The 72,089-nt window shown below is 36.2% G+C and overlaps 2 protein-coding genes and 1 pseudogene across 2 annotated transcripts; 2 read left to right on the top strand and 1 right to left on the bottom strand.

Moving 5' to 3' along the window:
• The first annotated feature begins 2,513 nt into the window (after positions 1-2,513).
• Positions 2,514-3,583, top strand: LOC143569340 (uncharacterized). Its single transcript, XM_077055284.1, has 2 exons — positions 2,514-3,195; positions 3,567-3,583. The coding sequence occupies exons 1-2, from the start codon at positions 2,514-2,516 to the stop codon at positions 3,581-3,583; spliced, it is 699 nt and encodes a 232-aa protein (XP_076911399.1).
• Positions 3,584-19,003: 15,420 nt separating this feature from the next.
• LOC143569341 (secreted RxLR effector protein 161 pseudogene) lies at positions 19,004-19,399 on the bottom strand (annotated as a pseudogene).
• An 11,468-nt stretch (positions 19,400-30,867) lies between these two features.
• LOC143569334 (aquaporin NIP2-1-like) lies at positions 30,868-32,961 on the top strand. Its single transcript, XM_077055281.1, has 5 exons — positions 30,868-31,196; positions 31,313-31,540; positions 32,201-32,395; positions 32,477-32,538; positions 32,619-32,961. The coding sequence occupies exons 1-5, from the start codon at positions 31,074-31,076 to the stop codon at positions 32,857-32,859; spliced, it is 849 nt and encodes a 282-aa protein (XP_076911396.1). The 5' UTR covers positions 30,868-31,073; the 3' UTR covers positions 32,860-32,961.
• The last annotated feature ends 39,128 nt before the right edge of the window (positions 32,962-72,089 follow it).

Genomic DNA, 72,089 nt, shown 5'->3' on the forward strand with positions numbered 1-72,089 from the left:
TGTGATAACCTAAGTGCCATCTACCTTTCCGGAAACCCGGTTCAACATCAACGAACCAAGCACATTGAGCTGGATATTCACTTTGTCCGTGAGCATGTTCAAAAGGGCCTAGTTCGAGTTATTCATGTCCCTTCCAGAAACCAAGTGGCTGACATCTTCACCAAAGGACTACCTCGGACTCTTTTCGAAGATTTTCGCTCCAGTCTAAGCATTCGCCCTCCTCCGCTTCGACTGCGGGGGTGTAATAGATAATATTGCTTATAGTATAGATTGGTATAATTGATTTGTTAATATCTCCATCCATAATACTAGGAGATGTTTATGGTATAGATTAGTATGATTGATTTGATGATATCTCCATCTATGATAGGAGATTTGTTTTGTATCTATATATTCAATGGAATGAGAATAAGGAGGCAAGCATTCATTTACCAAATAACTTACAGAAACGCTGATAAAAATAAGCACTTAAAAGAGAATCGTATGAAGTTGTTATCGCTCCGTTTTAAATATCAGAAAGTAGATATAAACGACTATAAATATCATAGACAACTACATGAACGAATATTGATTACTAAATCATATAAAATTTTGAGATTCTTGTTTTTTCTCAACAAAAAAGCTTTGTTTTTAATAATTATTAATCTCCAAAGATAAATGCAGATTTCAGCTACCAATTAAACCGCGGACCTGTTGTTTTCAATTTGGATCTCATAGTTCAAAAGTTAAAAAATCATATAAAAAAACAAATATCATGAATATAATCATTTTCAAATTATTTGTAGGTAGATGTTGGTGAACCTTTCGGGTTAACTCTAGATACCTGATCTTGCCCACTCCATTAACATACATTTGACTTTTCAACCTATTTGTATGCACTTTATAGACATAAAGTCATTAACCTATAATTTGATGCAACATAAATGTCTTTTACTTATAATTTGCTTCCTTGCTTGGTGTTGGAAAAATGATTGTCCAACTTTGGAAAATAAATCACTAAATCACATCTCTTAATTGATCCCAACATCACATTGATTAGCCATTAAAGTGTATATGTTGCTTTTAGGTTCTAATGGAACTCAAATCACCAAAGCAAAAGGACAATGAGGATAGAAGGGGATGGATGCATATTTTTATATATAGCACAACCTTATGCATTTGAGAAAATAATAATATTAACAATAATTTAATTGATAAAAATAATAATTAGATTCAAAATCAAGCTTTTTAACAAACATACCCACTAATGTCCCACCCAAAGGTACGTAGATGAGCCAAATCTTACGTATATCCTAATCCTAGATTACAAAAAGATTACTTTCAATTAGACCACCGACTCAACTAAAATATAATGACAGGATATGAATAACATGTGCATTGATATCTCACTCTCATCTCCAACCACATGCTTAAATTTAAGAGATTATAACCAAAAATATCACAATAAAAACATCTCTACATGTCCTCGTACACATCCCCATCCTCTATATTTTATGGGGGAAAAGACACCAATCCCCCCAAATCCACCACTCATCTTTTTTTTTTTAATACTATTTGGTGGTGGGTGTGAGTGGAAAATTAAAAGAGAAAAATAAAATAAAAAACAAGAATAAAGAATTATTATTTAATGGAGTAGAGATAGTTATGGAGAATGAGATGTGTTGGCCTTTTCAAATGTGAGAAACAAATCTAGAAAAATACGAGTTTAGTGTTAAATTATAGGGGTTGGGGATGGGATGGATGTGAATGTTCTTAGTGGAATTTGCAAATATCCTGGATATACTTATATAGTTATATTGAATTTGCTTTTGCACACGTATTTCAAAATGAAAAGTTGTTAAATATAATATGAAGGTTACAAATTGGTGCCAGAACGTCGATTTAAGAGAACTATGTATTCTTGTGCAAGTGCTTAGACTCAAACATGTATGCTAAGTGTTCGATTCAAGTTATAGGGTGGAAACCAAAGATATGTTGTAATAAGTGATTAATTGCTAATTAGGTGAATAAAGTGCATAAGGATTGTTTGAACAATGCATGATTGTATGCTAATGTGGTACTTGAACCGAAAGTTGAGACTTAATACATGATATGAGTTAGTTCTTCTAAAATCTAAACCGTTTAACCTAACTTAAAAAATAAATGTAATATAAAATTTTAATAGGGACGGAAAATAAAATGTAGGACATTGTTTGTATTCATTATCAGGACAATTTAGTGCATCACTTCACCATCATCTATCGATAAAACTGTTTGGCATTCGGCCATAAGCAATTCATGGATCGCGATCAAATTGACAACATAAATTCACGATATAGTCATATAAACTCGGGAATTTGGCACGTCAGACTTCTCAAATTGATCCTCTCCTCTCAATCAACTTTCGATCTTCAACCTCTCACCTTGGTGGCTACTATCCTCAAATCCAAGGTTAGGTATCTTTCGAACTTTTAATTTGATTAATTTAGTCCAAGGATAAAGAAGTTCTGATTTCAAAGGAAGGAGGGACATTAATGAGTTTTCAATGCCCTGTGTTAAACTCCACAAATTACACCATTTGGGCTATAAATATCAGATCGATCTTTAACGTCCATGGAATTTGGGAAGCCATCGTACCAAAAGAGGGCAACGAAGTTGATGAGAAAAAAGATAATACTGCAATAGCATTACTATTCCAAGCGATTCAAGAAAACATGGTATTGCAAATTGTTAATTTTACTTCGGCCAAAGAAATTTGGGACGCATTAAAGGTTCGACATGTTGGAGTTGACAGAGTTATAGAAGCGCGTTTAGAAACTCTAGAGTCAGATTTTGAGTCTCTAAAAATGGGTGTTGACGAGTCGCTTGATGTGTATGCCGGGAAAATAAGTGAGATTACATCACAAGCGAGCAATCTTGGGCATACTATGAATGACAAGAAACTGGTCCGAAAGCTACTCAGTTCTGTGCCAGAAAAACTCATACAAATTGTTGCTGCAATCGAGCAGTTTGTGGATCTTGGTGCAATGCCATTCCAAGAAGCCGTTGGAAGGCTAAAGGCTTTCGAGGAGCGCACCAAGAAGAAAAACAAGGAGGTAGATATGCATAACAGACTTCTGTTCACGAAAGAAGAAGGAAAAGAGAAAGTAAAGGAACAAAAGTGTGAACATTGCGGTCATGAAAGTTCAAAGCAAGGAAACAAAGAACGTGGTCGAGGCAAGTATGGGAAGACTTGGAAGAATAAACAAGGAAATCGGATCAATATTTTATACATAAATTCGGTCTTTGAGACTTCCATACAATATTTTATAAACATACGAAAGAATCATATCAATAATTATACCCTGACGCCACACCGGGGCCGTTTGAAATTTTGCCGGTATTGCCAAAGGGGTATGTTCACCGAGCCGGAGAAAAAACTGAGTATGAGTCGAACCACTGAATCGGATCATAAATTTGGTCTTGGAGACTTCCATACAATATTTTATAAACATACGAAAGAATCGAATCAATAATTTTGCCCTGGCGCCACCCGGGCTCGTTCGAAATTTTTCCAGTATTGCTAAAGCGGTATGTTCACTGAGTAGGAGAAAAAACTGCGTAATGGTCGAACCACTAAATCGGATCAGAAATTCGGTCTTGGAGACTTCCATACAATATTTTATAAACATACGAAAGAATCAGATCAATAGTTATGCACTGGCGCCACCTGGGGCCCGTTCAAAATTTTGCCAGTATTGCCAAAGGGGTATGTTCACCGAGCCGGAGAAAAAACTGAGTATGGGTTGAACCACTGAACCGGATCAGAAATTCGTTCTTGGAGACTTCCAGACAATATTTTATAAACATATGAAAGAATCAGATCAATAATTATGCCCTGACGCTAGAGGTGAGCAAAAAACGGTTTGTTACCGCCAGATTCGAGGAACCGGAACCCCGATGCCTCAGAACCGCTAACGTGTGTTACTTTACGGTTCTCGGTTCTCATAATTTGCATTAAACGGTTCCCGGTTCAGTTCCGGGTAAAATCCGCGGTTCTAGACTTGGATCCGAAGAACCGGAATATTAAAAATGTTTTAGATAAATTACCAATCCCCATTTTTTATAGAGTAACTTATTAACCAGCATTTATTCAATTATATTTTAATTCAAATATTCTTTCTTTACGTTCAAGGCCTAGTAACCATGATCAATTTTGATTTAAGCTATCAAGGTAACGCAATATAAAATGATATGATCTTTCAGAATCTATCGTTGCTAATGATTTATTTAAATTCAACAATTATGTTTTAATTAAAAAAATATAACCGATGTTATGTTGTAATCTAAATTAGTTTTACCGTGAAAGAAGACATACACTTGTATAAACTTGTTTTACAATTTGCACAGTTTGCATATCTCATTTGATAAATAAACGATCGAACTGGTTCTAGCTAGAACCGATTAGCGAGAACCGTCTTTAGCGGTTCTGGAACCGAACCGGTTTACTATAATAAGTTCCGAATCTGGTTCTATTTTTCACTCATTTTCGGTTTCAGTTCAGTTCTCACGGTTCTGAACCGTCGCACAACCCAACCTATAGCGTGTATATGTTTTTACCCGCGTTTTTATTAGCCCAGCATGTAGCTTGGTTTCGAATTTTTAATTTTTTTTATCACGTAGCACATATAAGTTACATCTACAATGAGATTTATTATCTGTAGGAATAGTGTTCTAGCAATTTGCAAGAGTTTATGTTTAAGAATCATCTTTTATGAATTTATACAAACTAGTAGTAAATATCAAAATAATATAATTATTTTTTGCTCCACTATTAAAGTACTCACCCCATATTTGATATTCCATACCTAAATTTATATGGAAAGCTAATGTAACATCATATAATTAGACGTTCACTAATACTTCTATATCCTATAATTTAATGTGGTTGTGAGTGGAGAGAAATATTCTTGTTATTGGGATACAATAGATTTTAGAAGGTGAACAAATTTTATGGATAAACCTATATTTTAATAAATTATATGGATGAGGATGAGGATGAGGATGAGGATGAGGATGAGGATGAGGTTTGTATTATGAATGCTCATAGTAAAGAAAATTAATAAATGTATAATAAATCTATATCATATGCTCATAAAATAATGTCTTAAAATGCTGTTGTAAATGTGTAGACTCAAGTCTTTTTTTAGTTTTGTTTGAAATTGATGTGTGAAAGGAAAGAAAGGTTGGAGATGTTACACTGAGTCAAGTGAAAAGCACAAATGTTTTGAGTTTCACCTAAAAAGAAAATAATAATTAGGAACAAAAAGCATTTGTAAGGCTGAGGGGTGTGGGTGCTAACCTGGGCGCGAGAGCCCCTCCGCTCGCGCCCCCAGGCGCTAACCCCACACCACCGGGGCGCGAACCGGGGCGCGAACGGGGCGCGAGCGCGAGCCCCCAGGCAGGCGTGAGTGTGGTCGCGGGAGAAGAGAGAGAAAGAGCCGTTGAGCTCGCGAGAAAGAGCCGTTGAGCTCCGAATTTTTTAAAAAAAAAACCTTAAAACCTCTATATAATACCCCAAATTACTCCCATTTCAACCATATCAAAACACAATTTCACCTTACAAACTCTTATATAATATCCCAAACTCCTATATAATACCCAAAAATGTCTGGAAATTGGTACCCAAACCTAGATTCAGATTATATTGACGACGATTTATGGTCGTCACCAGACCAACCGATGTTTTATTCGGGGCCGCAAGAAACATCCGGCTTTCAACCATCCAACATACAACCGTCTCCTAACTTTGTTGTTCCAGAGACACAAGAATCACACGGTGATGCTACGGGAGCAAGAAGACGCGTCCACCGGAAAAAACAACTTGCAACGGACGGGCCGGGACCGGCTTCGACTCCGAGGACGAAACGGAAAACCACTCCGTGGTCATCGGATGAGAAGGAAGCCTTGTGTCGGGCTTGGATAGTCATTTCTGAGGATCGGCGTTGCGGTAATTGTTTTAACGTTTTTAAAAATGATTTTTAATAAAAAAGTTAAATAAAAAAGTTAACTGGAAATCTAATTTAATTATTCATTTTGCAGCCGACTACCAAAAAAGCAAGGTTTTTTGGACAAAGGTTAGGGAGACGTTCTATACGCTCGTTGGGAGTACAGAGCGAAACGCCGATATGATTTCGTGTCGGTGGTCCGAAATCAGAAAATTTGTCGGCTTGTTTACTAATCTTTTCAACAGGAACGCCGGTCGTATGAGACCAAGTGGCAGTGATGATTTGGCGGTTTACAATTTCACTGTCGAAAAGTGGAGGCTCCTAGTGTTTGCGGAGGTATGGGACGGTGAAGACGTGGGACGATTTAAAGTTGTGGGAGAGGTTGAAAAGGTGTTCCAAGTGGGTTGAGCTTGTGGCGCCGGACCATGATGCGGAAGTAGGGCCGAAACGGACTAAAACTAGTTCGTCTGGAGCGTATAGCACTTCCGCCGGGTCGGATTGCCGCGTTGGATTCGACCTAAACATTGCGGGGGAGGAAACGTCTTCACCGCCGAGGAGGCGGCCATTGGGAAGGGACGCCAAGGGGAAAAAACCGGCTGAGGGGGGAGCCGTAAACATCGTCGATCTTGTTGAATCCCTCAATAAATTCAACAAAACCATGGAGGTGGTCTCTAATGACAAAAAGGAAAAAAGTCGAATGAGAGATTTGGACTTCCTTACAAGAGACTTCAGTAACCTAAATCCGGTCGATCAAATGCTGATGGAAAAGCAAAAGGAACGTATCCGAAAGAGGTTGATCGAAGAAGACCAAGCCGAAGAATAAGAATAATGTTTTTTTAGTACTTTAATTTTTATTTTATTTTTAGATATTAATGTGTTTTTTTTAATGTGTGTTTTTTTTAATAATTTATGAGTTTTTTTAATAATACGTTTTTTGAATATATTTATAAAAAAATAAAAAAAAAATCCGCTGAGCCCCTGCTGGAGCCCCTCCACACCAGGGCCAGGGGCTCCAGCGGGGGCTCCAACACCCCCCTTATCCAGTTTCTCTCTCTGCCACACGTCACAATATTATTGGCTGGAGCCCCCACTCACGCCCCCATTAGAGCCCCCCACACCCCTCAGCCTAAGGGTTTAAAGTGAAAGGTCAAGCAAAAGCTTGTGTGTTCATTCACTCATTCACACATCAATCCCTAATCCCATCATCACCTGTAAAAAAGCAATCACTTTGTCCTTGACCTTTGTAACAAAGACTTGGAAATTTAGGATCCTTTCAACTTTCATTAACCAACATATTTCCTTTTTCTGTTACTAGTTCAACACCTTCAACTAAGTCTCACTTCTTTGGACTACACAATTCATATACTTTCGAAATTCATATATTTTTTAACGACCATCGAATAAAGTCTGACTACTCAGTGGCAACTTGTAGTAACTCAGTGGCAAAGGATGACCCCCATACACCCGCAATCATAGACAAAATTTAAACACCGACCACCACAACTTTTTAAAAGCATGCATAATATTGTCAAAATTTAAAGTTTGGTAATTAGTAAAGGCTTTGGTTATTCAGACACTCTTTGACCTATTCAAACACCGACCATACAAGTCTTATGAGATCTATACGACTCGTATGATGAGTATATGACAACACTGTAGAAAAGGTGATGACACACACACGAAAGGTGTACGAGTATATCTCTAGTTTGAATAGAGCTTTTTGCCCAATTGCATGGATGAGGTAAAGATAATGTAACCAAATGTCAAAAGAGGCAAGATCACATGATAGCATGTGGCATCCGGGTTTCATGGGGGTGGGTTGGTAGAAACCCTAAATATTAAGACTTTCAAGAGGAAAAACTCATTATTGTTTTACTTTTACCTTTGACTTAAATTGTCAACTCAAATCATGAAAAAGATAAGGGATGTTAAAATCCTGCTACTTACTACCTCAAATGACAACCTCAAACAAAAAGTACTCAATGTCTTGTATTTGATCAAATGTATGCCCCAAAAAGATATGAAACGCAGGTTCATTCTACAGTGTTTTTGATTGGGGTTGGTATAAAACAAATATTGTATATCTTTTTGATTTTGATATGAAATGACTCTTTTTAAAGCATGCATTCATGGGTTTCTGAACCTTTTATGGTCAGCCAATTAGGCAAAACATCATCATTGGTTTTTCTGTAACATCATTTTCTATTGGGATACATCCCTAGTGGCTAGTAGATGTTTATCCGGAATGTTATACATATAACTGGGTCGGCCTTTATTAATAAAAAAGATAATTCTTAAAAATGCTCATTTGGAAAAGAGAAATCCGAAATGTCTACCCTTTTTTTAAGATTTTCAAAATACCCTCTACTAAAACTTGTCGACGGATTTGGTTCAAAATTTGTTAAGGACGCCCAATTGTGAAGGTTTTCGTTGGCTCACAAACTCGTTCGTGGGAATACTGATTTCCTGGAGCCGACGAGTTTGATAGAGAATGTTTTGGGAATCTTCAACCGGGGGGAGGGGGGGTTGAATTTGGTTCTCTCTTCTTTTAAAACACTACTAGAAAAAAGGCCTTTAATGACAAGCAAATGCGTGTCATTGAAGCCCCCGTCATAAAATGATTATGACACATTTGGTGTGTCATATTTTATGACACGCGCTTATGACACGCGATTACGACAAGCATTATATCTACGACGTGCATTGATGCGTGTCATTGTTTTAGGTGTTTTAAAAAAATGGAAATTATTAATTTTCACGACAATTATATTCTGATAATGCCAAATAAAATATATATCAAAACAATCCATTTCTTATTATAGACATCATAAGTCCAATATGTTAACAAATACGTCAAAGTTAACTAAAATACTGTTTGTCGATACAAAATATCACCCGAAAATAAATGTGGCCCAAAACTTGACTATTCATCTTGAATTCCATCATTATCAGCATCGTTTGTTCATCTATAATTCCCTCGACCCGGGAAAAAAATAAACAAAAGAAATTTTAGAGCTCATGGCATCCGACGCACCACTTTCCCAAATATGCAGTTATAGACCTGAGAGGTGTGTCCAACATATATGTTAACATTTACTTGGATCGACCCGTCATAATATCTGTTTCACACGCTTAATAGCTCACGATTTTGCTAATAAGCTGGAAACTTGCACCATTTGATGTAGCTCGTATATCCTCAAGTACGCATGAAGCTGCAAACAAGATAAAATTTGTGAACTTGTGGGATCAACTACTTTGTTTGTTGAGAGTTTTCAAACTCACAGCACGGTTCACCTGGTCACCTTCCATCAACTTTAAGACATCCCTGGTTGACTTGACTATGCACAATTAAACTTGATCAACATATAGCGCATATCCATAAAACATACATATGATTTTTCTTACAGCACATAACATATATATAATGCATAGATTCCACCAAATGAACCTATCTTCCACCAAAACAGATCATTAGCTTCAAGTTTCAACTTTCTTGCTTCAAACAGGTCAGGCTATTTCGTTGCAGGGTTCCTTTAAACAACACCCCAGCCTGTGACATTAAGATAAAAAATCAAGATTTTGAAATCGCACATAATATGGGATGTATAATATAGACATGTATTTAAGTTTTTAGCCACCTAATATGGTTCTTGGCTGGTAATAAAAAAAGAGTGTGGAATCCAATTCCAAACTCTTGGTGTTTCACCTTTTCTATATATTGATTTGTTTCCTTTGAGATCATGATTATTTTATCAAGTTCTTGTGGCAGTAAAAAATTGCAAGAAACTATAAAGAGAGAACAATTTTATATTCTAAAATGTACATCAGATTACTCTTAACTAAAAGTGATTTCAATTTTAAAATCTACTTAAAAATCTGTTATATATATATGCCAACATCAAGTCGATATCTATATTAAAACATAGCTAAGCTGAACCATGCATGTGCACACAAATTCATCAACACACATAAAGTTACATGTATGAATTACTTCTAAGCTGCATACAACATCTCTTATTTTCTACTTAAACCAAACCGGGAACACAAAAAATGCAGCAATCTTTACTTTTATAAACATTAAGGAACACCTAATGTTTCAGTCCACTCCAAAAAATAAACATCTACAAAAAATAAGAACCCTAATCTCTAATTTTAATCCACTCTAGTTTCAATCGGCTAACTACAAAATTCTGGCTGGAATCACAACCATATAAAAACAAAAACGAATAGCATTTCATCAAACAGTTGGCGTGCACCAAGCAAAAGATATCTAAAACCCCAATCCCAACAACTTCAATTTGACCAATTTATAACCTAAAAATCTAAATTAAACAATAAAATTAAAGAAATCAGTAAGGTCAATACTCACCATAAATAACTAGAAAATCAGAAGCACATGTTCACACGACGAAAGCTCTAGCTCTCCGGCCAATTGCCCGACTAATAGCCCATACCAGAGGAGAGTAAAAGAAAACACGAGTGTGCTGAAAATGAACCCTAGCGTGAGGAGTCGTGGTGTTCAACTTGCAAAGGTCGGATTGATGGAGAAGAGAGGCCGGCTGAATTGTGGAGAATGAACCCTAACATCGTGGTGTTTGAGAGTAGTACAGGGAGGGTATTAAATTTTTTATATTTTGAATTTAAGATGACACGCATACATGACATGCATCTTCTATTTGGTTACGTTTTTAAGTTATGACACTATATCTATGACGTGCAAATATAAGTGTCATAAATCTTAAAAATTTTAAAAATTATGACAATTTTTTAATAACACGCCCATATGCGTGTCATAAATCTCCGCGTGTCATAGTGCGCATGTCATTAAAGACTTTTTTTCTAATAGTGAAAGGACATTTTGAGAAATTTCCTTTAGAAAAATATGGATTTGGAGATTTAAAATAAGGGATAATCACGCTATTCTTCACGTATTTGGTAATTATCCCTTAAATTTAATCAATTAACATATACTATATTCCGTTCCTATTTGAATGATGTCAGGTGTTTACATAGTATATATTATACATATAAAGAGATGGGTAAAGGAATTCAAGCAATAATTTGAAGGTTATGCTTTGAATAATTTGGAAAGCTCGAAACGAGAAAAATGTTAAACTAAAGGATTGCTCGGTTATTAAACCGGTTGAGGATGTCAAATATCTTCTTCCTTCCTTTAATTTGGATTAACAACATAAGCAAAATGGAGACTACAGACTGAGAATCGTGGTACAAATTAGATTTTATAAACTTTCCATTTGGTTTTGTTTCTCTACGTTTGTACTTTCATTTCTTTGTACCTTTTGGCTCATTTGCTAAAGGTCCATGTTTAAGTTCTAGGTCATTTCTATCAAAATTAATATATAAATAAAGCATACAAATGAATCCTCATGAACTTAATTAGTTAATCTAGATGGACACAAAATCAAGTTTTAACTTTTAAGTTTTAACAAATAATATATTGTTTTTCATCAAATATTTGAAGAGAAGTTAAACTAGATGGGCAGAAAATCAAGTTTTAACGTTTAACACATCAAAAAATTATTAATCAAATCTAAAGTTTTAACATGAATACATTATGAAAACTAGACCAATTACTATATCTACCTTATGGCAAAGGCAAAAGTGCATGTTACTATGGATGCTTTGTTTCCACTGAAGAAGTATCACCAGGCCCCTCTTCTCATGTTCAAACTCCACAAATTTGCTTTTGATTTTCTAATCATGAAGAAGTCGTTATCTGAAGAAACACTAAGTGACCCCGGGCAGATTATGGGTAATCTGGGGGCTAGGTAATGTTTCCCACGAAGGTAGGTCCAGCAGAGTAAGTTGTACTTCAGGGAACCTGCAAAACAGACACCGTAAGCTCGTCACTGAGAAGGGGGGGGTTCCTCCTTGTGACCACCCTCCGGCGTGAGAATCAGTCTATATTGCTCTTTGAATATAAAAGTATATGAATACTATTAGAGCAGTTATCAAGTAAGTTATACGAGATAGTAGATGATCTTACCATTCCAAGATATTGGAGTATTTATAGCCGAAGGTAGGTTTTCTAGAAGGTACAGCCGGCTGAATAGTATTCCTGTTCAACCAACAGTGGATTACGCACAGGCCATACTGGTTGGTGGGTAGGTTACAGCCAACAGTAATAAAGTCGGCTGCACTATTCCACCAACTGTAGACTATGCACGTCCCACTGACTGTGGATTGTACGCAGGCCATGCTGGTTGGTGAATAGGTTACGGCCAACAGTAATACTATTCCACCAACTGTAGGCTGCGCATGCTCCACAGTGAGGGTTGGTGAGTAGGCAGCGGCTAATAGTGACAAACAGTACTAGAGGGTGCTCCTCCTCGCACTGTTGTCGGTGAGCTGTCACCCTGTGATTGGCTCATGGGCTGTTCTGGTCGGATCGTCTGTCGTATCCATACCTTGGTAGGTATGGTACAAAAGATCTTTCAGAATCAGACTGGCTCATTTGGGCGGGATTGTTCCCGCCTTGCTCATGCCTTCACGTGACTGCTGAAGTAGCTAGTGTCTTGTACGTGTAGCCCTGCTGTCTGCGGGTAGCCTTCCCTGATGGCTTGTATCCGCAACTGCGGGAACAGGCGGGGTACTTCACCATTGGGAGGCTTTCCCTGCGTGTACAGGTTGCGTACTGCGCGTAAGATTCTATGAGCATGGTGGGTCCTGCGGGAGCAGATGGCCTTTGCGCAGACGTCCATGTTCAAGGTGAGTCTTGCGGGACCAACTGGTCTCTGCTGGGACCTACCTCTTCATTATCGCATGAGACCAACAAATCTAATTCGATTTCAGGGGCCTCCCCTCCCAAATATGCACAGCCTCAGCCATTATAATATTATAGAGGACAATAACCGGTTAAGGAATCCAAATTCACAACAAAAAAAAACACAAAATCAAATTTACATAAGGACTTGTTTCTTTTCTACATTATTCTTTTACCTAAGATATTGCTTCTCTATCACTACTAAAAGTTGATCCTTTTTACAAGAAGATCAATCTCCACGTGCTTTATATATGCTGATGAAACGCGTGACTAACTGCTAAATATGTGGCACTAATATTGTCATATCACCGTTTAGGTGGACAAGGAAGAGTAATATGCGACTGATCATGTAAAGTAGATGCAATCCAACAAAGCTCATCACTATTGTGAGCAAGAGCACACTGCTTAGCCTACGTACTTCGAGCAATTATATGTCGTTTTTGAAACTCTAACCGATTAGTTTGGCTCCAAAGAAAGCGCAATAACTTGTAGTAGATCGACGATCATGGGGCATACAATCAATCAATACCAAAATAAGCATGCATGACAAAGCTAGTCAATCTCTTAATATAGTTAACTCATGAGATATAGTACCTTAAGGCACCGCAAAATACACTTAACAATAACCAAATATCGACGATCAGTAGGTTATTGTGAAAACAAGAAACCTTGTCGACCACATACGTATTTTTGGGTCGCTTCAAGACAAGATACTGGAGATCGAGCACCCCACGAATTTATGCTTTCTACACAAAACATTTTAAATACAAATTTCTTTTTATTTCACTCTTAACTCCAAAGCTAGTAGAATACAAAAGTACTAAAAGGGTGTTACATGAATGCCCATCTTATGTTCTTCTCATATAGCTACAAAAAGATGGCCATTTTGCCCGCCTTAGGAATTGATCAGTTGATGATTTATAACTCTTATATTAAAAAATTCGAGCATTTTTATATCGAACCTGGTCATTGACTCCCTGACTCTTGATTCAACTTCTCAAGGGTTTTTAGATTTTACTCTTATTAGAATTAATTCTTCTGCATTTATTTACCAAAGTCATTCAAATATAGTAATATTGAAAGCCACTAATCACTAATTCCAGTTTCACATATTTAAACAACCAAAATTATTTCCAATTCAATCTCAACATAAAATAGAGAAATAAAATTTTTACTTATTGTATTTAACACCAAAATATATAGCACGTAACATAATAACATGCATTATATATAAGTTTGAAAACTATAAACGATATCAATCGAATTCGTGTTGTAGCGTCATCAACACAACACTCCTAATTATCAACCCCCCCCCAACCCCACCCCCACTTTGTATATATATGATCATGCTTCCTTCACTAAAAAGCATCTCTCTCTCTCTCACACACACACACACATATGATTATTGCCCCTATAAATATATTTGAAGAGTGAGTTACCCTAGCAAATAAAGGCACATGGATATCCTTTTACACTACAAAAACCCTAATTTCCATTCTTCTTCACTAGTCATAACAAACGAAAAAAGCAGCAACTCATGTCATAGAAAAGAAGGTGATCATAAGAAGAGGAACAAGAGAACCAACAACAAGATCAACACCAAAGTGAAGCTCTCCACTGACCCACAAAGTGTAGCTGCAAGAGAAAGAAGACACAGAATCAGTGAGAAGTTGAAGATCCTAAGAAGTTTGATCCCAGGTGGTGACACAAGGAACATGGACACAGTTTCCATGCTTGAAGAAGTCATTCAGTATGTCAAACACTTGAAATCCCAGATTTTTTGTAAGGCCCCGTTACCGGTAGCCCTACTTTCGTGTTGGATTTACTCATAAACACAGTTCTAAATATCAGAGTTAATTAAAACATTTACGCGGAATATAAAACTTTCAAAAAAACTTTACATAATTCATAACTTGTCTCAAAACATCCTTTGTCTTTCAACATTAAAGCATTAAATTAAAACATCATAAGTCTTCAGATGCCAGATTCTTGTTCAGTGCCATGTGTCTCCTCAAGCGAGCTGCCTCATCCTACTCACCTGCGTGCATACTAAAAGTCAGCTACGCTGAGTGAGTTCTAGATAATCACATAATCATACCATTCACATAACATTATATTCTTTCATTCATACTTTTATACTTTCATACTTTCATACTTTCTTACATTCATACTTTCTTACTTTCATACTTTCTTACTTTCTTTTGTATTAACTTACTTTCATATCTTATGTTATAAAGAGCATTACGCCCTACATTCCTCGAGTATTATTAGGGCTCGGTACCCTCTTTCCTCGAGTATTATTAGGGCTCGGTACCCTCTTTCCTCGAGTATTATTAGGGCTCGGTACCCTTCTTCCTCGAATATTAGTAGGGTTCGGTTCCCTAGTTCTCGAATATTAGTAGGGTTCGATTCCCTCTTCGTTACCATACAACCATACATCATACCTCGAGTATTATTAGGGCTCGGTACCCTTTTCGTAACCATACAACCATACATTATCATTTCTTTCTTCTATTATCTCTATCATGTTCATACACATAAACATACATAACATACTTACCTTATACATAGCGTTACAACCTGACAGTACGTGCAATATCCGAAGATCGTTCACGTACCATCAAGCAATCATTCATACATTTCACATTATCCACATAAGGCATACACTTATCTCTTAGGATAAGTGTATTAACAAACATGTTGAGTATGCACACAGCCCCGAAAACATAACACATAAATGGGGCTAGAAACTCACCTGAACACGGTTACGTTCTCCGTTGATCGTAATCCCTTTCTTCAGTTGTGCACGCCTGACTGTATAACAAGTATACATATCAATTTAACTATCACTACTTATAACATCATTCTAGTCTTAATTACTACCCACAACGAACGGGGTCCGGGGGCAGCGCCCCTGGCAGCGGGGTCTAGGGGCGGCAGCCCCTAGCAGGGTCCAAGGGGCAGAGCCCCTGGCTGGGGTCGAGCTGCCAGGTCAGCTTGGAAAAATTTTATTTCCATTAACTGTCTTAACACATTTTTTCATTAGATTTTTAATTTATTTTCTAAACGAACTTGGCTTTAGGCGAAGTTAAACCTCAGGCGAACTTAGCTTTAGGCGAAGTTAAACCTCAGGCGAACTTAGCTTTAGGCGAAGTTAAACCTCAGGCGAACTTAGCTTTAGGCGAAGTTAAACCTCAGGCAAACTTGTCATCAGGCGAACTTAAACCTCAGGCGAACTTGTCATCAGGCGAACTTAGCTTGCAGGCGAAGTTCATCAGGCGAACTTAGCTTGCAGGCGAAGTTCATCGCTTGAAGGCGAAGTTGCCCAGATGAAGGCGAAGTTGCCCAGACAGCCTGCTGTTTGGTTTCTGTCCAACATTTCGAGCGATTTTAACACCCCCGCTATGGTTCAATATCACCCACTACGCTTCTCGACCATTTCCGGTCACTTAACACTAAAAAGCTTGGATCTTTAAACTTCAAAGTTCAAGAATCTTACCTTTTTGAGCTTGTTGGATCTTGTTTCCTTGCTTAATCACAACCAACCGCTCTCTCTTCTCTCTCGGATCTTGGTCTCTCTCTACGGCTCTCGGCCTCTCTCTCTCTCCTCGGATCTCGGCCGCCGGTCGGCTTGTGTATGGGGTGTGTGTGTGTGTTTGGAAGTGTGAAGGAATAGATGTAAATGAAGATATTTTTGGGTTTAGGGGATATTTATATCCCTTAAATCCCATTCTCATTTAACCCATCTCAATTAATCCAAGTCCCTGATCCGCTCCTACCCGATATTAATAATTAAAAACGCGAAATCACTAACATAACTTTCTTTATTCAACATTACAAATTTTAGGATGTTACATTTTGCTTCACCAAACAATGATACGTTTTCAAAACCTTGATGAATATCGTGATCATGATGCTAGTAGAAACTATAATCATGGTGATCAAGATTTTCATTTTCACTCTTTTGATCATTTCTTTGGTGAATACCAACACCATGAAATGTTACCACAGCTAGCGTTTGCTGATCAAGGATCTTCCTTTAAAGTTGATGATCATCATCATGAGATTTATCCATGAACTTGTCTTTCTAGTTTCTACTATATACATATACATATTTTCTTAGTTAAGAATCTAGTCTAGCTAGATCTTTGTAAGACTATGTTATAGCTTATAAGGGATGTTTCATGATGTGGTTAAGAATGTTTTGGATGTGTATTCATGAAATATAACCTGTATATCCTGTTGTATGGTGCATTGGTGTCACTTTTAATATGTAATGATTACCTGTGCTGTCAAATATTTTGGATGGCAGAATGAACAAATCAGAAGTTAAGAACTTTAGTTCAGAGATATTTGATCTCTAATTCATTTTTTTTTCCTATGAAGCTTAACTATTAGTGTGATGATCCCAAATCTTGGTTGTTTTGATCATAATTTATTATCATCTAATCATCTTTAAGAAATAATGACAAGACACAATATAATTATAAATCAAATTTCTAAACAATTAACTTGATTTAGCTAAAACTGATAGAATGATTAGTTACATGAATTGATTTGGTTTTCATATATCTATTAGGCTTCTTTGTTTGGTGTACTAGGTACTTATGCAAACACAACTAATTAAACATGTTCATGTCCTTGTCTTGTTGAGGGTGTGTCCGATGAAGTGCGGACTAGCCAGTAAACCCAAGCGTTCAAATACAAATATAGCAAAATGATCATCAAATAGTTGGCCCGTTCCATTCTCCCATCATCATAACAGTGCACGCCCTAATGCATATGCCTCGCAACAATAGAGATAAAATTGGAACAAGTTGACCCATGTTTATTTATTATCATTTCTTTGGAATCTTCAAGAATTTGGCTATATTTTCAATTCAATCGTCTTGCTCTATAGGAATAAGATGTCATTTCATTCCTTCAAAGAGAACTATAAGTCATAAGTCACAAGATTAGAGAAGTTTTCACTATCTTTCTTTGATTACAAGATAAAGATTCATTTCTATCTACATATATAATATGTTTGTTTAGATTTATAGTTGTCAGATCGTGACTTGATGTACCAAAAGTTTTCATTTCGTTGCATCCAATATTAAGTGTTGAAGTGAAGCAAAAAAATTATAAATTCTCTCATTTTTAACAAAGAAATAGAAAATGTTTAGGGGATGTTTGGAAGCCTCTTAATGAATCGGTCAAAGGTATGGTGTGTTTGATTCACTAAAAAGACACCTTTTAATGGTTCATGGAGCCTCTTAATGTGTATATTTCAGAAGCATGCTGAATAATTCATATCCTACCTCTTAATTGGTCAGACGTCTTAGTAAGATAGCCAAACCACTCCTTAATAAGTTAGCAAACATAAAAAGTATTGAATAGAAAGGCTGTTCTTTTTCTTGATCTCATGAATAAGATCTAAGAATCCATTTAGTTGGTGGAATAAGATGGAAACATGTATGAGGATCAACCGGTAATGGCCGGGCTAGAGGATTGATATTTCCTTAGCATTTATTTTAGAAAATGAATACATATGATTCATGAGTCGTAAGAAGGAAAATTCATGATTTAGCTAGGTGCTTTATAATTAAAAAGAATAATCAAAATGAATTTACTTAGGTGGCTAATTCATGGGCCAATCAATGGATAGCATATTGCAGATAATCGAATTGTTGATAACAATATGTAGAGAGAATGATAATTGAGAATTTTTGATATAATATTCTTTGATAACCGTCGTATACATTAGGGAGGCATATATATACCCCTTAGGTGTAGATAATATTATCCAATCAACATGATTCTGATTGGTATAATCATAAGTAATATAATGTTACATAAATATAAGACTAAACTATATAAATACAATAACAATAACTAATAAAATTAATAATATTAATCTAGCTTATAGTATAATCTAATATCCTCCCGTAAGCTAGATTGACGTCACCTTCATAAGTCTTTTAAAGCGTAGAAAGTCCTTTGGCTGAAGCGCTTTGGTTAGTATATCCGCCATTTGATCTTTGGTTGTACAGAATTGAACTTCAATATCTTGACTCTTCACTAGATCTCTAATGAAATGATATTTTACTCTTATGTGTTTGCTTTTCCCATGATACATTGGTTCTTTGGCAAGGCAGATTGTGGACTTATTATCACAGAACATTTTTGTAGGTTGTTCATCATCGAGTTCGAGCTCTCTTAATATTCCTTTGATCCATAAGGCTTGACATCCTTCTAGAGAAAGTGCTATATATTATGCTTCCGTTGACGAGAGTGCTACTACCTTTTGTTTCTTGGATTGCCATGATATTATTCCCGAGCCTAAGTGAAATGCATATCCAGATGTGCTTTCGCTATCATCAAGATTTCCCGCATAATCACTATCACTAAATCTAATTAGTTGTCCATTTCCTCGTGTGTAAGAAATTCCATGATTCAAAGTGCCTTTTATGTACCGTAATATTCTTTTCCCAGCTTCCCAATGCGTTTTTGTAGGTTCTTCCATAAACCGACTTAATTTACTTACTGCATACATTATATCAGGTCTTGTGTTGGTTAGATACATGAGACTCCCCACTAGGCTTCTATAGAGACTAGGATCGATTAGTACCTCTGGATCATCCTTGAAGAGTTTTAAGCCATACTCCATTGGTGTAACAGTAGATTTACAATCGGCTATGTTGAATTTTTCTAATAAATTTTGAGCATACTTTTGTTGTGAAATGCCAATTGCTTCTCATTGTGAGAAACTTCCATTCCCAAGAAGTAGTGTAAGACACCCATGTCAGTCATTTCGAATTCGGCCTTCATGTCATTTTTGAAAGTACAAATTTCTTGTAAAAAATTACTTGCTATGATTAAATCATCTACATAGAGACATACTAATAGTCTGGTATTGTTGTTGAATTTCAATAATAACGTGTGTTCAAACGTGCACTTGTTGAAGCTGTGTTTTTGAAAGTATTCATCAATTCTACTATACCAAGCTCTTGGTGCTTGTTTTAATCCATAGAGGGCTTTCTTCAATAGGCATACCTTATGTTCGTGACCTTGTTTAATATAACCATCAGGTTGATCAATGTATACTTTTTCATTTAGATTTTCATTCAGAAATGCTGATTTTACATCCATTTAGTGCATATGCCATCCATGTTGGGCCGCTAATGCAATGATTAATCTTACAGTTTCAAAACGAATAACAGGAGCAAATACTTCTTGATAATCAATTCCATATTTTTGTTTGTACCCCTTTACTACTAATCTGGCTTTGTATTTATCAACTTCTCCCTTTTCATTGTACTTCGTTTTATAAATCCATTTAACTCCTATAGATTTATGTCCTTGTGGCAAATCTACTAAATCCCAAGTGTTATTTTGTTGATGGATTCTATTTCGCTATCCATTGCCAGTCTCCATTTTTCACTCTTGTGTGCTTCCTCAAAGTTTTGTGGATCACTTTCAATATATAAAGCAAAGTGTGATCTGCTCCTTGTATTTCGTGATGTCTCACCTGATTGTCTATGTAACCTGGCTAATTGTCTGGGGTGAGTGCCTTCGTCTTTAGGTATATGTCATCTAGTGTTCTTATTTTGATTGGAGGATCACTTATGTTGGCTGTGGCATCTAAGGTGTTTTCAATTCCAGCAATATTGTCTGGTGTTGGCGACTCATTATTTTCCAAACCATTAGTTATATTTATCTCACCGCTATTGTCTCTTTCTATCTCTTGATCTTGTTCAGCGGACACAAGTTGTGAAGGTCCAGTTTTTATATTTTCTTTCTCATTTTCTGATAACCAAAAAGGTACTTCATACACCCTTTTATTGCTATTGTCCTCCCAAGTTCTGTTTTCGTAAAAAATGACATCTCGACTTACAATAATCTTCTTTGTTGCTGGATTGTATAATCTATATCCTTTACTATTTTCACTATACCCAACAAGTATCATTTTTTCTGTTTTGTCATCTAACTTTCCTCTCTTTTGTTGTGGGATATGAACATAAGCTAAACTTCCAAACACTCTAAGATGCTTTATATTTGGTTTCCCTAAACATGCTTCTTGAGGAGTGATATCTGACATGCTTTTGGATGTAGTTTTGTTTAATATATATATTGCGCATGCCATAGCCTCTCCCCAGTAATAGTTGGATAGGTTCTTTGATTTTAACATGCTTCTACTCATTTCCATTATTGTTTTATTCTTTCGTTCTGCGATACCATTTTGTTGCGGTGTGTAACTTGTAGTTAATTGGTGATGTATTCCATGATTACTTAGAAAAGTTTGAAAATCATGGCCACAATATTCTCCTCACCTATCTGTTCTGAGACATTTTATTTTCCTTTCACTTTGATTCTCAACCCGACTTTTGAATATCTTGAAGTAGTATAATGCTTGTGATTTTTCTTTTAGAAAGTAGATCCAACATTTTCAGGAGTGATCATCAATAAAGGTTATGAAGTATTTACACCCACTTATAGTTTGAGTTCTCATTGGATCACATATATCAAAGTGTATTAAACCAAGAGGATTGGGTGCCCGCCATGTTGCTTTCTTTGGAATTGCCTTTCTTGCATGTTTACCCATAACACAACCTTCACATATTTGATCATTTTTATGAACTGTTGGAAGGCCCGTAACTGTTCCCTTTTTACTCATTTCTACTAGAGTGTCATAATTCAAGTGTCCATATCGTTGGTGCCATAAGGTTGAATCATCCTTTGTGACGACATTTAGTGCAAGGTTAATATCCCGTTCTAAGCTTAGTGGAAACATCTTGTTTTCGGTCATCTTGACATCAGCTATGTTGCATCCCCCGTTGATCATTGATTTTGCAATGATCTTTCATAAAATATACCTCGTACCCTTTCTGTATTAATTGTCCAACACTTAAAAGATTATGTTTTAATCCTTGAACGTAAAATACATTTGGTATTATCTTTTTCTTTCCTTGTAGATTAATACTTACTTCTCCACATCCCAACACTGCAAGTTTCTTGTCATCTCCTGTCCTTACTTCTCGTCTTTCTGAATCATGTAATGATATAAATGCATTCTTATTTCCAGTCATATGATTACTACATCCACCGTCTAAATACCAACAAATTTCAGTTGTGTTCTCTTCCATGTTGAATATCATAAACATGGTGTCTTCACTATCTTCGTTGTCTTCATTCTCATGCATTAATATATTTTCCCTTGTTTCTTCCGTGTTTCTATTTGGGCAATTTCTACTTACGTGGCCTAACTTTTGACAACTATAACATCTTATCTGATTTCTGTTTTGGGGTGAGAACCTACCCCCTCGGCCTCTTCCTCTACCTCTATTGGGCACAAAATTTCTTTGGTTTCTTGTTGTTTTGTTGTAGAAATTTGAATTTTGGTTTTGCACTTGAAAGGCCTGATCGATTTGTTGGGTGTCATATTGTTTTATCCTTAATTCATGGGATTGTAGAATTCCCATTAATTCTTCGGTGGTTAATGTTGTTACATCCTTTGATTCTTCAATTGCAACAACAACAGACTCATATTTTCGAGTCAGGGTTCTTAAAATCTTTTCAATAATCCTTTGTTCGTCAATCTTGTCTTCATTCATTCTTAATTGATTTACTATTGAAGTTATTCGGTTAAAATATTCTTCAACGGATTCTGTTTCATTCATACGAAAATTATCGAATTCACATCTTAGCGTTTGAAGTTTTACCCATTGTACTCGTTGTTCACCGCGATAGGCTTTGTGTAGTATATCCCACGCTTCTTTGGATGAATTTGCAGTTGCAATTCTTTCAAATATTGTTTCACTGGACGCTTGGAACAAGATGTGTAAAGCCCTTTTATCTTTTTTTAGGTTTTCCCTATATTCGGTTATTATGGCATCCGTTGCATCCGTTGGTAATTCCCTGTAGCCTGTTTCAACGATATTCCAGAGTTCTTGTGATTCGAGTAATACTTGCATTTGGATATGCCAGTGATAATAATTATTTCCCAGTAATTTCGGTATTTGAGGTTGTATTCCACTGCCTTGCATCGCCATATTGATTTGTTGTGATTGTGCCTTGTTTCGTGATCAGTGTGTCGTTTATGCAATCTGGCTCTGATACCAGCTTATTGCAGATAATCGAATTGTTGATAACAATATGTAGAGAGAATGATAATTGAGAATTTTTGATATAATATTCTTTGATAACCGTCATACACATCAGGGAGGCATATGTATACCCCTTAGGTGTAGATAAGATTATCCAATCAACATGATTCTGATTGGTATAATCATAAGTAATATAATGTTACATAAATATAAGACTAAACTATATAAATACAATAACAATAACTAATAAAATTAATAATATTAATCTAGCTTATAGTATAATCTAATATAGCAAAGGTTTTTATCTTCAAAAATCAAATCCCAGTACTGTAAGGGTAGAATTGATTAGCTCTTTTGATGCCCCAAAAATATCATGAGGTGTTCGGAAATGGTCGGAGTAGCTGAAAAGAATTTGCTTGATATCACGATGAAATTCGTCCAACATACCCATAGTTTTAAGTCGTCTTAAATAGTTGGGTTTTGCTTAAAAATCAATAGTTTTGCTTTATGAGTTGTCTAAACCAGACACCCAACCTTTTATGTATATTGCAAAGGCAAGGAGATGAAGATAACATCCGTTCAACTTTATGTTTATGTCGTGGATTAGCAAATGAATCGGTGAACCATATATTTGTCATGCAACTAGGTGAGAAGAATATGGGCTTAGGTAAGTTCATGGTGCAGGGTCTCAGTTTTGTCTGCTCCAATTTGGAAGTGATCTTGGTTATTATAAGTATGAAAAATTAATCAATTTCGCATAGAAAGGCAATCCAAATGATTGTTCTTAACACTGTTTTGTATGTGTGGAATGCTATAAATGATAAACCCTTCAATAACATACTGATATCGGTGTAAAATATTGTCTCTTTGTATTTGTTTGCTTTCAGCTTTCTACTATGTAAGTACACCCGTTATGTAGCTTATAATTCTTTTTATACAAAACATAAATTCATATGAATCACTTTAATATGATTTGTTCTCCATATAGCTAGCCTCACATCAATTGTCCCTCCAAAGGGTTCATATCACGTGTCTCACAACTAGGTTCACAACATTGGTCACATCCACATGGCTAATATAAATTGTCCATTCATAGGGCTCATAAAATTAACTTGAAACTCGTAGTTTTGTTAACCACATTGTTAATTAAATTATCATTTCATCCAGAAGTCGTGGTCCAGTTACTATATCATTATCACTTTAATTATTAGGGAGATACGTAATCCCAACACCAATGTCTAGATATTTAAACTACAATCCAATTATATGAACAAGAATGCTATATGTTCTATCTACGGGTCTATGTACTTAGTTAGTTACTTTTGTCGTGTGTGTAAACAATCTTGTGTATTTTGACTTCCTTTCGGCGTCGGTCTCTTAGGTTTTGCTAGACAGTTCTTATTGTCAACCACTCATTAACTTCCGCATATCCCCACAAAATAGGGGTGAGCATGGTTCGGTTCGGTTATTGGGTGAAACCCAAACCTAAACCTAAGCTATCGGTTATTTTAGAATATCAACCAATCGGTTTTCGGTTATTCGATTATTCGGTTATTTGATTTTCGGTTATTTTCGGTTTCGGTTTAGGTTATTTTCAGGTTTTTTTTTATTGTGAGTAGACATTACAAAAAATAGAGTACCTCATACCTATTGAATTCAAAATACAAAAATAGGCACGTGTAATGTGGAACCAAACAAATACAAAGTTGTTTGAGTAGTATAATTTAAAATTCAACAACGTTTTTAACAAAAAAATAAAGGTTTCCCAAATCTTCATTCATTGTCTTATTCATCTTCAAAGTTTAGACCCAATCTTGATCATGTTTATAATCTTCACCACCATCAATGGTAGATTCTTTTGGTGTTTCGTTTCTGGTCATAACATCTTAAAAAAAACACGTAGAAAACATAGGTTCGATTAATCGGTTCGGTTCGGTTTTTTTCGGTTTTTTTTAAAATGGATAACCTAACCTAAACCCAAAAATCGGTTTTTCGTAAAATTATAAAATTAACCGTCGGTTATTGCTTCGGTTCGATTTTTTTCGGTTCGGTTTTTTCGGTTATTCGGTTTCGGTTCGGTTAATTCGGTTTTATGCTCACACCTACCACAAAATATGACCCTTATTAATATGAGTACTTATTTATGTTCGTCTCGCTTTACCATATATCCACTACACCCACAATATTATCGCAAACCCGATTGGGATCGTGTTTGAACTTGAGACTTGTAGTCTTCAATCTAAATCTTTACTTTCCTTCCAATGCCAACTTTCCTTCCAATGCCAATTGAGTTAAAGCTCATAGGCGATATGACATGTTATTAAGCTAAACTAATCAAGACCCATGTAGAAAAATTAAAATTATACTTAAAAAGTAATTAATGTTGGGCCTTACATTTTTCTAAGCCCACGATGAAGACTTGCTCAAGCCCATTAGTGAAGTGATGGGTCATGCATGAATATAACGCAAAACTCAAAAATTAAATTAAATTTATATAAGTAGAAACATAAGCAAAGATTACATTTATTCAATTTATATAAATTAAGCTTAAATTTAATTTATAATATTAAGCTTAACCTCGTTTGTAATATACAAAAAGAAGACAACACACACAAGAAGCCCAAAGTCCAAGTGTATAAATTCTTGGCTCTCTTTTTAATTTACATTCCTTCATATTCGATTTTCATAACCAGTTATTTTGACTAAGAATCCCTGTGGGATGATGGGATTCTAACAAGTAACAAACCCTTCATATAATTCAACAAATATATAGAATCTAAATAAGTAGAATAATGAGGTTCAAGTTATCGATAGTATAATGATCTACATATTTATATATAGAAATATTTGATGATAACAACGAATTGAAATGAAATAAATCTTGATTCAGAACCAGAATTGTGTTCATCATCGGAAACTGCTTCAGAGTCCATATTCGATAATAAGCGTATTGCATGTGCCAATACTTTGTGCATATGGCGAACGTGAGAGATGGCCGGCGTGCATACATGTAGTAGATTTTGCAGAAACTGTTGAAGGGTGCACTAAGCTTATTATCATATAGTGACTTTGAATATATGGCTTGTTGAAACTTAACTAGAAGCCTGCAGGTATTGTTAAATTCTAAGAATCTAAAATAAATTTATATATATGTTCAGTTTATTAATCAATAAGCATCGGTTCAAAGATAAAATTAACGAGGCGGTGGCAGTCGCACGTTGTGGCAGTGGGTACCGTAAAGTTTACTTCAAGAGAATCATATATATGAAGACGTTGCAACTCTATTTCAAATATCAAAATCTAGTGCCGATAATTTAAAGAAAGAACTTCGAAACGCTGATAAAAATAAGCACTTAAAAGAGAATCGTATGAAGTTGTTATCGCTCCGTTTTAAATATCAGAAAGTAGATATAAACGACTATAAATATCATAGACAACTACATGAACGAATATTGATTACTAAATCATATAAAATTTTGAGATTCTTGTTTTTTCTCAACAAAAAAGCTTTGTTTTTAATAATTATTAATCTCCAAAGATAAATGCAGATTTCAGCTACCAATTAAACCGCGGACCTGTTGTTTTCAATTTGGATCTCATAGTTCAAAAGTTAAAAAATCATATAAAAAAACAAATATCATGAATATAATCATTTTCAAATTATTTGTAGGTAGATGTTGGTGAACCTTTCTGGTTAACTCTAGATACCTGATCTTGCCCAATCCATTAACATACATTTGACTTTTCAACCTATTTGTATGCACTTTATAGACATAAAGTCATTAACCTATAATTTGATGCAACATAAATGTCTTTTACTTATAATTTGCTTCCTTGCTTGGTGTTGGAAAAATGATTGTCCAACTTTGGAAAATAAATCACTAAATCACATCTCTTAATTGATCCCAACATCACATTGATTAGCCATTAAAGTGTATATGTTGCTTTTAGGTTCTAATGGAACTCAAATCACCAAAGCAAAAGGACAATGAGGATAGAAGGGGGATGGATGCATATTTTTATATATAGCACAACCTTATGCATTTGAGAAAATAATAATATTAACAATAATTTAATTGATAAAAATAATAATTAGATTCAAAATCAAGCTTTTTAACAAACATACCCACTAATGTCCCACCCAAAGGTACGTAGATGAGCCAAATCTTACGTATATCCTAATCCTAGATTACAAAAAGATTACTTTCAATTAGACCACCGACTCAACTAAAATATAATGACAGGATATGAATAACATGTGCATTGATATCTCACTCTCATCTCCAACCACATGCTTAAATTTAAGAGATTATAACCAAAAATATCACAATAAAAACATCTCTACATGTCCTCGTACACATCCCCATCCTCTATATTTTATGGGGGAAAAGACACCAATCCCCCCAAATCCACCACTCATCTTTTTTTTTTAATACTATTTGGTGGAGGGTGTGAGTGGAAAATTAAAAGAGAAAAATAAAATAAAAAACAAGAATAAAGAATTATTATTTAATGGAGTAGAGATAGTTATGGAGAATGAGATGTGTTAGCCTTTTCAAATGTGAGAAACAAATCTAGAAAAATACGAGTTTAGTGTTAAATTATAGGGTTGGGGATGGGATGGATGTGAATGTTCTTAGTGGAATTTGCAAATATCCTGGATATACTTATATAGTTATATTGAATTTGCTTTTGCACACGTATTTCAAAATGAAAAGTTGTTAAATATAATATGAAGGTTACAAATTGGTGCCAGAACGTCGATTTAAGAGAACTATGTATTCTTGTGCAAGTGCTTAGACTCAAACATGTATGCTAAGTGTTCGATTCAAGTTATAGGGTGGAAACCAAAGATATGTTGTAATAAGTGATTAATTGCTAATTAGGTGAATAAAGTGCATAAGGATTGTTTGAACAATGCATGATTGTATGCTAATGTGGTACTTGAACCGAAAGTTGAGACTTAATACATGATATGAGTTAGTTCTTCTAAAATCTAAACCGTTTAACCTAACTTAAAAAATAAATGTAATATAAAATTTTAATAGGGACGGAAAATAAAATGTAGGACATTGTTTGTATTCATTATCAGGACAATTTAGTGCATCACTTCACCATCATCTATCGATAAAACTGTTTGGCATTCGGCCATAAGCAATTCATGGATCGCGATCAAATTGACAACATAAATTCACGATATAGTCATATAAACTCGGGAATTTGGCACGTCAGACTTCTCAAATTGATTCTCTCCTCTCAATCAACTTTCGATCTTCAACCTCTCACCTTGGTGGCTACTATCCTCAAATCCAAGGTTAGGTATCTTTCGAACTTTTAATTTGATTAATTTAGTCAACATGTAAATCATAAAATCAGAATTATATAATTTTGACTATTTTAGTAAGACTACTTTAAAATTTTAATATATCACACCACATAGTTAAAAGTTACGATTTGGGTTTCACTACATGAACTATAACTGCAATTAACTCTTTTAAAATCTGAAGTGACTTGTATAGGGTGCACATTAGCACATGACAAAACCCATTAAATCCCGATAAGTATATAATCATCTCCAATTCTCTCTCTCTGTCTCTATTAAGATTTTGAGACTTAAAAACAAATATACCATCATTAGACAAGTTTCAACCCCTAATGGTACTTACCATAAGTTAGTTTGTATTACTTTATAATAATAATAATAATAACAACAATAAGTCATTTTGCTTTAAAGACATGAATATATACTTGAAAGACCACTACCATATCATTTAGTAGTTCACTTTGAGTTCATCATCAAGCAAGTTACTTCATTACTCCAGAAATATGTTATAAGCATGTGCATCAATACTTTCAAATATTTAATCCTGCGTTGGATACAATAATGCCTTTATAACATTTTACGGACCATCTTCAAGATGTCAAAATTTGTTGTCATAGACTCATAGGTGGTAACACTATTACTTTTTAAAAAAATGTAAATCTTATATTAGTATTGTTGTCTTTGAAATATTCTCTACTTGTTATATAAACCTTATCCAATATAATGATATAAATCATAAATATCTACAGCCTATATATAAATTATTTGGTTTGAAGAATTTTATTACAATATAAAGCCCGCCCGCCAGGCGTCATGTAAATATCTATCTTTCCACTAAACACTTTTTTGACCGTTAATTGGCTATAACAATCGAATAAATATAATTTAAATATTTCTTGTAATATAAGTCTTCGTATACAGTCATCTTTTCTAATAAAAAATCCGTTAGAAAATGATCACAAGAATAACAAAACGGCAAGTGGTAAATGAACGTAAAAAAACAAAAACATTATTAATCGTGGTAGGTTCCTAATTATGCATAAAACAACAATCATAAGATAATATATTGGCATGTGATTAATTAGATTAACGACACTTGCAACCAGAAACGGCTAAGAAAATGCCTTTTGTGGTATTTAATAATTGTATTATAATAAAACTTTCTATGCATACATATATGTGTGTATGCATAGGTCAGCACTCGTAAAATAATAACTTTTGGGTGCAACACTGCAACATGTACAAAATATGTAAATGCGACACGCGTGTTAGGAGAAGTTATATTCGTGCCCAATTATACGTTTAGACATGCCATTTTAATCGTAAGATTCAATCATGACCTTCAAGATTGTAATTGAGTGTCATTCAATATGCGAAGTCTCAGATGTTGATTCACATGTGATATCCTTACCAAACGCCGTTTTGTAAAGAATATCATTGACAGGTCTTACCTTCACTCATGTATTATCAACAAATGTTTCTCTGGCTGAAAGTTTTATGAATTGTAAAGCAAGCACGTACATAACATGGAAAAATTATTTATATACGAGTTTTATTTATACACTGTTTAAATTATGATAAAGTTTTATATCTTATATGTATAGTTATACTATTATATATATTAGTAATATATCAACTGTGAAATGTCATATTCAGTTTCTGTCGTGTAGAAAATATACTACACATTTTGCCTACACCACCCACCATTAATAATATTTTCATTACTCAACTTTCCAAGAAACTTTCCAACTGTTGTCATTTTAAGCAGCGTGACAAATTATAATGGATTAGTATTGCTTCTTAATTGCAATTAAATATTCACTAGTGTTATGTTTGTGATTTATTTGTTATAAAAGAAATGCATACAGTGTTGACTTGGATTTTAGCTAGTAAATCACACTTATATATAGGGATGAGCATGGTATCGGACCGGTACCGACCGGTCCCGATCCCGAAATCTCGATCCTGAAAATCCCTAATTCTTGGTACCGGTACCGGTACCGAAATATTCGGTTCGGTACCGGTACGGTACCGGTACCGGGATTATACCGGTACCGGAGATAAAAAATCGGGAAATACTGGTACCGTACCGTAACGTATCGGTACTGGTACCGTACCGATCCCAAAACTTAAAACTTTGGTACCGATTCGATACCGACAGTACCAAATCCGTACCGGTCCCGATTTTGCTCATCCCTACTTATATATACTCAAAAAGTAATCATTAAAAATGGAATTGAAAGCGTAGTTTGTTTTGTTTGTGTTTTTTTTAGGGAAGCTACATTTTTTTCCATTTAAAAGCGTTTGAAATTACCCATACTGAGTGGACTTTTATGAAACGAAATTATCCATTTAAAAGCCGTTTATACTTTATTTGACAATTTTAGTATGACTCATCCAGGAACATCATCATGAGCAGTAAAAGAACCTTATTGAGTCCTTGAACCTAAAAGATCTAAAGTCTTAACCATCACATTCATGTCGTTGGATCAGAAACCAGTTGCCACAGAGAAATTACCGAGAAACTAAAATCGTGGTTGATATAAGTTAATTCGCTACCTAAAGCCTCTTGTAACTAATTCTTGATGTCATTCTACATGAGTGACAATAAACCACAAAGAATTTCGCTCAAAGTATTGCAAATCCATTACACGTTCTTGATGTCATTCTACATGAGTGACAATAAACCACAATGGATTTCAAGATTAAAGTGATACCATTACACGTCCATAATATTTTATATACATAGAATTTAAATAAGAGTTGTTCGTTAAGGCAAGGATAATGCAAATTGTATATAAGTATACAAACCTCAAGCACTTAGATAAGATATTATAGATACTCTTCACTTTCTAACTATAATCTTCGAGTTTCTCGATCTTGTTTTATATCTACATACCGTTGTAATTGTAACCATGTCGGCAATACATCCAAATCGTGACATACACGAATTAGTCGCGACAGAAGCACCGAAAAACCATCAGCTCAATGTCTCTATATCATCCCTCCTTGACTACCCTCCTGGTTTTTCACGAAAGGTAAGGTGTCATCACTAGTACAGAAAATGTCCATTTTAAAACGGTTAAATAACGTATAATAGACGTTTTTGTAGTAGACGTCTACAAATGATTTAATCCTATTGTTTTGTCAGTAGGTGGTGGCGGAAGTGGTGGCTACATTCTTGTTGGTGTTTGTGACATGTGGAGCCGCGTCACTTACCACAAGTAGTGATGAACGCAAGGTGTCCCAGCTTGGGGCCTCAGTAGCGGGTGGGCTCATTGTAACTGTTATGATCTATGCTGTTGGACATATTTCGGGTGCGCACATGAACCCTGCCGTCACACTAGCTTTCGCTACTGGTGGACATTTCCCTTGGGTTCAGGTACCCGATTAACTAGACAACACTTTCATTAACACGTTATGTTGGTACCATACATCTCAACATGTTCGAACCGTAAATCAAATCATATTTGGTTAACGTGACATATGGGATCTTAAGTCCTCTAAGACCATGCCATGTCATGTGAATCATATTTATTTTTAGAAGTTCTTGTAATTCGATTCATTCTACTACCCTTACGTACAAGCAAACTCCACAAGTTCGTTTGGGTGGCAACGGAGTCCACTATAGATTGGTGAAAAAACTATAAGTGACGGGTTAAGTTTGTTAGAGAAAATATACATAAATCCGCTTGCCACACGAGCTAACTCTAAATGAAAGTATCATAACTTGCCTGAGTTGCTTGAAGGAATGAATAATTACCTAAAAGTACAAGAACTTAAAAAAAATTAAAAGGCATGTTAATAGTATATTCTAAAACTAACTATAAGTCTAAAAAAGTTTCCACAAGAAGTTGTATGAAAATATGTGGACCACCTGAGGACCTACTAGGAGTTGGCACTCTCCATTAATAATATTTTTTATTAAGGCGGTCAGAAGTTTTAGCTTAAGTTCACTCTTAACTCTACAGTTTTCGACCAGCTATAGATTAGACTTTTTCAGCGTGTCATATAAGTAATCAAACTAGCTCGATTTATGCAGGTTCCTATATACGCAGCAGTACAACTAATAGGGTCCATATCAGCTTCGTTTGCCTTACGTGCCTTGTTACAAGAAGTAAAACATTTGGGCACGACAACACCTTCCGGGACAGACCTACAAGCATTGATCATGGAGATCATCGTCACGTTTTCTATGATGTTCGTCACTTCAGCTGTCGCCACGGATTCTAAAGCAGTAAGAAGAGTGGGTTCATTTAGAAAATATTAAAACTATCAAATAAATAACATTAGATATTTATAAAAATAATGTTTGTAGGTAGGTGAGCTAGCAGGCTTAGCAGTTGGATCAGCAGTATGCATTACTTCCATCTTAGCAGGGTACAACTTTAAAACTATAACTTTGTAAGCTACTTATATGTTAACAAATAATTTACAAAGCATGCATATTTAATTTGTAGGCCAGTATCAGGAGGATTGATGAATCCAGCACGCACTATTGGACCTGCAATAGCTAGCAACAACTATAAGGCCATTTGGGTGTACATTATTGGTCCCGTATTGGGGACCATATCAGCGGTGATGTGCTACAGTTTTATTCGATATATAGATACACCAGTTGATCTGTCGGTATCGTCTTCCAAGCTTCGAAGAATGAGGAATAATGATGAAGATCTTGAAGCGAGCGGTTCTCTTAATTAGGTGTAATGATATTATCTAGTAAAATGTGATAAGATATTAAAGAACTTCAAACAAGCATGTGTATGTTTCAATATAAATAGTTGGATGATCAAACATGTCGAGTCTCTAGCTGGATATAATAAATCATAGTTAATTAAGCAAAACATAAATGTTTACCAAATGTCATGTGAAGTAATAGAATATTGATTACCAAAATAGTGTCAAATATAATGATGACAAACTTTGCGTTGATCCTTCGTACGACTTTAACATAATGTCCACAGCCGAGATATTCTTGAAATCTACTCGCGGGAGAAACACTACTAGAAAACAAGTCATTTTCTCACAAAAAATTCCTATAAATTTCCTACGACAAGTACTTCCAACAGATTTCCAACAAAAATAATAAGATCTAACTTTACTACAATATTATCTATAGTTTTTGTAGGAAAGTTGTAGGAAGTTTAGAACCACATGTTTTTGTAGAAATTTTGTAAGAAAAGTTGTTAGAAAGCGGTTGAAACGATTTTCAAGTATGTGCTTTTCCAACGTAACTTTTTTGTTGGAAAACTGTTAGAAACTGGATTTTCTAACAAATTTCCTACTAATTCAGTTGTAGAAAAACATTTTCTAGTAGTGAAAAGATCTAATTCTAAAGAATCCACTTACTAACGCTCTATATTAGCTTCAATTAAGAGAAATATGTAGAAATATCATAATGCATAATGCAAGTTGCCACAAATTTAATTAAGGTATTAACATACGACTAAATCAATATATGTGTATAAATAAACCTATAGAATTGTATGATCATAACGCTTTTGTTATATCAAGCACGTTCACGAAAGTATCTAGTTTACACACAGAACTATTTTTGGTTCGATAATACTAACTGAATAAATATGAATATCATATATGATATATCTGTGTAGTTATTTTACTAATATCGTGAAAATAATGTATATTAGTTATTTTACTAATCTGTGTAGTTACGCCCTGCTTGCGATGCGCGCATATAATATATATATGTGTGAACCCTCGGATGGGCAAAAGTGAAATTGCACTAATTTTGACACTATTTTACTAATCTCGTGAAAATAACTTTAAAAGTGACGGAAGGTTAATCAAGCATCATGGGTTCATGCACCAATCAGCCGGTGTCCCGATGATTGAGTGTTATGTGCCTTATGTCCAAGGCTTGATGCAAAAGTAGCAAAACTACTATCTAACCGGGGGTCTCACTTTAAGCAGTCTCTATATTCCTTTGAGGTAGATGTAAGGTTGTCTACATCTTATCCTCCTTAGACCTTGTCATATCTTTGCTATTGATGGAATATACTGGTTACGATGATGATTATGATATATCTGTGTAGTTATTTTGAATACTTTTAACAAAACGTGTCAGTAAACCTTGTCATCTTTTCTAATAAAAGAAGCGTGAGAAAACAATCTTGTTATCTTTTGTAATTAAGTGAGAGAAAAATTGACAACAATGAAAAAGAATAAATTACAAATATAGTAATAACTGTAGTGGTTTCTAATCATGCATAAAATCAAGAGGACGACAATTTTTGGCATCAAAATTGTCATTAGATTAAAGATTAGCTTGACAAGCAAAAAAAAAAAAGGAAAAACTACTTTTCATTACATCTTTGATAAATAAAAATATATTTTGTTATCATTTATTGTACTATATATATAATGATTTAACATTAAGCCAAAGCCGTCTCCGAGAATTTGAGTACCTGGGCCGAGACATATAAAAAGGCCCGTAGGCCTTCACGAAAATTTTTTATTCGCTAATGTACATGGATAAAACTTTTATCAACTGATTTATTATAATCAGAAACCATTCTGAGCATATAATTATTTCACTAATCATTGCAATAAACCTTATTTTTAACACCAAAAAACATATATATGTAATATGTATAAAAAAGTTTGTGCCTCTGAACCTTATGTGCTCCGGCCGATGGTGTGGCTCGCACACCCTCCGAGCCTCCCCTGCATTAAGCTATCAGTTATACGTTCACTTTCAGTTATACTTTTTATTTAAATTATAAGTATTTTTAGCTTCAATATCTTTAATATAGTGTAAACTTTTAAAAACAGCTATAAATTTTCTTTTTAAATAACAATTTTATTAAAACTAGTAAGATGCTAGGAAAAGGACAATCAGCCAAAACATTACATGACTAAGAAAAAAAATCGACAAACACTACAAGAAAACTGGGCAATAAACAATTGCAAAACTCCGATCGCTTAACCACCGATTGCAAAAATTCTAACCGCTTAGCCACTGGTTGCAATAAACTTCGACCACTTAGCCACAGAAAATAAACGGTTGCAAAAAATGTGGCCACTTAGCTAATGTACGTCAAGTAACTACGATTTTCGGTAGCAATTTGCTAAATCGGTCGCTAAAGGGATAGCAAATTTTAGTGACTGTTAGTCAATTTTCCAGTAGTGAAAGATCAATCATGATATAACTTTTTAAAATAGGGTCAGGCTAAATGTACCCCCCTCCCTTGCTATCCATACACCCCCCCCCCCTCTGAACTTTCACTTCCTTTTTACATTTGTAATTGGCATATTAGTCCCTCTTATTTTATTATATAATTCTATCAAAATATTAAATAAAAAACTATTAAGTTTTTATTTTTGTTTTACAGCTTTTTTATATATTTTTGTTATTGATTTTATTATTTTATTTCTTTAAGATCTTATTAAAAGTTTGTTTATTTTTCCACATGTATTAAAAAGTTTTCTATGTTTTCTCTAGCTAGTTTTTTTTAAATGTATTCAAAACAATTTGATTTTTTTTTGTTAGGTTTGAATACATGAGATTAATGTTATTTAGAAAAGAGTTAAATTTGTTTATCAAAGTGTATGTTATTTAAACTTTTTATTTATAAAAAATAATATGATTTTTTATAAAAGAATGTAAACTATCTCTTGATTTAAAAAAAAAACGCTCTCCAAAAAGATTAAAACAAATATAGAAAAAAAAACATTTTTTTAAAACAAGAAAACAACGTTTTTTTAGATAAGAAAAAAGTGCTCTTCTAAGTATGAAAAATTATGTTTTTATTAAAGGTTTAAAAATATACATATAAAAATAAATAGAAAAATAAATTGTTAAATAAAAATAGAAAAAAAATGCTTTTATAAAAATAATAATGATAATAAAAGATAACAAAATGACAAGTGAAACAACAAACATGTCTAAATCGTATTAATGTAAAACTTGAGGGAGAGGGTATGTTCAGTAAAAATGGATGAGCGGGTGATACGTTTAGCAGCACCCTTAAAATACAATAATAATGATATTCTAATTGTTGTTATTATTATTATTATTATTACTGCATACAAATGGTGATTATGTTAATGATAGCCACAAATTAAAAGGTAACTACTTTTACTACATTTATAAAAGGAATTAGAACAATATCAAAATAGCTTCTGATCAGTTTTATTGAGGTTGCCTTTTTAATCATACAACACCTTATCTGATTATAACAGAAAAATTAGGTATTTAGGTTTAACTAGAACTCGGACTTTTAACAACTATTGTTGGTGATATATATATATATGATGTATATCAAACATAAACGAAAAGACTACCGGAGAAGACGAGGAGGTGATGGTTGAAACTAGATAGAAAACCCACAAATCGTTTCTCATTTCCACTCACAACCACTTCAAAAAATATTAAAAACATTATATGGTGTGAACAATGTAAACTTTCCCACATAATATTTTTTTCTCATCTCTATTCGCAGTCAGTTATAAACATATTATATAATTTACAAAACTCGTTCACATATTCAGAAGGAACATACTAGTCTGAGAATACTTTAACTATGGTTTTCCATTAAGCTATATACTTACTTTATGTCTTAATACTAATAATTAAAGCAAAGAATAAAGAAGACAGCTTTCAAACAAATCATGCTTCCATTATGATTTGGAAAAAACCACCTTTAGTTTTTGCTTTATGTTTCCCATATGTGACCCTTTCTGTTCCATTTAGGAGCAGTAGAATATGTGCTAGATTGAACTGATCTAGGGCTGACATCAGCACCATGAGAAACTCCCATTGTCACCTAGGTCACTAATTTTCTTCTTGTAATTGATTCCTCAACATGCTCTTTGTAATCGAAGTCTTCGATTACCCAAGCAGAATGCTTCATCCTCAACTATGGCAATGCTCTTCAGGGTTTATCCACTCCATAGTTTTGAAAGCCATTCCTTACATGTTGGTTGCCCTTCTTTTAGAATTTCTTTACCATGTTTAGAGCAACTGAAGATGACCAATAGCCTCAGGGTACCTACGTATTTGATAGAAACTGTCTAACAAGGCCCATTGTGTTTCGGCTGGATAGTTGCGTAAATTTGGTTGGTGTCAATTAAGTTCGTCACGGTACGTACATTATAACAAATTAAATAAATAAGTTTGTAAACTCTCTAAACACTATTCGCACACATACAACTTAAACCGCACGAATTCAGTCAATATCATTTAGGTTCTATACGGTTCGAAACTAAACCAAAAGAATAAATTACTAGTAAATGCCTAGAATATATTGACACACAAATAGCATATAAAAAGTTAAAAAAATAACATACTTAAAACCATGTTTATCTAGTTGATAAAACCTGAGCCGTGCAGCAGAAGTCGACACGAATTCGTTTGATATCAATTTGTTTTGTTATGGTAGCGGAATTAAACTCAGAAAATAAATTCGTCAAACTAACATAAAAAAAAACATTTTTAAATAAAATTAAAGACAATAAAATATTTGTAAAAATTTAATCACGCCACCAACATCTTGTTTTAAATTTATATATTTAATGTTCTTGAGACATAGGCAGATAATTTTTCATCTTTCTTCTTTGTTTTATGTATTCAGTTGATAAAACCTGAGCCGTGCGGCAGAAGTCGACACGAATTCGTTTGATATCAATTTGTTTTGTTATGGTAGCGGAATTAAACTCGGAAAATAAATTCGTCAAATTAACATAAAAAAAACATTTTTAAATAAAATTAAAGACAATAAAATATTTGTAAAAATTTAATCACGCCACCAACATCTTGTTTTAAATTTATATATTTAATGTTCTTGAGACATAGGCATATAATTTTTCATCTTTCTTCTTTGTTTTATGTATTCGGATACTCGTTAGCAAATATTATGATACCCCTTATTTAAAAAAAATGGATTCTCCTGAATATTTTTTCTAAAAGCGTCACTACAAGAAGAGCCATTGATCACTTTAGATACGAGTTCATTAGTGGTGATTTTTTAAAATCATCTTGTTCACATTATCCTTATGAATACATTTTCATACGTGAATTAAAACTGATTAGAATGGTAAACCAAACAGTTGCAAACATGTGAATTTAGTTCGCTCAATTAATAGTATTCTTTACATGTGAATCAACGTTAAGCGAATACATACAGTATAAACATGGAGACAAAGCTAGAGTCGTCAATTAGCTTTAACTAATCCATGGGTCTTTGGTTTAGTGGTGCCAAGATGTTGGATTAAGCTTTGTATTTCTAACTAGCTAGTGATCCTCGAGTTCAGTGATGGACAAAAAAAGTGTAATTTATAAATAGAATTAGAAATTGTATGATCGGCTGATATTTGAAAAAAAAGTGTTAATTAACTCTAACGAATTGACTCAAATTTTGACGGCATTGGTGATGTTTGTTATCGGAACAAAAGTCAAAAACTAAAATCGTTAATTAAATTAACATATTTAAAAGAAAACGATCGGAAAGATAAAAATTTGGTTGTTGGCAAGTTGACAGGAACTCATTTGATATCAATCAGTTACGTTCGTTACTTTAACATATTTAAAAGAAGAAGAGAAGACATAAAATTAAAAAGAACACAAAAATAAAAACCAAAAACTAAACATATAGAGCCATAAATAAAACTAAATAAATTCAAAAATATCTTTGTGGTACCAAAATTATAATTTTTATATTTTATTTATAATTGTGTTAGTTTAATATTTTTTTTCAACATTTTTTACATTTAACGTATATTTTTCATCTAATTTTACTTTTTAACTTCTATACTGTTAATCTTTTACAAGTTTGTTAAATCATTGTTTATTTTTAACTCCAACAATATTTTTCCAGTTTCTAAACTGTGTGGTCCCAATACTTTTCATCTTTTACAAATTTTATGTTTAGTGTTTCGGCCTAAATCTTGTGAGTTAACACGCTGCAATGGCCGTGTATAGTTCAACGTTTTTAACTACGTCTACTTTTCCCGTCTAACGGCTCATCACACGCACAAATCTTCGTTGAGTTTATTGGAAACAATTGATGTAATTCTGATAATGGTGGTGTATAAAATCGTTCTTCTTGTTTAAGCTCTTACCAAAACTTAACATATTTTGCTCGACGTTTAAAAATAAAAAAATTATCATCCCACACAACAAACCAAAATATAACTTAACATGTTTATTATTGATAGATGGCGTTTAAACAACGTAAAAGACATAGTAGATAGACAATTGGCATTTTACACATTTTACTGTGATGACACCCTTATAAAAAACTAGTCTTATTTAATTTTTTGATAACACTAGACTAAAGATCCTTGATAAAATCAATCCCTACTTAGTCATTCGATTTCATGTTGCAATACACACATTGGCTCGGAACTAAGTTAGGGTTTTTAAGGGGAAAAAATAACCTAGAAACATAGGCCATCAAACATCAATCCTTTTTTTTTTTGGAAAGGCCATCAAACATCAATCTGAAGTAGGTTAAAGCTTTAATTCCCATAAAATAACATCTTTATCGTCCCCAAGTTAACTACGGCCAAACAAAAGCTATCCCCATCGATAAGGGGAAACACACCTCAAATCATATACTACCAAGAAGGTCAAATATCAAGCTCCACTAAATAGATTGCTTTGCAAATAATACACTACAAAAAAATTTGCCTATAGTAACCTTTATTTCACAAAAAAAACTGTATTAGGTGAAGTTGCATTAAATCTAGTGCAACTTTTTTGTTAGATAACGCAACTGTTCTTTCAATTGCAACACTTTTAAAGGGTTGCATTTGAAACAAACAGTTGCATTATCTAATAAAAAAGTTGCATTAGGTCTAATGCAACTTCACCTAATGCAGTTTTTTTACGAAATAAAGGTTGCCTAAGGCCAATTTTTTGATAGTGATGGAAAGAAAATTTGTCTTCTTTTCTTTTGAAGCCTAAATAGTGCCTATCCACTCATCTATTTGAGATCTCATAAAATGAGTCATGAGAAGTCCAAAAATATCCACTCAAATATTGTTCCATTTATAATCTATAGCTGAAAAATCACCTGATAAATTTTCTATAATAATTATTAAATTAACGAATTGAACTTACATAACTAGAAGTTCTTATAAATCAACCAAGATACTGTGATTTTGTGTCTTAATTGTTAATTGAAAAAATGGAAATCAAGCTGATATATATAATAGTAACTTACTAAGTGTGAACTGCATAATTCAAATTCAGGGTTTATATGAAATTTTGGGATAATAGAGGCCTCTCCGGCTGGGGTGAGAACCACCGGTTAATATTGCTTCAAACATAGACGAAATTATAAGAGATAGTGTACGTAATGTGGGAATATTTGCAAATAGGTCGAGAGCAAGATTGATTCGGAAGCTTCAAAGAACTACACCAAGTTAGATGCTATATCTAATCTGCTTATATGGAGATGAACACAACTATTGCGAAATGTATCTTGCATAAAAAAGCACTGACTAGGCTTGTTAGAGAGAAAGAAAGAGAGGGTCTCTTTTCTGACTATTCTCTGACGTTGTAATCAGTAGAGTATGTGAAAGAGATTGGAGTGATAGTATTGTCAAACTATGATAATAAAGAGTGATGATACATCTGATGAATAGCGGAAGCCCTAAATCTCACAAAACGAAAGAATACGAACAAAACGCACCTTTGACTTAGAACTTCTCTGGGACATCATAGCATCCAAATGATAATCAAGTAACACCCGTATCATCTTGACCCACATGCTCCTTAATGAGTAAACAAGTTCTCATCACAATAAACGGGCAACAGGTCAAGGTCAGGTTAACTAACTTCAAGTTGCTTCAAGTTTTAAAAGCAAGCCTCATTGATCACTAACAAAACTTTTGATATTATCAAATACCTCATCCTTGTGTTTCATAAGATTCACCGAAACATCCCTCAAATAATCATAAATAACAGTAAGAAACTGTAAGGTCCTCAAACATCTAAATGAACAAGTTCGCCTTTTTGACTTAGTGATCAAGGAAGATGGTTCCCTATGTTGTTTAGCCTTATAACAAACATCAGAAAGGAGTAGAATTAACATGTTTTTTAAGCTTTAGACTATCCTCTAAGACATATAACACATTCTCAAAGGGTTGTCCTAGTCTAGCATTCCACAAATTCAAAAAGGCATAGCTATTATAACACACTTTGGTGTTCGCAAAAGTGTTACTACACACATATACACCATTTAGTTGACTACCAGTCACCATGACATTCTTTGTTAGAGAGTCCTGAATATACCAATTTGTTTCATTAATGACACGACCAATTTATTGTCTTCATCTAGTTTGTAAACTAACATTAAATTAAATAACTATAGGAACAACAAACACATCATATAAAGTCGCCTTGCATGTCACCTAGATTAATGTTACCGATTTTAGTTACAATATCACTTGTGCCGTTAGGATGTTTAACTCCGACATTTACATTAGACACGTCCATTTGATAAATTAAACTAACATTAGACATGGCCATGTGTTGATTAGACCCTAAATCAACAACCCAACCCAACACGCACACTTAACAACGAGAGAATACGAACAAAATGAATCTCTGCCTTAAAACTTCTTTTGGACATCCAATGTATAGTATCTAAATGAGAATCAAGTAATATCCATGCCTTCTTGACCCGCGTGCTCCTTCGAGAGTAAATGGCTTCTCAACAGAATAAGCGAGTAAGCGGGTCAAGATCAAGTTAATTAACTCCAAACCCAATCCAAGCATCCTTTAAGCTAAGCCTAGTACAATCGTTAATCCTTTAGCAACCAAAATAATCATAGAAACCAAAACTAATAAACACATGAAATGGTTAACGGAGAGTCACATTAGAAAATATTCTAAACAAAAACAAACGCATATGTATGAGCTATTGAATTATTGAATCGTAACATAAGTAACATATAGATATTATTTTAAACAAGTACCGAATAAAATGGGGTTACCCCATCATAGTTGACTTGTGAGTTACATATAATGGATTTTTGTAGGGCAAATAGAGCTCTTTTTATTTACCAGTCGCTATCATGGTTGGTTATATTATGGGCATGTTCAGAGGAGTCATTATTATAATTTGTTATGAACGAGCAACATGTCATTTTATCTAACCATGGTGCTCCTATATATCACCCGGGTAACACGCTTAACATGATGCATCAAAGTATCATCTGAACCATGTATTACATACTAGTTCTAAGGCTTGTTGGTACGTAGAGAATGTAACCTCTAAGGCTTGTTTATCAAAGGCTTTCCTATTATACCTCCTCACGACCAACTTAGCATATCGCGAGTGTCACATTTTTCAGCTGAAAATTCGACCTTTTCTCCTACCTCCAATTTGCCAAATGTTAGTATAAACATTTTTTAAAAAATTTTACGGTGCTCTAGTAAAAAGCAATTTGGTTAACATATTTAACGTATTAAAATGTTCGATATACAAAATATATAAATAACTGAATTAAAGGGTTAACGTTATCTTACAAAAAGAGGAAAAAAAGGTATTTTTCTACTTGAATAACGTATAATAATATTTTATATAACTACTTTTTAAAGAAAATGGAAATATTCAATAAAGTACTTGAATAAAGTAAAAGCAATTGCTAGTGTGTCCATGTTACAAGTTAAGACGATTCAAAAAGCAAAAAAGTTGTCTCGTCTGATTGTTTTGTTCCAACCTCCAATATTCATGCATTCACGGCTCTAGAAGTGGATTTAATAATAGAAACTTTAAGTATGATTAAAAGATTAATTATATTACTAGATGTCTCCTCAAAATACTCGCAACACGGCATTTTTGCTATGCTAATCACTTAGGGCTGTCAATTTATGACACAGACCTGTTAAAACGACATGACATGGGCTTTAACAAGTTTATGTTTGATCTTAACAGGTTTCGTGTCTTTAAAAAGTTTTCTTAATTAAGACATGTTAAAATTCGTGTCCTAACAGGTTAAAGATCTGTTAACCTGCTAGTAACCTGTGTAGATTTTTAATTTAAAAATAATATATAAATATACACTTCTAAAAATTCCTAAACCTAAAGTCATACTCATATATGGCATTTCACTTATTTTCGTTAGAACCCATTATTATATTTTTAATGTATGCTATAATTTGCTTCTATGGTTTTTTGTTTAAAGTATATTAAGGATTTGTGGTTTTTTGTTTCATATATGTTAAGGATTGTGGTTTTTTGTTTCAAATATGCTATGGATTTTGTATTAACTAAGACTTTTATGCTTGTTTTGAAAATTTTGTTGTCATTACACATGTATTATTCATTGTATGTTCTAACAGGTCTCTTAACAGGTCTTAACAAGTTAACATGTTACTAAACAGGTTTGTGTTCGTGCTTAGAAAAACTGACACGATTAGTTATCGTGTCGTGTTTAGTACAACATATCACCATGCTTTATCGTGGGGTGCCCGACATGTTATGACAGCCCTACTCGCTCTTGTGGAAGATGTATACTTGGCGTGCGCCCGTTTAAGGATGCCCGCACATATGTACGAACGGGAGACCAATGGAGGTGTTGGGTGGCGTGCGCCCGTGCACCCGTTTGTTTGTTTTTTTTAACTAGTTAGGTTTGTTTACTTTTGTTAAAAAAATGTGTTTTGGTTTATTTATTTTTGTTAAAAAAATTGTCCGGTCCGTTTATTTTTGTTAAAAACTGGTTCAGATCATTTACTTTTGTTTGAAAAAATAATTCGGTTAATTTATTTTTGTTAAAAAAGTAGTTCAACTTATTTATTATTTTACCATAGGGTTAAATAAATAAAAGATATTATTTTATCCTTGACTTAATGAAAAAACAAATGGGGTAACGATACTACTAAAATAACATGATTTAAAAATGTAAAAATGTTGCGTAGTTTGTCAAACCTCGTGTATGAAAAAGGCACTTAACTTAATGAATAAAATCTATACTATGAATTGACTAAATGGTTTTGATCCATGTCTCATGAATAGCTAGAATGAATGAGATGAAAGATTAGGAATTATGAGAAATGTAGGTTTGACATTTAAACTTCAACATTTTCTTTTAGTAGTATAGTAAGATAAGATAAGATTAATTTTAGCTTAAGATATGGTGTATTCAACTTTTCAGTAAAAAAAACAGCAGTTATATCCCAAAACGAAAACTACAAAATTGGGGGGGGGGGGGTATGAACACGGGGACTAGCAGTTATAAATGTTAACAAAAATATGTATATGCAATCCAATCAAAACATTGCACTTATTCTTAAAGAACAAACAACAATTATCTACTATTATCCGTGAACGCTCATCTCGGAGTATTACTTTCTCTAACATAAATCACCACAAACGAGTTATGTGTTTCTCAATGAAGACTCGAAACTACTCAATCATCCTTTGATCGAATTTCCTAACATAAATCACCAAAAACCGACTTATTTGTTTCTCAATGAAATTAAACTCGAAACTACTCAACGTCCTGCAGATCGATTCTTGTTATAATATTTAACATGCTAATGAAAACATCTACCATCGCAACAAACGGGGTTTTGTCGATTCATACTAGTTGAACCAATATGATATATAAGTCGGTTAATCTCAATATTTTTCAATTAGAATTGTCCGTACATCTTGTCGTTTTTCCTAATAAAAAAATAGTATAGGAAAATAATATCTCAAGATCAATGTTAAAATATAACTTGCAAGTGGTATATAGTCGTATAGAAAAATGAAAACTAAATAATATTTTTATTGTAGTAGGTTCCAGTTTATGCATAAAATACCAGTCACGACATATATACTGTTTTAGGCCTTTTGGCATCAAACGATGATTCTATGAAACACGCCGTTATTACATTAAAGACACTTGCCAACCAGAAACAAAAGAGAAACTACTTTATATTCTATTTAATATATAATTTATATATAACAATATCTATTTGTCTTCAACTTTTAGAACTTTATAGATGTTGTCATCTAAGTTATTAAATGGTAATCATACATATTTTTAAATTCTTTTTTATAACAGTTAAATAAACATATTTTCTAAATAATATAATATAAATACATAATAGAAATGCGAAATACATGCTACACAAATGTACAGAATTCAAATCAACATTTGCATCAACGATTAGAAGGTCTTAAATTTAAGTCTTTCAGATAATATAAATTTGTTATTAAGAAAAACAAATAAATATTTGCACATATAAGAATCCAACGAGGAGTTAGATTTGGCTTTCATTTTTTCTTTTTACTATATAAAAAGCTATTATTAAGAAATAGTGTTTACAATGATTGACATCTGAAGAGGTAGGTCCCAGCAGAGCCCAGTTGGACCCGCAAGACTCACCTTGAAGAGGGACGTCTGCGCAAGGACCAACTGCTTCCGCAGGACCCACCATGCTCAGAGATGAAGACCTTACGCGCAGTACGCCAGCTGTTCCCGCAGGGAAAGCCTCCCAATGGTGAAGTACCCCGCTTGTTCCCGCAGCTGCGGATACAAGCCATCAGGGAAGGCTACCCGCACTAATAGCAAGGCTACACGCACAAGGCACTAACTCTTGATACTTCAGTAATGTCACCTGAAGGAATGAGCAAGGCGGGAATACTCCCGCCCAAATGAGCCAGTCCGTATGCTTCTGGAAGATCTTTTGTACTATACCTGCCAAGGTATGGGCAAAATAGACGATCTGACCAAAACAGCCCATGAACCAATCACAGGGTGACAGTTCACCGACAACAGTACGAGGAGGAGCACCCTCTAGTACTGTTTGTCACTATTAGCCGCTGCCTACTCACCAACCCTCACTGTGGGACGTGCGTAGCCTACAGTTGGTGGAACAGTGCATAGCCGGCAGTAAAGGAACAGTATACAGCCGGCCTTGTCACTATCGGCCGCAGCCTATCCACCAACTAGCATGGCTTGTGCGTAGCCCACTGTTAGTAGAACAGGAATACTATTCAGCCGGCTGTACCTTCTTGGAAACCTACCTTCAGCTATAAATACTCCAACACCTTGGAATGGTAAGGACATCATCTGATATCTCATTATCTTATCTTCTCTAGCAATCTCTTAATATACACTTATATTCAGAGCAATCTAGTCTGATTCTCACGCCGGAGGGTGGTCACAAGGAGGAACCCCCCCCTTCTCAGTGACGAGCTTACGGTGTCTGTTTTGCAGGTCACCTGAAGAACAACTTTCTTTGCTGGACCTCATCCTCGTGGGAAACATTACTTAACCCCAAGATTATCCGTAATCTGCCCGGGGTCACTTAGTGTTTCTTCATTGGCGCCATCCGTGCATAAAAGCTAGAACTAATTCTTTGTTTTTTCAAAATTTCTGAAGAAATGGTTAACGTTACTCCGGTCCCAAAGCCAGTAAGTGATCAAGAAACCCCGGTAACCACAACCCCAGCAACTGGGGGGAACACCGGCGGTTATACAAATTTTACGAACACTACCCCGGTTACCCAAGCCGGGACAAGTGTAGTAAACAATATTTCACTAGGGTTCACTGATGCCCAGTTAGAGAAACGGACGAGGGTCCCTCACCAAACACTCGATCAAGTTAAGGCGTGGGCCGAAGCACGTCAGAAGGAGTTCCAAGCTGAGTTGGATGAACGCTTACGTTCACTTCAACAGGCTGACGAATTCGGCAGTACTCGCCAACATCTCAACATGAACAGTGAGTGCGAGTACTCAGACGATGAGCGGGAAGAATCCGATACCGACGCAAACCCTCGCCATAAGGCAAAAGGGAAGCGTAAGGAAACGGACTTCCAACCGACAAGGAATTTTGGAGAAACCTTTAAACCAACGAACGCGGGGAGAAACCCACGTGACTTCTCCAAAACCTTTAGACCAACTGCTGCAAATGCAGGAAAGTCCAAGTTTGCAAGGGACATTGCGGAAGCAATCGCCCCGAGAAGTGCCAAACAAATGTCCAACATCGGCACTTATGATGGTCTATCCGACCCAGACGACCACTTGAACAGATTCATTGCGGGGGCAACCGTCAGTAACTGGACGGAACCCACGTGGTGTTATATGTTCCAGATGACTCTGGTTGGAGTGGCCAGGGCATGGTTCGATCGTTTACCGGTCCACCACATATATGATTGGGCGGACTTTCAGAACAAGTTCAGCCAACACTTCAGCCAACAGAGGAAATATACTGAAGAACAGTGGACGATCCTCAACTGCGTTAGAGAGGATGATGAATCTTTACTAGACTTCATCACTCGTTTCAACTCCAAAAAGCTGAGTCTGGGCAACATAAGTGAAGATCTGGTTCGCGCAGCTTTCATCCAGGGCGCCGAATACCCAGAGCTTATCCGCACATTGACGGGTAAGGACGGCATGCCATCCACATGGGATGCCATCATGACGGCGGCCAAGCGCTTTGCCGAGACGGAGAAGCAACTGGGAAGGGATCTTCCCCAGAGTACACACCTCTACACGCAAAGGACTAGAGAAAACAATGTTCGGATCGCCCGGCAGAACAAAAAGAGGAAGCTAGGTATTTGGCAGTCAAGGGTAAACTTTGACACCTCATCCAGCTCTCACCCTCTTGTTGGCGGAAGAGATAACACACACCCTTCAAGCCGAAAACACCGGTGGACGCCACTCACCAAAAGCGTCATGGAGATATTCGCCACCGAAAAACTACCATGGCCAAAAGCTCCAATGATCCGGCAGCGACCTAATGCGGATCAAAGCAAATCCTGTGACTTCCACGGGACAAAAGGTCATAGTACGGAGGAGTGTACATCCTTGAAGGATATTGTTGAAACATTCGTCAAGGATGGAAAATTGGCACACCTTGTGGCATCAATCAAGAAGGGAGGAAGGAATGATAACCGGTATAGAGGCAACGGACGAAAGCCCGTTGACATCAGCATCAACATGGTTCATGGCAACATCAGAGGAAGAAAAAGGCGAGCGACAGAACCATGCGCGTGGAAGGAAGCTGAGGTGCGCTTCCCGCGAGTGCCAGGAGGACCCAGCAAAGAAGGCCCTATCGTCATCAAAAGCCAGCTGGGGCACTACATCACTTCTCGCACTCTTGCTGACAACGGCGCCTCGTCAACGGTGATGTACAGGCAGTTCTTCGACAAGCTAGATGACGAAGACAAGGAACGCCTGGAAACGGTCTACGCCTCGATGGAAGGGTTCGACGGCAGCACAAACACCCCCCTGGGTATCCTATCTTTCCCCGTCACTCTTACGGACGGGAATCACTCACGCACAGAAGACGTGGATTTTGTCGTGATGAGGAAGCCACACCACACATACGACATTCTCTTCGGAAGAGACGGGATGGCAAGATTCAACGCCGTGGTATCTTCAGTCCACGGCATGATGGGATGGCCAACAGCTGAGGGTGTAGCGATGATCACCGGCATTCCCCAGGTATGCATCGCATCTGTCTCATCTAAACCCAAACCAAAGATGGCTAAACCAACCATCACCGAACCGGAAAGGTGGGCCTTCAACGGCAAATACCCTGACCAGGCCGTTACCATTGGCCCAACAGTTGTTGATCCCACACGCACCTTACTCAAACGCTTACTACAGAAAAACGCTGACATCTTCGCGTGGACACCAGCTGACATGACTGGTGTACCCCGAAGTAAGGCAGAGCATAAGCTCAAGTGCGATCCGGCTGTTACGCCAGTCGTACAAAAGCGCAGAGTAATGGGGCCAGAACAAACTAACGCGTGTAGAACCCAAGTCAAGGAACTCCTTGACGAAGGCATCGTACGCGTTAGCAGATATCAAACATGGGTTGCAAATCCCGTTATGGTACCGAAGAATAACAAACAATGGCGCATGTGCATAGATTTCAAGGACTTAAACAAAGCATGCCCCAAAGATTGTTATCCGTTACCCGAAATTGATCTTAAGGTGGATTCGTTGGCACCGTTTCGCCTTAAATGCTTCCTGGATGCGTATAAGGGGTACCATCAAATCCACATGGCCGTTGATGATCAGGACAAAACCGCTTTTCGGACGCCCGATGGTACATTTTGTTATCAAATGATGCAATTTGGACTCAAGAATGCCGGGTCCACATACCAACGCCTGATGGACAACCAGTTTCATGCCCAAATTGGGAGGAACTTGGAAGTCTACATGGATGACTTGGTCATCAAAAGCCCTGACGCAGAAGCGATGTTGAAAGACATCGAAGAAACTTTCAACACGCTCAGAAAGATAAACATGAAGCTCAACCCGAGCAAGTGTGCCTTTGGAATGGAAGAAGGGAAGTTCTTGGGGGTCATCGTCACTAAAGATGGCTTCAGAGCGAACCCTGAAAAGGTCGAAGCCATTATCAAAATGGAATCACCTACTACCATCAAACAGGCTCAGACGCTGAATGGACGACTAGTCGCACTTAATCGCTTTTTGGCAAACCACGCGGATAAGTCGTTTGCTTTCGTGTCAACGTTGAGAAACTGTTTAAAGAAAACGCACTTCCGCTGGACACCAGAAGCGGAAGCAGCTTTTCAGGAGATTCGGTCACGCTTGATCGAACTCCCGACGCTCACAGCACCAAAAGCGGGGGAGGAGTTAATCATATACCTTTCCGCAACAGATAGAGCAACCGGGGCGGTCCTGCTAGTTGAACGGAAAAGCATCCAGATGCCAATCTATTATGTCAGCCGTATCCTAACAGACGTAGAAACCCGGTACTCTACCCTCGAAAAATTAGTCTTAGCACTTATACACGCCTCACGCAGGTTAAGACGATATTTCCAGGGTCACCCAATCACCATTCTCTCCAACTTCAAACTTGCAAACGTTCTACGCAAACCCGAGTTATCGGGACGCCTAGCCAAATGGGCAATTTAGTTGGGGGAATACGCGATAAAGTATAAGCCAAGACCAGCCATAAAAGGCCAGGTTTTGGCCGACTTTATTGCGGATGTGCCTGCATCGCAGGAAAAAGAGTGCCAGGAAGAGGCTCAACCCTCTCCAGCACAGGACATCAATGATGTCTGGCGACTCTACACTGATAAAGCAGCCAGTAACGAGGGTTCAGGCGCAGGGCTGAAACTAACCAACCCAGCAGGCCAAGAATACACTTACGCTATTCGGCTGGATTTTCCAAGTACGAATAACGAAGCCGAGTATGAAGCATTCTTGGCCGGGCTGAGAATTGCGCGTAAGATGGGAGTGAAACACTTGGAAGCCCACGTGGATTCCATGTTAGTAGCCAATCAAATCAACGGGACGTACACGGCCGTGAACGACACAATGGCCCTGTACCTCGCACAAGCAAAAACCCTTATGCGCGATTTTAACGATTGCAAAGTCATACACGTCAAGCGTAGTGAAAACAAATCTGCGGATGTGTTAAGCAAGCTTGCATCATTAGCCTTCACCCACTTGGGAAAGGACATCCGCATTGAACTCCTCGAGGCACCTTCGGTCCCACACAAGGAAATTTGTGTCATCCAAACCGGCACAGAAACGTGGATGACACCAATAATAAAATACCTTGCGGCAGGTACACTACCAGAGTCAAAAACACAGGCAAGAAAACTACGCTGTAAAGCACTGAATTATCAACTCATCAATGACATCCTTTACAGACGTAACTTTCTCGGCCCACTCTTAAGATGTGTGGACAACCAAGATGCTGACTACCTCCTAAGGGAAGTACACGAAGGCATCTGTGGAGTACACGCAGGCCCACGCGCTGTTGTAGCTAAGCTAAACAACGCGGGGTACTTTTGGCCGGGGATGCATACGGATGCGCTGGCATACATCAGAAAATGCAGGTCTTGTCAGCTCTACGCACCCAACACGCATCGCCCGAAGAATGAACTTGTTCCAGTCACCTCTTCATGGCCATTTCAGAAGTAGGCCATCGATGTGACAGGCCCATTTCCTACAGCAGCAGGAAATGTTCAGTTCCTAGTGGTAGCCATCGACTACTTCACCAAGTGGATAGAAGCAAAACCCTTAGCCCAAATAACCGCGAAACATATCAAAAAATTTATTTGGGAATTTATTATTTGTCGTTTTGGACTTCCACAGAATTTGGTGAGCGATAACGGCACCAACTTTGCTGACAAGAAGCTACAAAAGTGGCTGGAAGAACTTCAAATCACCCACACTTTTACCTCAGTGGCGCACCCGCAGGGTAATGGTGAGGTAGAAAGAGCAAATAAGAGCATCGTCGAAGGCATAAAGAAAAGACTCTTGGAACACAGATCCGGCTGGGTGGACGAGCTTCCGCACGTCCTTTGGGCAAACAGAATGCTGAAAAAGGCCAGTACGGGAGAAACCCCGTTCAGTCTCACTTATGGCACTGAAGCCATGGTCCCGGTCGAAATTGGTTTACCCTCACCAAGGGTCTTGATTCAGCCAGAAGACAATGATGCGGAAAGACGGTTAGACCTTATGCTAACCGAGGAACGCAGAGACTTAGCCGCGGTGCGTGAAGAGAACTACAAGCGACAAATGCAAAAGTACTACAACACGCGGGTAAAACTCTGCAACTTCAATGTAGGAGACTACATACTGCGTAACAACGAGGCTTCGAACCAACAACGCCCAGGAAAACTGGCCCCGGTCTGGGAGGGGCCATACATCATCAAAGAAGTTCTGGGAAAGGGCGCGTACCGGCTCGAAAGGCTCGATGGCACTCCCATCCCAAGAACATGGAATGGAGCTCAATTACGCAAATGTTACATGTAGATCAATTCCAAACTTGTAAAGAAAAGGCCTAGAGCCACTTCTAATGGAAATGATTCTCCTTTCACAATGTGTTGATAGCCTTACCTGTATACTTATGAACTTCCCACACTGATGTGCCGGTATTCACCGCATAAATACGGGAAGAAGTAAGTCGTTACGTGTGGAAGGCGACAAAACCCGCATAAAGACAAAACGGTAAAAATTTCAAAAGTTTAAGGAAAACCTCCACGCAGGTCAGATGTAGGCAAAGTTTAGCCATCCTACTAAGTGCAAGTGACGGTCTTACCCGCACAATCACGAACAAGGAGGCAAAACTTCAACCTATTATCTACCACGTTCAAAGGTTAACTTATTCTAAACACTTAGAAAATTTCAAAGGAAAAGATGAGGAAAACTTCCACGCAGGTCAGATATAAGTAAAGTTAAGCCATCCTACTAAGTGTAAGTGACGGTCATACCCGCACAATCATGAAAGAGGAAGCGAAACAAACTTATAATTTGCCACGTTAAAAAGTTAACTTATCTAAGTACTAAAGAAGTTACTAAGTTAAATCAAAACATGCGTAAAATAAACAAGGCAAGGAATTAACACAATCTTTATTCCATCAAAATTTAAATATTACAAAGATTGCTGGGTGCATACCCGCATACAAAAGAAGCTATACAAAAATAAAAATCTACTCTAATGGTGGAAAGGGATCTTCAGGATCAAGCTTCAAGACCACTTCCACTTGGACCCGCACCATCAGTAGAGCGTGGCGGTTCAAGGAAAGCTTTAAGGATAGCTAGCCCATCATCAGCAGCAGCGACTTCGTTCACCTTCTCCACCACCGGATGCAGGAAGGCGGCATACTGGTTCACTGCTTGGTCATAAACAGCTTCAGTATCCACATCATACAAAAGGAAGTTGGAAGGCGGGATGCCTTTCTCAACAAACCCTAGACCAAGCAGGAAGCCGGCCTTTTCCCCATCCTCATGAGAAGCGTTGAGGGCTGCGCTCATGGCATCGTCGTATGATGTGTCCGTAAAGACTCGATGCACAACCTACAAGAAAAAATACAAGTATCAAAACCTTTTCTATTTACAAAGAAAAGCGTAAAGACATTATGAAGTTAAACTTACCTGAGACAACGCTTCTCGAAGAAGCCATTCATTGGCAACCAGAGCCTCTTGGAGGGCGGCTTGAGCTTGGTTACAGGCGCGTTCGGCTTCACTTTTATTGAGGTTGGCAAGCAACCCTTCCTTTGCAGCAGCCTCTTCAACGCCCTTTAGCTTCCGCTCAGCGTGGTCAAGCACGCCCCTCTGGTCCAAGATCTCTTGGAGCTTCTTGGCATCTTCCATCGCCAAGGCATCATGAGCCTGTTGGAGCGCCTCTAATTTGGCTTTAAGTTCCTCATTCTCTAGGCGTAGAGGCTCAGCAACAGCTTCAGCCTTGGTGGCCCTCTCGGTTGCGTTCCGTGTAGTTTCCTTAGCCAGCCGAAGCTGTTCGTTAACAGCTTGGGCAGCCTTGGAACGGGCCTCGAGCCGGGCCTGAACTTCAACCTCGAGGGCCTTGAAGGCCTTCTCCTTTTCCGCAGCCACTGCGGTAAGCCTCCTATTCTCCTCCCGGACAGCCCGCGCCTGAGCTACTTCTTGAATGCGAGCTGCTTTTAACTTGTCGTTTTCACGACAAAGCAGCTCGACGCGCGGCTGCATTCGGGCCAGGAGAACCCGAAGCTCATTGGTTAGCCTACCCTCCTGGTAGCTAGCCATGGCTTCCCCCAACGTACCACTGGGAGCTGCGTGACGAGCCCACTCCACGCACTCCACAGGCGTGCGAAGGGTTGTTCCTCGGCGGATGTTCCATCGTGGAACATACACTTCATTGGAATCCGACACTGCAAAAAACAAAAAACAGTTAGGAAAAGATGATATATATAAAAAAAAAAAAAAGGCCAAAAGAACCCTACGCACCTGTAGGGTCGATAACAGGCCGATAGCCGCCAAACCCATCACCTGAACCCAAGGGAAATCCGTCCAAGAGGTCAGGCAGATGGGAAGGAGGCAGAGGTTGGCGAGAAGCCCCAAGCATACCTGAAGGATCGACCGTCGTTGCCGATGACGGAGGAGGCATGGTGAAGGCCGCCGCGGTAGTAGAAACCAACGGAGGCGAACTCACCGTAGGTAAACTCACAACCGTGGTCGCCGCGGCGGAGTCCGCAGAAAAAGTAACCGCCGGCTCAGTGAAAGATTCAGTAAATATGGCACTGACAGCCGGCGGTGATGTCATCACAGTTGGAACAGTTGGCTCAACTGGGTGAGCAACTGAACCAACTGAAGCAGGCGCAGCCGCCTGGGTCGTCGCCTCAGGTAGGCTGACCAAGCCTACCGTCATGGGTCCGGAGGTATTCCTCCCCGCTCCACCCTGGAATGCGGTAGCATCCACGCCTGCACAAAGAAGATAAGTATTAATGATGGAAAGCTATGAAGTTAAAAATAAAGGAAGTTTGTACTTACGGGTTTTCTTGAGCCTAAAAGTGCGAATAGGCGGGGACGAACCCGATGGAGCCGGCCTCTTTACGCCGCTCACCGTCGTCATCCTGGGCTCTCCGGAGGTGACAGTCGTCGCAGCCTCCGGAGCAGTAGTCTTATCACCACCAGGGTTCCCCGCCACCTCCTCGCTCTAGGTCTCTGAGTCAGACCGAGGCACCGGATCGGCAGTGGAGGCCACCTTCGCCTTCCCCTTCCCGCCGGCAGCCTTCTTCTTCCGCACCAACGGAGGACCATCTGCGGATTCCTCATCAGAACACAAGATTAGAGGAATTCCAGCAGAGGTTTCAGCATTGAGGGGTCGAGGGTTGAATAACGCCTTACCTGGCCGCCTGGCGCTCAGGATCTCGTGGCCTGGCGGGTAGACCTCCACGAACCGATCCGCCTTCTGTTCAAGGATGGGCAACTCGTTCTCATCTAGAGCACGAGTACCCATCCGAGCGGGACTATCAGCCTCCCGCGGATGCAGGAGCGACTGCAAGTCGTTCCCCTCTGAAATAAAAGAAAAACAGTTAGAAGACAAACCTATATAAACAAATAAGACAGAGCATACCGTAAGGGACAGAGTTCAAACCGTATTCATGGACGATCGGGATCTTATGCGCATCCGCATCCTTCCACACCCGGCTCATCCCTAGCATCACCATCCCGGACTCCGCAAAGCGGTAAACCGGCGATTGGACTAGGGAAATCTTTGAGAACCATTCCGCCTCCTGGTAGTTGGAGGCGTGAAGGCTGGGGAGTGCTTGCCCATTCTTGAATTTCATGACAAGGGGGATGGCGCGAGCGGAGATATAAAAGAACTGCCGCTTCCATGAACGAAGACTGCGCTCGGTTGCGCAAATCTTCAAACCATTGATCCGGGTTATCAGAGTATACCACCCCTGGATGCACCTCCAAGAGTAGAAGGTCATCAGGCGGTCGACGAAGGGCTCAACGCCCAGAATCCTGCACACCCACTCGAAGTGGCGAATCTTCGCGATCGCCATCGGGTGTACCTCGGTCAGGTGTACACCGTGCCTCTCCAGAACACGGTACACAAACTTCGTCAAGGGGAACCTAAGATTCCCATAGACAAAGAATGCGGCATATACCCCGATCTTGCCTCTGGGGGCATCATACACCGTCTGGTGAGGTTCAGGAAACTCAGGCTCGAAAGACTCGAGCATGAACTTCCTGACGATGTACTGATATAGATCGACAGGCAGAGCACACTGGCACTCGCCAGCAGTACTCTTGTCATCCTTGTCGGACGTGGATGACGGGTTCTCGGCGTACATCCCAGCCTCCTGGGCTGTAGCCTCAAGATCGTGAACAGAAGACATCTTGCAGGTATGAAAGAAGAGAACGATTTCAAGAGAATGCTCGACTGAAAAGGTGAGTATTCGCCGGAAATCGTTTTGAAGATGAAGAGAAAAGTGAAAGTGTGGATTACAAAGGACCCTCTCCCCCTTTATATACTAATCGCAATTAATGCGATGAATTTAATGCGGAAGAGAGAGAAATCGCAGGTGCAATGAAACTATGACACGTGGCAATAAGCAAGCTGGCAACAGTTGTTGAAAGGACGCGTGCCAGTAATTTCGCAGCCACGCGCCCGAAAATTCGCGCCCACGCGCCTGAAAAAGCGCCTGGAATGACCATATACTGTCACGTCGCCATAACTTCCTCCACGTCCTGACACTGTCAGAAAAAACCGTCGGACGACGTTTCAACAGTTTGGACTGTTCTTATCCTTTCACCAACTCTTCGAATTTCAAAATTTCAAAAAGATTCAAAAGTAAGCGGGAAAATACCCCTTACCTTGGCAACCAAGTAACTATAAGACAGGTGCGGGTACAGTGTTAAGGCAAAACCCTTCACATACTTAGCACCCGCAGGGAATTAACGCCAGGAATACCTTGGAAGTAAAGTAACTGTAAGACGAGTGCGGGTACAGTGTCAAGGCAAAACCCTTCACATACCTAGCGCTCCGCAGGGAATTGAAACCAAGAAGGATCTTCTGGGCCATGCTTGCGGAAACGGGAATAACATCCCCGCATAGCGGGAACGTCGAGAACTATATTGTTTGAAACTCCAAGATGGAATTGGTGGTTTTAACATAATTGATCACTATGTTCAAAACTACCAAAACCTCATGGAGAATCCACACAAGTGGGACTTAACGCTCCTAACTTGCGAGGAGGTTACAGACCTACCCGCATCATACCCAAAGATCAAGCAGAAAAGTCGGGAATTTCTGCGTGACATTAGGAAAACCGCGGGAGGAATCCCCACGGAAAACCTTAAAACTAAAAACCCTTTTCAAAACCCCTTGCTAAAGTCCAAAAGTTCACCTCACTTATTAGTAATTCATGAGAAGAACATTGGACTGGGGGGACTTGAAGAGGTAGGTCCCAGCAGAGCCAAGTTGGACCCGCAAGACTCACCTTGAAGAGGGACGTCTGCGCAAGGACCAACTGCTTCCGCAGGACCCACCATGCTCAGAGATGAAGACCTTACGCGCAGTATGCCAGCTGTTCCCGCAGGGAAAGCCTCCCAATGGTGAAGTACCCCGCTTGTTCCCGTAGCTGCGGATACAAGCCATCAGGGAAGGCTACCCGCACTAATAGCAAGGCTACACGCACAAGGCACTAACTCTTGATACTTCAGTAATGTCACCTGAAGGAATGAGCAAGGCGGGAATACTCCCGCCCAAATGAGCCAGTCCGTATGCTTCTGGAAGATCTTTTGTACTATATCTGCCAAGGTATGGGCAAAATAGACGATCTGACCAAAACAGCCTATGAACCAATCACAGGGTGACAGCTCACCGACAACAGTACGAGGAGGAGCACCCTCTAGTACTGTTTGTCACTATTAGCCGCTGCCTACTCACCAACCCTCACTGTGGGACGTGCGTAGCCTACAGTTGGTGGAACAGTGCATAGCCGGCAGTAAAGGAACAGTATACAGCCGGCCTTGTCACTATCGGCCGCAGCCTATCCACCAACCAGCATGGCTTGTGCGTAGCCCACTGTTAGTAGAACAGGAATACTATTCAGCCGGCTGTACCTTCTTGGAAACCTACCTTCGGCTATAAATACTCCAACACCTTGGAATGTTAAGGACATCATCTGATATCTCATTATCTTATCTTCTCTAGCAATCTCTTAATATACACTTATATTCAGAGCAATCTAGTCTGATTCTCACGCCGGAGGGTGGTCACAAGGAGGAACCCCCCCTTCTCAGTGACGAGCTTACGGTGTCTGTTTTGCAGGTCACCTGAAGAACAACTTTCTTTGCTGGACCTCATCCTCGTGGGAAACATTACTTAACCCCCAGATTATCCGTAATCTGCCCGGGGTCACTTAGTGTTTCTTCATATCCAATAACATGATATACATTAACTCATGAATTCTCATGATGACTTCTAACGAAATGATATATCTAGCATCTGTGTTTTTTTGGCTAAATATGCTTATATGCATCTATCATATTATCCTCTTTATGTCTTTCCATTTGACACACTACATTCCATCATAATGAGGTCAAAACATTTGTTATGTAGTGATGAAAAAACTTTCTAAGTTGTTTAATTCTGCGAATTTTTTATTAAATCACCTATTAAAACTTATTCTCCTCTTTATGGATGTAGCATCTTAATGGTTATTAAGAGACCATCAAACATCTCCTTAGTTACAATATGTTTAAAAGTTACACATATTAGTTTTTGTCTAAAACTTCTATTTTTTAAAATTTATTTCAAGTCAAACTACTTCTGTCTTGAGAGTAATTTACAAATTTTAATTTTGATATTTTGAAGCAAATTTGGCCTTTTAATTTTCGTCTACAACGTTACTAGGTTTGCAAAAATCATTAAAACCATATTAGACTAATAAGACCGTTATTTGTGGGCGTCAAAGAGGAGGGCAAAGGGGCGGTTAACCCCTTGGAACACCGCCGAGGGGAGGTTTCAGATGGGTGGCAAGGTTTGGGGCGGTGTGGCTAGGCTGGGCGACGTAGGTGATTTGTGGTGGGGTCCCTTCCAACTTTTCTCACTCTCTCTCTCTCTCTCTCTCTCATACACACACACATGCATATATGTATAATGAGACAGTAAAGAAGCTTTAAACAACAGTGGAGCGTTATAGAGAGGGGTTTCGAAACCTCGTTTCCTACGTGGAGGTGCGATGAAGCCCCTCCACAAAGAACAGTAAATGAGTTTGAATTTATTTCTTTTTTATGTAATGACTTAATAAATATAATCAAATTACGTATATTTCTAAACTCATTTGTTAAATAAAACTGGTTGAATCAAATATTTAATTCCATTTTGTTTTGTAACACTGTATTACGATTTAAAATTTACAACTATCTTATCAGAAATCTAATTTAAATTTGTACGATAAACTTGCTTTCAATAGCTTGTTTATAGGGTTACAAAGATGCTTATTAGAAATTGGTTTCACTATTGCAGCAGTTTTTTATTCATTCACTTTCCTTAGGGATGAACATGAGATGTGTTTGAAATGGGCAGGGTCGTCTTCGAAGAATTAAATACCTCGGTCGATCAAAATGAAAAGGTCTTTGGGCCTTAACGAGTAACGAAATATGTAAACTACTATTTTTAAACATCGATTAACGTTATAACAATAAACATAGCAAACATATAAATTAAAAATCAAATATCATAATAGTTAACGGATAACCGATTATTCATGAAGCTCTCCTAGTATTTTTGTCTATTAAGGTGGATCGGTTTCGAGAACGTAGAATGTAAGAGAAATTCAAATGTTAGAACTCCAGAGCCTACATTAGAAAACATAGTTGATTGATAGCAAAGAATTAAGGAGGAATTTCAATTAGCCAATATTTCTTGTATATTTTATTTCATTTTTATAACTTTTTATAGTTTTAATTTTGGTTTGAGTTCAACTATTTAAACTTGATTTAATGGATTATGGATAAAAAAATTAAGTTTTGTACCCAAAAATTTATAAGGGTTACATTTTTAAACATATATAAAGAGAAAAAAATTGGCCCCAAAAATTGTGGGCCTCGATAGCTAATAGAATGTGTTTTTAATGTCTAGTATCGTGTGTTTTAACTATTTATATATATCGAACACGATTACTTTGAGATCTTTTATTATTGCAGGTGTTCGATGCTTAATGGAGCTAAACGGAGCTTAATGGTAGCAATTGGGATGACACTCGAAAGTGAAAACGAAGATGAACGACGTCGGTAGTCAAGATATGGAGGGAAAATGAAGAAGACCAAACATCGGTAATCAAGATACGGAGCTTGTGGTTCTGTTTTATGAGAAGGGCCGGAAGTACCAACGCAAATCAGATAGTTTCGGGAGGAAGACCACAACTTACGGTCCCATGACCACAACTTGCGGTGTAGTTCGTATAAAGACATCGAAATCGAGTTTTTGACCTCATATATACTTTAGGGTTATGAAAAAGAGACCTCTTTCAGCCGTTTTGGGGGTATTGGGAAGCATTCTCCACCATCAAAACACTTCCTGATTATCAATTTTTCTATAGATTCAAGATTCCTACCAACAACTAAAACATTCGTGATGCAGAGGCAAGGCTAAACCATTAATGACCATTTCAGGTGTAGGGTTTGTATATGAACTGAATATTTTATGATTGTTATCAGTATTGGGATTTAGTTTTGATTAATCTTTTTTGTTGATTGAACCTTTATGTTTGTTTGAATCGGTTACAGAGTTGTTTTTTTGAGATTTACATTTATCTTCAATTATTTGGTTTGTGGTCAATTGGTATAAGTTTAGTCAGTCAGTTCATTATATTACTTGAACCTGAAGTGTGTCAATGTTTTCTCAGTTGTTTTACAACCAAATAAATTTAATTGTTTGACATTGTATGTATGCTTTAGAATAATTATTTAATAAAACATGACCATGATTTGCATTTTCCACTGATTTTCTGTGGAGACGGCTTTACTTACCCGTACTAGTTATAGATATTTAAGTTTTCAAAATACTTGTTTTTATTAGACCCCGACATCTACATCGATAACAGTTTGGCTTGCACACCCCCTCAGCTGGCCCTGGAAATGTGTACTCGTAATCCCAACCTATATGCGATTGCAAATTTATATTCCATACTTCAACCAACCTATTGAATACCCCAATGCTAATCACATTGTAACATCCCGGTTTCTAGTTTCAGTTAATAAATGAAACTACGAGTTATTATTAGTCGGGCTAGTGTTGGGTTAAATGGATATGGGTTATGGACTTGGGTTATAAAAGAAAGAAGGAAAGACCATGGGCTTAAGCCCGTGATCCATAATTATATAAGTCATAATTCCCATTTAATCATTCATTTCACACATATTTCATACACCACCAAAACACACACTTAAGCTCTCTCTCTAATTATCTCCTTATGTTAGCCGAAATCAAGAAAGAAACTGATCACCGACCCGAGGTAATAATAGTATGATGTTGTACGAGCTTAAACCCGTTAGACATGGTCACAAAACGACGAGCCGACACCGTTAAACCGTTTAAGTCACGAGATCCGGGTGGAATCGGGTATAAACTAAACCTAAGATGAGCTTAGGGATCACCCTAGCTCAGATCTGGATCGAACGGGGCGAAAAATGGGGTAAAATGCGTTTTTCTGGCCACCGCCCGGTTTTCCGGCACGGCGGTGCCGGAAAGGCGGCACAAACATTTAATGATGTCAGAGAATGTTTCTGACATTCCGTGACATCCGTCGAATTTGAGTCTCGATTTGTATTCGTGTTGTAAACCTTTATTATACAAACCCGACTCAACATCTTTTTGTTTCTTTATTTATTTATCATATAATATTATTATATATATCTCGATCACCAATAAATCGATGTTTGTCATATTATAGAGCCGTCAAGAAAAACATAAGTGGTTCAAACTAATTTTCGTTAAGTTGTTATAAGCTTTTAGAACCTTTAAACTCGTTTAAACCTTGTTTGAAACTTGAGGGGTTATTTTTGAAAATATATACATATATATAATAAAAAAAGACCTAAACCTAATTCATATTAACATCATCGCCTCCCTTTTTCTCTCTTCCATTTCCGGCGCCGTCTTCCGGCGACCGACAACGTCCGGTGACCACCTAGTTTTCCGACGCATCACCACCACTAAACCACCACCTCCCACTACATCACCACCAACCCAACCGCCTCCACTTTCCCATGCCGTCTTTCCGGCGAGCCCCGATTTGACGGCGAGGAGCCGCCACCGCTACCACCACCTTCGGCCACCACCTTTCACTATACCACCACCATCTCAGCCGCCCCTAACATCACTAAAACCCGCAGCCACCTCTTTCTTTCCCCTCCTCGTTTTTCCGGCGGCCCTAACCTAGCCGCTATCTCTCTTTCCCTCTCCGGTCGCTTTTCCGGCGACTGGAAAACCATGCTCTCCGACTCCCTCTCTCTCACGGTCTCTCTCTATCTCTCTTCTCTCCCTCTGTTTTGTTTCCGTCTTCGGCTCGGTTCTTTTCTCGGTATAGAGCCACGACTCGTAAACATATAAAAGGTAAATAATTTGGGGTTTGGTATCATTAGTTTTCTTATGTCGATTTCCAGATTTAAATCGTTAATAACCGGTTATATATTTGGTTATATACTTTGAAACGGGTTGGGTGGATAATTGGTATTTGGTTGAAAAGATGAACACCCGGGTTACTAACCACTTAAAATCGGTCTTGGATTTATATATAAAGATAAATATATATAAATGTTATATTATGATTTTAGATTTAATTCATATTATTATTATTATTATTATTATGTATTACTATCACTATTATTATTATTATCACTAGATATATATATATATACACACACACACAATATATAAAAGACTTATTTTTAAAGTTATTAATACTATTTTATTATTATTATCACTACTATTATTATTAGTATTAGTATTATTGCTAATGTCATGGTTATTATCATTATTTTTTTTATAAATATCAAAGTTGTTAATATTATTATTGAAGATGATATTATTATTATTTATTAAGATCATATTTCTATCATTTATTTATTAGCAATAAGATTATTATATATTTGTGAATTCGTTTAGAAACCGAACCAACATCGAGTATGATGTCATTATTACTATTAATATTATTTATTATTATTATCATTTCTTATCAACAACACATTATAATTAATACAAAGATTCCTATTCAATAACTATTAATATTAGTATTAATAATAATAAGTATTGTAATAATTATTATACTATATTAGTATTATTAAAAGTAATTATTGATATTATTATTAACATCATTATCTTATTTATATATATATATATATATATATATATAAATCTATTTTTTAAAGTCATTATTATCGTTACTATCTTTAACATTAATAATATTATTATCAATTCATTTTTATAAAAACCGAACCCTTGATTTAAAACTCGTCTTGTTTCTATTTAATATTGGTTTAGTTATTTAAAAGTCTAATAAAATAATATTTTTATTCTAATTATTAATTAAGTACGAGTCCCTAATCGTTAACAAATTAATAGACAACCCGATTAATAACCGAACCTTCTTGTTCAATGTTTCCAATATAGTTTCATTATGGTTTCAAGTTCATTAATATATATTACATTATTTATTTTAGCTAAGGTGTTTATCGTTTCAAGTCGGATTCGTTCGTTTCGTTTACAAGCTTTCTATTTGTCGATCACTTATTAGTTTCTCAATTCATCAATCGAGGTGAGTACTTTCATACCCTTTTTTCCATCTTCCGTTTTGGGGTGACATTTCATACTTATCAAACTAAATGCTTTATTTACTTGAATCTTAAACCCACAAACGTGATTGTATACATTACTTAAATACTTGCTTGATTTGGTGTTCTATGCTATATGTCTATGTGTTTATCGCTTTCGGTTGGTTGAATCTATAAATCCTAGACTACTTGGCATCCCCTTGTAGCAAGGTGTCGTTAACGTAATGCAATTAACGATATTCTATTAAATCCTAGACTACTTGGCAACCCCTTGTAGCTAGGTGGCGCTAACGTAATAATTTAGCCAAGTTGTTGCTTTTATTTATCGTTTGTATACAAGTTTTTGTGGCTTTTATTACTATATACTTATATGCTCAAACTTATGAATTGCTCACCAACCTTTGTGTTGACAAACTTTATTTTATGAAATGTTACAGGTTTGACTTTTGTTGACTCGAGGACTTGATGAAAACGTTACCAAGACTGTTAGGATATTAGTAAAACGAACAACATAATTGCTACTTGTATTCAACTTGTTTGTGTGGACGAGATGTGTTGTTTATTGAGTTGTTGAAATAAAATGAGTTGATTAAATATTGCCACTTTAAATAGTGTCTTGTGTATTTGTCAAATCACGTTGCACCCCGGCATGTTCCGCCTTTGGTCGGGGTGTGACAGATTGGTATCAGAGCCACAAGACTATAAGATAGGTGGTTAGACGTAACGACCTAGTATAGTCTTTACTTTAGGGTCCTTATACGTGTTGCCTATACGTGTTTACCCTACTTGATTGTTCAATACACTTGCTTATTTATATATTTATTTATTTTATCAAGTCATAAATATACACATACACACACTTTCATAGTACTCCAAGGTATCCTTACCTTAAAACGCAAAAAACATTAGTTTTTATTGTGTGTTATGGATCATGAGCTTAACTTGGATCCCATTGTTTCAAATCTCCTTAAAGATTGTCTCATATGAGATGACCACTTTAAGTAGTCGAATGCGATCGTTTCGCTCGTCATCTTAATTTTTGGTGTTAAAATAATATGATTACGGTGATTTCGTGGACTAGTGTTTTGGCATGACGTTGTATCCCGATTTATTGTGTTATCATTGTTATTTGAGTCTAAAACATGAAAAAGTCACGGTGATTACGTGCACATGTTTAGACTCCAACATGGTATTTTTTTATTTTTTTTAGAGTTGGAATATCAAGTCATGGTGGTTCATGCACGATTTTTTCGCCTTTAATTCTTAAGACATTGTTTACAAATTTCAAGAATTTAAACCATTTTTTTTTATTTTGTTATAAGTTCTTATCACAAGTCTTCATTTATAAATGTTATGTTTTTTTTCTTATTGTTAATAATTCTTTTATATCTCGATTTTATATGGTAAAGTTTTACACCAATTTTCTCATCTTGATTTCACAAGGATTTTTATTACAAATTTTGTTCATTAAAATCTCTTCGTTATAAATAAATAAATATATGTATATATATAGTTTGACCTATTCATAATGATTTTTAATATGTCATATATTTTCATTAAGACTATTTACAAACAAAAATCTTATTATATGAATTTCATCGTATTAAGAAGGTTCATTGTACAAAAAAATTTTATAATTTTTTTTATTTTTATAACTATTCCGTTTATTTTGGACGATCACTTCAAAATTTTAATTATTTAAACCTCTCACAACATTTTAATTATACTATATTATATAATATGCATGGTAGAATTTTCGTTACCCAAATTTATTTTATAAAAACTATCATCATGCAATCTTTGGTTCGTTATAAATTTTCGCACATAAAAATTTACATCATATGATTTTACGCGTTTTAAAATTCTTATGATAGTTTTGCCATGATCGTTCAAGAAAGTCACAAACTTATACTTTGTAATCTTCTTGAAACTCTCATGCAAACCTTCATAGAAATTTTACTTTAAAGATCAAAATCGTTTACTTATGATTTCTCGATTTACAATGCCGGTCATTTAACTTACCATGATATTTTTGTTACACGATATTAAATAACGAACTTAGTAAAAAAAAATTATTTCGCAACTTTGTTTTCCCAAAGACGACATTTATCATTTAATATTGAAACCTCATAACAAATTTTAACATCCAATTTACGTATTTTAAATTTTCTCATAAGCAATAAATAAATAAATTTATTTTAATCTTTATAAAAAATTTTGTATGATTCACACGCTCGGATCTCAAAAAAAAATTCTATTTATACAATATATATTCATATACATATTAACTTGTAATTTTTATTATCAAAATTTTCATGGATGCTTCAAATATTATTTATAAATTATGATATCTTCAATTTAATACTTATTATGGGTCAAAAAAAAATCTCCCTAAACGCAACCACAAGTTCCCAAACACCCGTATTTCATCTCAAACTACCGCCTTAAATCGAACCACCCTTCCACTTCAAAAGTTATACCTTCACCAACTCCAACCCTCCACGTAAATCCAAGATGTACAAAATCAACCAACCAAAAAGCCATAAATACCGACACTTTTGCGCCATAAAAACCTATATAACTCACTATCCTAATAATTCAAAGACACCGACAAACACGCTCACAAATGCCTTGAACATATACAAACCAAAGCTTACCCAACTATGACTTAAAATCCTTCGACCCATATAATCCTTCGACCCATATTATGTCGAGTCACAAATCATATAGCCAAACTGTTCCTGTCCAACATAAAATTTGATATCAAAATAGAAACCCAAACACTCCTTACAAAATATATGTATAAACCAAATCTCCACCCAAATTAACCAAGATCAAATTATCCAGCCCATCAACTTAACCCGAGCCCAAATAAGCCCAACCACTACTCACACAAATCATCCAAGCCTAACCCACTCAAAAGACCTAAACTCAACAAACCCCATCGATTCAACTCAAGAAAACTCAACTACTCAAGCCGACATAAACACTCTCACTTACTACTAAATTTCCAACCATTCACCGTACGAAGCCTAAGACCACTCCCTACGCATGCAAGTTTCGTTTTTCCCTGAAATTTATATATATATATATATATATACATACATACAACTAGTGTACTTATAATAACCTCATGTGTTCGAATAATCGTTTTAAAAATTATAAACCCTAAATATATATATGGTATTGTCATGACAACAAAATTTTATTACGAGGAATTGTATTTAAGGGTTATTAAACGATTATATGTATGATCTCAAGATTTTAAATATTGTCACCTAGGGTGATAAATCTCTTAATAACTTTATAAATCGAGGTTTCACTTTGAATGTTGAATGCGGAAATTTATTTAGTAATAAATTACAACTTTTCTCATATTGCATAAACTCGATGACCACGGCTTTGCAAATCTTGGGACGCATTTATAAATATTTTATATTGTTACATAAATTTTTGCTCAATAACGATTTACGCAAACTATTACTTCTTATTATCGCAGGCATTTTTTTATATATATTTTTTATCACAACCGCTTTATGTATACAAACTCCTTTAACAATTTGGGTTACAAGATTTACATTCAATAATGATTTAAATATTTTCCCTAACAATGCGTTACCGCGATGCTTCGTTATTATGTACATTTCTTAGAAACAATAAAACGACCTTACTTAAGACCTCATTTTCAGTTTTAGTCTATTATACGTTACGCGATTTACATATTTAGTCACTAAATTCGAGTCTCACAATTTTGCGATTTTATTTTCATTTGATGAGATGTTTCGATGACAATGTTTTGCACATGAGATTTCATTGTTGTGTTTGATTTTTGTGACCGAATGCAAACTATTTAATAACAATTTGTGTAATACTTTCAAAACCTTAACTTCGCCAAAATCTCGTTTATCTTTTAAATGATATCTTCATGACTATGTTATCTCTATTTGGGCATTTATGTAAACGTGATTCTATACGTTAGTCTATATCATTTTATCTAATCTATTAACGGCCTATGTGTGGCTGTCTACAAGTTTTGGCGCAATTAGAAACTGTTGTTATAATGACGATTATATAAATGATTCCACAATAGTGGTCGTACTCACGTCTTATCATATTTCATCGATTGTCTTGATTGTTAATCAAATGCTATTTTTATTTATGTTGATACATGTATGCGTCATCCCAAGAAACTCACCTCATCCTCGTGATTTCACAAAATCAAATTCTCAAATCTTATCACCTCAAGTTTGTTCACGTATGAAACTCATCGTATGCTATTATTAATTGTATCATTGTTTATCCCTACCTCATGTACTCACTTATTGGATTTTCTTAAATTTCACCCATCGGATTTTATACTAATTTAGTGACCCGACTTTAAACCATGGATTCTAATGATTTACTTATTTCTTCACGTTGAGGACTTTTGACTTCAATCCTCGTCTCGTAATTGTTTACCCTAATTTTTTTTATTTGATCGTCTTTACTAAATTTAAGCTAAATTGTTATTTTCATCTTGGTTTATATACTAAGACTTTAAATTGTTTCATTTATGTATCCCATTTTCCTACTTATTAAAAAGTCAATCCCGAAATTTCAACCGCTAGTACTGTTTTGTCAATATTGGTAAAATTCAACAAATTTATTTACACATCTATTATTTAAATATTTCAAAATAAATATGTCTCTTAAACCACACAATGAAACGAACCATGTGGACCATACGACGATCTAAACAATTATGGGTGCACACTTAATTAACGAAATCCCCGTATGGAAGCCATAGTAAGTACACTTGTGTGCGATAACTCAGACAGAAAAACGATAAAAAATCGAATCATGATAAGGGCATGGTGGATACGCCGCTGGTACATCCTATATTAAAGTGATTTTATTATGTTTCTCATTTGTAGCGTTTTTCGAGTCATGCAAAGATTTGACGTTACTCTTTTGCAAAAAAAATTTGCTCATGCAACTATTTTACAAAGGACAATATTCGTTAATAATCACTTTTTCTTTAAATTTATTTTAATTTCGGGACGAAATTTTAAAAAAGTTGGGGATACTGTGACATCCGTCGAATTTGAGTCTCGATTTGTATTCGTGTTGTAAACCTTCATTATACAAACCAGACTCAACATCTTTTTGTTTCTTTATTTATTTATCATATAATATTATTATATATATCTCGATCACCAATAAATCGATGTTTGTTATATTATAGAGTCGTCAAGAAAAACATAAGTGGTTCAAACTAATTTTCGTTAAGTTGTTATAAGCTTTTAGAACCTTTAAACTCGTTTAAACCTTGTTTGAAACTTGAGGGGTTATTTTTGAAAATATATACATATATATAATAAAAAAAGACCTAAACCTAATTCATATTAACATCATCGCCTCCCTCTTTCTCTCTTCCATTTCCGGCGCCGTTTTCCGGCGACCAGTGACCACCTAGTTTTCCGAGCACCACCACCACTAAACCACCACCTCCCACTACATCACCACCAACCCAGCCGCCTCCACTTTCCCATGCCGTCTTTCCGGCCAACCCCGATTTGACGGCGAGGAGCCGCCACCGCTGCCACCACCTTCGGCCACCACCTCCCACTATACCACCACCATCTCAGCCGCCCCTAACATCACTAAAACCCGCAGCCACCTCTTTCTTTCCCCTCCTCGTTTTTCCGGCGGCCCTAACCTAGCCGCTCTCTCTCTTTCCCTCTCCGGTCGCTTTTCCGGCGACCGGAAAACCGTGCTCTCCGATTCCCTCTCTCTCACGGTCTCTCTCTATCTCTCTTCTCTCTCTCTGTTTTGTTTCCGTCTTCGGCTCGGTTCTTTTCTCTGTATAGAGCCACGACTCGTAAACATATAAAAGGTAAATAATTTGGGGTTTGGTATCATTAGTTTTCTTATGTCAATTTCCATAATTAAATCGTTAATAACCGGTTATATATTTGGTTATATACTTTGAAACGGGTTGGGTGGATAATTGATATTTGGTTGAAAAGATGAACACCCGGGTTACTAACCACTTAAAATCGGTCTTGGATTTATATATAAAGATAAATATATATAAATGTTATATTATGATTTTAGATTTAATTCATATTATTATTATTATTATTATTATTATTATTATGTATTACTATCACTATTATTATTATTATCACTAGATATATATATACACACACACACAATATATAAAAGACTTATTTTTAAAGTTATTAATACTATTTTATTATTATTATCACTACTATTATTATTAGTATTAGTATTATTGCTAATGTCATGGTTATTATCATTATTTTTTTTATAAATATCAAAGTTGTTAATATTATTATTGAAGATGATATTATTATTATTTATTAAGATCATATTTCTATCATTTATTTATTAGCAATAAGATTATTATATATTTGTGAATTCGTTTAGAAACCGAACCAACATCGAGTATGATGTCATTATTACTATTAATATTATTTATTATTATTATCATTTCTTATCAACAACACATTATAATTAATACAAAGATTCCTATTCAATAACTATTAATATTAGTATTAATAATAATAAGTATTGTAATAATTATTATACTATATTAGTATTATTAAAAGTAATTATTGATATTATTATTAACATCATTATCTTATATATATATATATATAAATCTATTTTTTAAAGTCATTATTATCGTTACTATCTTTAACATTAATAATATTATTATCAATTCATTTTTATAAAAACCGAACCCTTGATTTAAAACTCGTCTTGTTTCTATTTAATATTGGTTTAGTTATTTAAAAGTCTAATAAAATAATATTTTTATTCTAATTATTAATTAAGTACGAGTCCCTAATCGTTAACAAATTAATAGACAACCCGATTAATAACCGAACCTTCTTGTTCAATGTTTCCAATATAGTTTCATTATGGTTTCAAGTTCATTAATATATATTACATTATTTATTTTAGCTAAGGTGTTTATCGTTTCAAGTCGGATTCGTTCGTTTCGTTTACAAGCTTTCTATTTGTCGATCACTTATTAGTTTCTCAATTCATCAATCGAGGTGAGTACTTTCATACCCTTTTTTCCATCTTCCGTTTTGGGGTGACATTTCATACTTATCAAACTAAATGCTTTATTTACTTGAATCTTAAACCCACAAACGTGATTGTATACATTACTTAAATACTTGCTTGATTTGGTGTTCTATGCTATATGTCTATGTGTTTATCGCTTTCGGTTGGTTGAATCTATAAATCCTAGACTACTTGGCATCCCCTTGTAGCAAGGTGTCGTTAACGTAATGCAATTAACGATATTCTATTAAATCCTAGACTACTTGGCAACCCCTTGTAGCTAGGTGGCGCTAACGTAATTCTATTAGTGATTGTCAATTTAGCCAAGTTGTTGCTTTTATTTATCGTTTGTATACAAGTTTTTGTGGCTTTTATTACTATATACTTATATGCTCAAACTTATAAATTGCTCACCAACCTTTGTGTTGACAAACTTTATTTTATGAAATGTTACAGGTTTGACTTTTGTTGACTCGAGGACTTGATGAAAACGTTACCAAGACTGTTAGGATATTAGTAAAACGAACAACATAATTGCTACTTGTATTCAACTTGTTTGTGTGGACGAGATGTGTTGTTTATTGATTTGTTGAAATAAAATGAGTTGATTAAATATTGTCATTTTAAATAGTGTCTTGTGTATTTGTCAAATCACGTTGCACCCCGGCATGTTCCGCCTTTGGTCGGGGTGTGACACATTCTCTGACCTAACCCTAATTCGTTAACGGAGAGTTAACGAACTAGAGGTGATTCGTTAAGTTGATTTGCTAAGGAAAGAATAACGAACTAGCCTTAGTTCGTATCCAGATTCGTTAAGGAAAATATAATGAATTAACCTCAATTCGTTATAGTCAATCGTTAAAGGAGATAACGAACTAGAAGGTCCAATTTGTTACAGAGGGGTCATTCGTTAAGGTCCAATTCGTTAAAAATGACCAGTTCGTCATAAGGTCCAACTCCAATTCATTAGGAACTGGGTAACGAACTAGAAGTTTAATAAAATGACAGAATAATCCCTGGACCTAGAAAAGAATATTACAGAGAAGCCCTTGAACTTTTTATGTGAGCAAATTCATTAACGATTAAAAATCCTAATGGAAAATGTATTACGACAGCTTAACCCCAGCCAGGGGCTCTGCCCCTTGGACCCCGCTAGGGGCTGCCGCCCCTAGAACCCCGCTACCAGGGGCGCTGCCCCCGGACCCCCGTTCGTTGTGGGTTATATAAATATAGAAATACGATATGATTAATAATAGTTAATTAATACATGTAATCATTATACAGTTAGCCGTGCACAGCTCAAGAAGAGAATAACTATTAACGGTGAACGTAACCGCATTCAGGTGAGTTCTAGCCCCATTCCTTGTTATGTTTTCGGGGTTGTGTGCATACTCGATGTGATTAGTTAATACCCTTATCCTAAGAGATAAGTGTATGCCATATATGTATTATGTGAAAGATGTGAATGATTGCTTGTCAGTGCGTGAACGATCTTCGGATATTGCACGTATTGGCAAGTTATGATTATGGATATAATGTTGTGTATAATGTATGAATGATATGTACGTATGTTTATGAATGAACGTAAGAGATAGCCAGGTACAGAAAAAGGGACTGAGCCCTAATAATACTCAAGGCAGAAAGGGACTGAGCCCTAATAATACTCAAGGTAGAAATGGACTGAGCCCTAACAATACTCAAGGCATAAAAAGGGACCGAGCCCTAATAATACTCGAGAAAGTAGGGCGTAATGCTCTTTAAAATGTATAAGTATGCAAAGTATTGTTAGTTGCAAAGTATGTAAAGAAAGAATGAAAGAAAGAATGTATATATTTATATATGTAC

Source organism: Bidens hawaiensis, unplaced genomic scaffold (assembly GCF_021521415.1).
Source record: "Bidens hawaiensis isolate Kalapana, Puna unplaced genomic scaffold, B.hawaiensis_p1.1 tig00024458_1, whole genome shotgun sequence".
Lineage (NCBI taxonomy): Eukaryota > Viridiplantae > Streptophyta > Magnoliopsida > Asterales > Asteraceae > Bidens > Bidens hawaiensis.

Bases quoted from the DNA above. Each gene is read 5' to 3' on its own strand.
- LOC143569340 (XM_077055284.1), top strand. From the start codon at position 2,514: ATGAGTTTTCAATGCCCTGTGTTAAACTCCACAAATTACACCATTTGG.
- LOC143569334 (XM_077055281.1), top strand. From the start codon at position 31,074: ATGTCGGCAATACATCCAAATCGTGACATACACGAATTAGTCGCGACA. The intron at 32,396-32,476 runs GTAAGAAGAGTG...TAATGTTTGTAG, and splicing joins TCGCCACGGATTCTAAAGCA to GTAGGTGAGCTAGCAGGCTT. The intron at 32,539-32,618 runs GTACAACTTTAA...TTTAATTTGTAG, and splicing joins ATTACTTCCATCTTAGCAGG to GCCAGTATCAGGAGGATTGA.